Source organism: Gracilinanus agilis, chromosome 2 (genome assembly GCF_016433145.1).
Source record: "Gracilinanus agilis isolate LMUSP501 chromosome 2, AgileGrace, whole genome shotgun sequence".
In the NCBI taxonomy this organism is placed as follows: Eukaryota; Metazoa; Chordata; class Mammalia; order Didelphimorphia; family Didelphidae; genus Gracilinanus; species Gracilinanus agilis.
The window spans coordinates 650,235,588-650,307,676 of NC_058131.1; the positions used below are offsets into that span (position 1 = coordinate 650,235,588).

Sequence of the window (72,089 nt, forward strand, 5' to 3'; positions counted from 1 at the left end):
CTTTATGCTATTGCTAAAAATATTACTTTTTGATAGATTCAAGTTCTATCTGGCAAACAGGAAGCAACTGCTGGAGTGAAAGGATGTTTTGTTTGTGTCAGCAAACATTTATTAAGCACTTACTGTGTGCTGGGAACTGTGGATTTTATTCTTACTTAGGAATGAAATAAAACATTGTTTCCATTTCTAGATGGATTTTTCTCTTTATTTCTCTTTCTTTTGGCCCCTAGAAGGGAGGAATGAGGGCTCTGAGAGAACTAGTGAAAAATGAGAGTAGAAGACAGTGAAAGAGAGCGGTGACCGGAGTGGTTCCATAAGCTAGAGGGTCCATAGTGAATTGCTGAGAGAAACTAGCTGCAAAAACTCTTTATACCCAGTTGATCTAAAATCCCAGTAGTGCCCCAAAAGGACTGAACTTCAAGATAAGATTCTACATGAGTTCTATTTTAGTATACATGCTGCCAAAGCGAGAACTCTACATGAATTCAGCAGGACACTTAATCATTGTCTGGGACAGAGAATAGCATTAGATTAAGTTGTGATTAATTGAAGTTGAAAGATTAATGAGTAATTTACTAAAGAACCAATTATTTATGTAATTTTAAAAGATAGCTCTATGCTTTTCAGGGATCAGCAAACTAAAGCACAAAGATCAAATCTTTTTCTCCTCCCCTCCCTTTCTCTGGCTCTCCTTTCCTTTCTTCTCTTCTCTTCCCCTTATTCTTCTTTCTTATCTTCTCATTTTCTTCATCAAGCACCTCCCACCTCCACCAACACACCCACAACTCTTGGCTTCCACATCCATGTTATTACGTAGGGGGGACACCAGTCGTCCCTTTAAACTCTACCCTATTCATGGTATGCCATGAACAATTTAGATATCTAGGCTTCACAGAAAGAGTAGTTAAGATTTAACTACTAAACTTTGCTTTAACCATCATAAAATAGAGGGGAAAAAAATGCTCGAGGACTATAAACAGCAGGGCTCAGAACTAGCTGTTTTTCTATGATGTCCAAATGATGTTTGTCATTTTTTACAATGAAAACAGTAAAATTGAACCATACTGAGTTTGGTAATGTCGAGGTCAGAAAATGTGCTTTAAACTGTACTTCAGGGAGGCACCAGGGAAGGCTTCACTTGTGGAAAAATCACTTGGTTCCATTATGGAAGCAGGTTTTGATGATGAGCGTTGGTTCAATGCCGGTGTGCCAGACTTTTTTTCTGTCTTATAGATATCCAGAGGTGCCAACCAGGTGAAGGTGACCCCAACACTATAAAGCAGTAGTTGGAGCACTGAGGCCCGTTTGAGTCACCTCCCCTAAAGAGATTGAGAAAGGCCACCTAAGTGGGATTATGGAGGGCAGCCTAATGTGGCCAGGTACGTTGGTAGCATGGAGAGCCAAGCCTTGGATAATTATACTGGGAAAGGAATAGTAAAGGTGATGTACCTGAAACAGTCCAATAAAAAAAAGGACTCGGGGACAACCAGCTATTAACATTGTGGTATTCCCCCTCCTATAGTGCTTACCTAATGGAGGGGGGAACTGCATTGCCAAGTCTATCAAGGTCCCCGAAATATAATGTCAGCTTTCCTTGAAAGGCTATCGCACTTGTGGTGGATTTGGTAAATTTTGAAGATTGAATGTAGTAGACATTCAATGATATTTGTTGAGCTGAATTAAAGTAGGGGAGCCTTGTTTTCATCCTTTTCTCTTCTCCTAGAAGCCCACACTGCCTCTTTTGGCTGAGTGCTTTGGCTCACCACTTGAGTCTGCCATTTTAATAGCACTCCAGGCTCCAAAGATCTCCAGTCTCTGCCTTCCTGACATGAAGCTTACTAATCCTGTATCCCACTTGGTACCATTTTAAAAGTAGCTTTCATTACCTTAACCCAAAAGACAAACTAATCATTTTAGGCTTTTTGATGTCATTAAGAAAGATAGGGACGGGACCTATGATTCCATTGGTATAAAGAACTCCCAAGTGAGGAAACCCTTTCTACCAATGCAAGTGCCGTCTCTGCAAAGTATAGTCTTAGAGTGTTGCCTGAAACCCTGAGAAGTTAAGTGATTTGCTCAGTGTCACACAGCCATTATGTTTCAGAGAATTGATTTGTCCGATCTGACTGGCTGGGTTGGCATCCTGTTTCTCCCATGCTGTTTCATCTGTATCCTTCACAAAGCTGCAAAATCAATGGAAGAGTATTGGCCTTTTCCGGTAAAGGCATAATTAGAATGGCGGCTATTTTGGGTGAAGAAGTCCTTCTGGGCTTATCTAAATTAACCCACATAAAAATAGCATTTGTTCCAATAAGAAAAAAACAGAAAGAACAAGGACAAGAGAAAATGGGTGGAGGGGAGAATATAAATTGGTAATGACCAAAGAAGATGATACAGTTAGAGAGGAAAGAATGCTTGCCTACCTGAGATAATGCATATATGTAAAGCACTTTGAAATTCTTAAAGTGCTATAAAAATACTCATTATTAGTCTAACTATTGTTTGTCTATATAACAATTTAACTTTAGGCAAGTCCCTTGGTTCTTCCATTGCCCTCTCTGTAAAATAAGGGGGTTGAGAATGATGATTCTTGAAGTCTCTTTCATCTCTACTCTAAGAGATTTCACCAGAGTTGAAAAATATAGACCTGTTTTTGAAATATATTTTTACTCTGAGTTAGTTCAGCAGATATCAAAGCACCTTAGTTCAAATCCTGCCACTGACACTACTACCTATGTGACCTTAGGCAAGCCACTAAACTCCCTGGTCCTCAGTTTCCTCATCTGTTGAATGAAGAGATTGGATGAGATGGTATCTGAGGCTTTTTCTCCAGGTCAAAATTGAGTATACTAAGAATTTGTCACAGATGCAAAAACATTTTCATCTAGGTTTGACTACCGTAATAGAACTGGGGAGGTGGAAGGACCCCAACAGCAAGCCCTTTGTTGTGATAGATGAAGTCTTTGGAGTCCAAGGAGATTCACTGCATCCATGTCCCTAAAAAGAATTCATAGGATCATAGATTTAAAGCTACTAGAGACCTTTGAGACTAACAAGTCTGCCCCACTTGTCTCATTTGGCAGATGAGAAAATCGAGACCCAAAGAGATGGAGTAATTTTATAGAATTCACCCAAGGTACAGTGGGGATTTGAATGCAGATCTCTAGTTCCAAATTCAGAACTCTTTTCATATACCATGCTGCCCCCCATCACCTCATAAAACATGCTTCCCAATTATTAATCAGGCTTCCCGTGACAATTAGCACTGATTAAAAGCCATGGATGGCATGACCACCTTGTGTATTCCTTTCTCAAAAGTTTGTTGATGTTGTCGTTGAGTTGTTTCCGTTGTGTTATACTTTGTGACCGCCATCGGGGGCTTTCTTGGCCAAGATACTAGAGTGCTTTGCCATTTCCTTCTCCAGCTCACTTTGCAGATGAGAAAACAAAGGCAAACAGAGTGAAGTGATTTGCCCAGAGTCCCAGAACTAGTAAGTGTCTGAGGCCAGAGCTGAACTGGCTCCTGCCAGCTAATCCATCACTATTTCCTAAATGCAGTTGCACTGTGCATCCAAGTGAAGAAGTCGGGGAAAGGCATGTTGTGTGGCGGCAGGGTTTCAGGAGGATTTGGAGCCCAGGGTATTGCTATCCACACAGGTCTAGGGACAGGGTTTCCCAGGGCTTCCCTGAAGCTTTGCTTACTGGCAGAGTCATGCACATTCAAAACGATCTGAACTTTATAGTTAGAAACAGTTGTTCCAACTGGGGCTGAACAGGAATGTGATTCAGCTTTTCCCTAACCAGGACACGTACAATTAGAGAATCCCAAGGCCTGCATTCTCTCAGGGCTGAGTCTGGGGCTCTGGCCTGTCAGGAGCTCTCACTTATAATGACCAGAGATGGAAACAGCAAGAAAGCAGCTAATGACTCACAGGACACTGAGAAGCTACTCAGATTTCAATGAATCAGAAAATCCTTTATTTGGCTCTTAGGAAAGACCACACCTAGGCTCCTGAAACAGCTGAAACCCAGCCTCTGTCATTTTCTGACCCAGGAAATTTCTTTCACATGGAACTGCCATCCTACAGTTTTGCAGCTCAAGTACGAAGTAAATGTTTGCCACTTTTCAAGAGTATGAACTCAGTTTTCCCTAAAGAAATCTATTAGAATCCTGAAGCCCCAAGATTCAGAAAGGTTGCTTGCCCATGGTCACACAGCTAATTGGTGCCAAATAATAAGATGTGCCACTTCAACGTTTAAAAAGCAAACCTTTACTTTCTACCTTAGAATTGATACTAAGTACTGATTCCAAGGCAGAAGAAGGAAGGGCTGGGCATTTGGGGTTAAGCTAGGATGTGTCTGAGGCCATATTTGAACCCAGAACTTCCCATCTGCAGGCGTATCTCTCAATCCACTGAGCCATCTAACTGCCCTGTTTGAGGACACTGTTAAGCTGGTGCTAATAACTGCTGTCTACCCAGATGAAAACCTTGAGCATCACTCTTATTCCATGTCTGTCTTTAAATGACTTAATATTTGCACTGTGATGTAAGCATTATTTCATTCAATAAGTATTTATTAAGCACCAACCATGTGCCAAGCATTGTTCCATTTTGTTTCCATCTGGATCTGGAAAATTGCACCCCCCAAAATTGCAAAGAGAAGAAAGAAACTATGAGTCAAAATTAAGTTGTAAGGAAAATTTCAAGTTTAAAAAAAAAATCTGTAAACATGAGACATGATAGAAAAAGAACGCTACTCTTGGAGTTAGGAAAGACCTAAGCTTGACTCATAGATCTGACATGACTTGAGTTCTACGTCTTCATTTGCAATACAAAGAGACTAATACTTGCCCAGTCACAGCTGTAGTTATAATTAAAGGGAAATGGGTCCTGTTGTGCCTTTCACTGTTCATAGGGTGGTTGTAAGAAAGGAAGGTTGTTTTTGTTTTTTTTAACACCATATAAATATTTGTTATAGCTTTGTAGCTATGGGATAACTGGAAGGAGGCCAGGTTGATTTTTATTCCCAGATGGAATACCGTCTGGCCATTTGGTCAAGTCCTTCCCCTCTGGAAACCTCAGTTTCCTTATCTGTAAAAATTAGAAGGATTGGACTAGGTCTGACGTAGGTTCAAATTCTACAGCTCCCTTCCAACCCTGACATTTATTTGTGTCTGTGGGTTTTTTCTGTGATCTAGAGAGAGTCACAACTGATTTATCAAAACAAGGCTGGTACAGGGAGTGTGGTGAGGGTGGCAGATACCCCAAAGTAGGTGGGATTTGAGTGCTTTAGGGTTAAGTGGCGACTTAAATGAAGGATCAGAATCACAGAATCTCAGAGTTAGAAGGGACCTCCATGGCCATCCATCCCAACCTATTCCTGAAAAGGGATTCTTTCCCTGGCGAATGGTCATCTAGCCTTTGCTTGAAAGATCCCCATTGAGAAAACTCACAAGTTCCCCAAGGCAGCCTATTCCACAATTGGATAGCTCTATCAGGAAGCATTTCTTTATATCAACCCAAAGTTGCCTAGACTCCATTTTGGATCATTGCTACTAATTCCACCCTCACCAAGTCTGCTCCCTCTTCCAAGTGATCCTTATTGTCTGTCCCACAGGAATCTTCTCTTTTCCAGGCTAAACATCCCTGGTTCCTTCCACAGAGATTCTTATTGCATGAACTTGAATCTTTTCACCACTTTGGCTGCCTTCTTTTGAATGATCTCTACCTAATCAGTGTTCTCTCCAAACCATGGCACCCAGTGAACCGATTCATTGCTTTATTTTTCCAAACCCAAGTTCCCTCTCAGCAAAACAGGAAGTCTCCTGATTTAATAGCAGGGTTTTTGATTCAACAGTGAGCTATAAATATGGTATGACCAGGGCAGAGTAAAATGGGGCTATCACCTCCCGGTTTCTGGAAACTATGCCTCCTTAGACTCAGTCTGAGGTGGTATTAGCCCCTACATTTCACTGCTGAATTATATTAACCTTTTAGTGCAGTAAAAATCCCATGGCTTTCAGGGGCTAGAGAAGACAGAGGAAAGAAATACTTTCACAGAGTCATCAATATCCAAACACAACTCTTGCCTTCAAGTTCATTCTAGAGCCCACCTCCATCATGTTTATGTATCAAGAAAGTCTGTTGTGAGCAAAATGTGCGTCCGATGCATAGATGCCCCTGAAAATTCAACATCAACTATGCTGAACTCTATATACTTTGGAGAAGCCAAGACACTATCCACAGCAGACACAGGTCACTCCCATCCACCCATCATCCTTTGCCTAATGACCTTCAGAGCATATACTCCAACCTAAAAACAGATTCTAAGTTATGGTAATACTTGTCGATGGCATAGAGAGGGGACAGCTAGGTAACCCCAGTGGATAGAGAGCTAAGCCTAGTGATAAGAGGTCCTAGATTCAAATCTGGCCTCAGGTACTTCCTAGCTGTGTGACCCTGGGCAAGTCGCTTAACTCTAATTGCTATCCCTCACCACTTTTCTGCCTTGAAACCAATACACAATATTGATTCTAAGATAAAAGGTAATACGGATTTAAAAAAAAAACAAAAACACATAGACCGCTCTGAAATAGGACTTCTCTCCTCTGGAGGACTAAGATTCTTTGGAGCCTTTCTTAATATTTTATACATTAATATAATTAATATATTTCTTAATATAATTCTTAGCCCTAGTATAAAAACTGCCAATCCAACTGTACTTTCTTACTTAAAAGAAAAAAGATTCCAGCTGAATTCTCTTGTAGATACATTTCTCTCTCAATAGTTCAATACATAGTCCTCTAGGAGAACTTCAAAGTTTAAAGTTATCATTTGAGACAACTGTGGTGTAGTGGAAAGGCTATCAGATTGGGTAGGCATTTGAGACCTGGGTCATCCCAAATCCAAACTATTCTATTAAGTCTTTATATGACTTTGAAAAGATCAGTTCCTCTCTGTTTCCTCATCTGTAATATAAGGTGATCCATCTCTACCAGGGATTCTTAGCCATTGGTGGATCATAGACTCCTTTGGCAGTCTGATGGAGTCCAGAGACTCCTCAGAATAATATGGTATTTATTGTTCGTTTTCTTAAATCATTCTTGAAGGAAATGCTATATTTCAGTCAGAACTGAGTGAAAATTAAGATACATTTTTTTCTCCATCCAAATTCACTGACCTCTTGAAATCTATTGTGGATGTTAGCTTAAAAACCACTCTGCCAGATGGACCCTAAAACTCAATTAGAGGGCTGGATGTGACCTGGAAATTATTTGAAGTTAATTTTATGCTAAAGTCTTTTCTCAAGTAAGTGAAGGGAAGAAACTGAATCCAGAGTTCCAAAGAGCCAGAGGAAAGATTTTCTGTTTTTTCCAAACTCCGGTGGCTTCCTATTCTTATGGGAATCATTTGCTGCTTTCTCTCGATCTCAGATCTGAACCACTGTATAGAAGGTTCAGGTCGGAGATAGAAAGTAGCTAGGAGAGTAGTTCCAAGAGAGAGTCTGAAAGATCAGAGCCCTGACTATATCCTGAGCAAATATCCATGAAATTAATATATCTCTCCCTTCAAGTTGAGAAGTAGGTGAAATTTGTTTCCTACATCTTTCCATTCTGCTTTCAGCCAGCCTCCCTTCTAGCAGCCAAAGGTCCTTCATAGTCCATATTATTACAGTGTATCATTCATTCACTTAAGGGAATAAAGGTGGCTTAGTGGATGGAGCCCGAGTTCAAATTTGGCCTCAGAGATGTACTAGCTATGTGACCCTAAGGCAAATCACTTTACCTGCATCTGCCTCAGTGCCTTCATCTGTAAAGGAAATAATAACAGCACCTAGGTTTTTTTTAAGTTGTTTGAAGGATAAAAGGAGATCACATTTTAAAGTGCTCTGCAAACAACCTGTTAGTAGTTATTATATCACCCCATGACTTCCAAAGCACACTTTCCCCCACCACTCTCAACACCTCACCACAGCTGCAGGCACAGGTCTGCCTTTCCCAAATGGTGTCACTGATGGGGAAGATAGGCTTACCCTTAGGACATCCCCTGCCCCATTAGCCCCTCTCTTCTATTATAATTTGCTTGTCACAAGAACTCAGAGTTGTAAAGGACCTAAATAATTATGGAACAATCAGTGAGCATTTATTAATTGAACATATATGGGAAAGTGGTCAGCTTGCCTTTGCTTAAAAATCATTAGTGAGTGGGAATCCTGTTACTTCCCAAAGCAAGACATTCCACTCTCTGATATGCCTAATTGTTAGGAAGTTTTCCTTTAGAAAATCTAAATTTATCTATTGGCAACTGCCACCTGTTCCTCCTGGTTTGGCCCTCTGAGGCCAGACAGAACAAGTCTAATCCCTCCCTCAGGTGAAAGCCCTTTCGGATTCTTGAAGTCAGCTGTCAGGAGCCTTTTTTCTTCTCCTTTGACTTATTACCTTAAGACTCTGTCCTCCTATAGGGCTTGTCAAGTTAATTAGTATTAGAGTGTTAAAGGCTGATAGTGGCATCAAATTACTATTCTTGGAAAATATATCTGTATTTTAGGATGTTTTAAATTTTACTACTAGGAGAGTTGGGGAGACCTTTTTGAGCAGGATGTCCCTGCTGTTCTGGTGTTCCTCCTCTCATCGTGTAGGGCTAGAGGGCCAGGTGGTTGATATTCAAAATGGCACTGCCTCTTGGACTGGGATGAGTTGGTTATGCCCCTGATGGGCTCCAGAGGTGGAAGTACTGATTAGTCCATGCTGAACCGTCTGGCCCTCTCTCTGCTTTCTCTTAGATCACTCGACAACAGTATCAGAATGCACTCACAGCTTGCCACATGGACAGCTCCCCTCAGTCTCCAGATATGGAGGCCTTTGCCGATGGAGATTCCACCAAGGCACCAACGTCTCGTGGAACCCCGCAGACCCCTAAGGATGACCCTGCCATCACCCTCCTCAATGACAGGAATAGCCTTCAATGTAAGTCAGTGGGGCAGGTCAGGAGGGCAGCATCCATAGGGGACTGCCAAGTAAATGGGAGCCGGAGTCCCTCTGGCTGCTGGCCCTCGGCTCATGGGTCTCCAGCAGGGCTTCTAGAGTTCTCCAAATCAAGGCAGTGGTTTGGTGTCTTCTACAGGCAACCGATCAAACGGGTTGAGGAGCCCTAGTGAAGCAGTGTGCCTGAAGATGGAAGAGATCCCCTTCGTACAAGAGGAATTGAATGCCGAGGAGAACAGAAACTCTCAGTTTATGCTTCCAGCCACTCTCCTTCCAGTTAGACCAGGTCAGATGGGACTGAGGCGCATGGGATTTTAGAACTGGAAGGGTACTTAGAGATGGTCTAATGTACTATATTCTCCCCAGTTTTACAAGGGAGAAAACCAAGGCTCTGACAAAATGACCTCCTCAGGCCACAATAACAATAGCTAATATTTTATATAGTGTGGGTTTATTTATTTTATATAGTGTGGGTTTTCTGTTTGTTTTAAAACCTTTAACTTCCATCTGAGAATCAATACTGTGTATTGTTTCCAAGGCAAAAGGGTGGTAAAGGCTAGGCAATGGGGTTAAGTGACTTGTCCAGGGTCACAGAGTTGGAAGTGTCTGAGACCAGATTTGAACCCAGGACCTCCCATCTCTAGGCCTGGCTCTCAATCCACAATATCACCTAGAAAATACATGTATAAAACTGAAACCCTAAAATAAAGACACAAACTAAAATGAAAATAGTATGCTCTGATCTGCATTCCAATTCAAATAGTTTTTTCTCTGGAAAAGATCTAATTCTTTAATTCTTTGTCATAAATCCTTCAGAATTGTCCTGGATCATTGTATTGCTGAAAGTAGCTAAGTCTTTCACAGTTGAACATTGTACAATATTGCTGTTACCATGTACAAGATTTTCCTTGTTCTGCTTATTTTGCTCTGCATCAATTTATCATTTCTTATAGCACAATAGCACCACAATTTGTTTAACCATTCTCTAATTTATGGACATCCCTTCAATTTCTAATTCTTTGCCACTATAAAAAGAGCTACTATAAACATTTTTATACAAATAGGTCCTTTACCCCTCCCCACCCCTTTATTATCTCCTTGGGACATAGACCTAGTCGTGATATTGCTGGATCAATGTACAATTTTATAACCCTTTGGGCATAGTTCCAAATTGCCCTCCAGAATGGTTGGATCAGTTCGCAACTCTACCAACAAAGTATTAGTGTACCAATTGTGCCACATCCCCTCTAACATTTATTATTTTCCTTTATCGTCATATTGGCCAATTTGATGGGTGTAAGGTGGTACTTCAGAGTTGTTTTAATGGCCATTTCTCTAATCAAGAATGATTTGGAACATTTTTTTTCATATGATTATTGATGGCTTTGATTTCTTCATCTGAAAACCATTTATTCCTATCCTTTGACAATTTATCATTTGAGGAATGACTTATAGTCTTATAAATTTGACTTTAGTTCTACATAGATTTGAGAAATGAGACCTTTCTCAGAGAAATTTGCTGTGAATTATTTTTCCCAGTTTCTTCTTTCCTTTCTAATCTTGTTTACATTGGTTTTGTTTGTACAAAACCTTTATAAAGTGTTTAAGTTTGCTGTTTACTTTATAATATGCTGCCTCATTTTATCCTTCCAACAAGCCTAAGAAGTAGGTGCTGTTTTTATTCCCATTTCAAAGATGGAGAAACTGAGAGAGAAAAGCTATATATATGACTTGCCCAAGATCATACAGCTAGTTAGTGTCAGGGACGACAGGACTTGAATTCAGGTCTTCCTGACTCACAAGTCCAGCATTCTACCCAATCTGTGTTTTCTGGCTACCATGGCAGAGTGGTCATTGGAACCCTATGGGCCTTTCTACCACAAAAGGAGTATGGGAACAATCACCCTTTAATAGCAGAGTAGCCAGTGAGGCTGAGAAAAGGGAACATTGGGATTTGGTTTAATTCTTATGCCCAGGGGAACATTTCTATTCCTTTCATTCCCTATGTATGTTAGGCAGCCTTTATCCTGACCTGCCTAGCACGTGACCTTTAAGAATGGTGCTGTAGCAAAGGCTACTTTGTGGAACTCCAGAAAGGATTCCCCCTGGATGCCGATCCAGAACCACTTTCCCGGCACCAGCTCCTCTCACTGGAATGGATATAGGGGGCTTCTACCCTTCAGGCTTTCACCTGTTTTCTAAATCTCTGAAATCACAGAACTGTAACCTGAGACACTGGAACTCCTGGACCTGCCCAGGCTCGAGCTACTTTGGAATCAGTGATGTCAACCCTGCCACCATATCTGGCCTAGCAGCCATCCCTTCTTGTCATTTGACTCCCTTTTACAGATCCAGACCACACAATTGCAGCCTACTTACAATATATGTGTTTATATGAATATGCATCTGTACATAGATGTATTATATTGCTGTAGAAATCTACAAATGCATACGAACATGTCTATATTTGCCTATACATATGTTCAGAAATAATACATCAGGAAGCATAATATTTTTGTATTATTAAATAACATCAGGAGGTATATTTCCTAAAATAAATCCATATAATTTAAGTGAGAGACTCCTTAGCTTTGATCCCTAACTAGAATTCTCCAACCCTAACTTATTCCCTCTAGGGAAGGTGCTTTATCTAGCATCAAGCAGTAGTTCTCAAGCCTTTTGGTTTCAGGGTCCCTTTATATTCTTAAAAATTATTAAGGCCCTCCCTGCAGAGAGCCTTTGTTTATGTGGGTTATACCTATCCGTATTTACCATGTTAGAAATGAAAATACTGTAGTATACTGTAGAACAATTATGAAAATAGTTTCTACTTCATGGACTCCCTGAAAAGGTCTCAGGGACCCCCAGGGAAATGACCCTCATGCAGAAATTCCCCACCTGGACTCTTTGGATCGAGTTCATTGGTCCATCCTTCCAATCTGAGTTTCCCTCTTAACAAAACAGAGTCTCCTGATTTTAAGGAAGGGGCAGTGGAGGGGGTTTGATGTTCCATGCGTATTATTGCTACATAATCATTTAGCTAACCTTTCAGTAAACATTTATGAGGCTCCCACCAAGTACAGATAATTGCAATGCCCCAGGGAGGTAGAAAGTTTAAACAAGACTTTGCTTACATTGATTTTAAAATCTCCAAGTGAAAGAACCATCAAGATTTCCCCATCAGTGGATAGGATGCTAAACGATCACCCTAGTGCAACTATCAATAATATGGAAATAGGCCTTGATCAATGACACATGTAAAACCCAATGGAATTGCGTGTCGGCTAAGGGGAAGGTGGGGGGTTTGGGAGAGAAGGAAAGAACGTGAATCATGCAATCATGGAAAAATATTCTAAATAAAAAAAAGAATTACCAAAAAAAAGGTTTCCCCATCAGGGACATGATTGGGGATATTGACTCTAAATGATCACCCTAGTGCAAATATCAATAATATGGAAATAGGTCCTGATCAATGATACATGTAAAACCCAGTGGAACTGCGTGTTGGCTATGTATGGGGGGGGGTGGGAAGAGAGGAGGGAAAGAACATGAATTGTGTAACCATGAAAAATATGCTAAATTAATCAATAAAAAAATAAAAAAATAAAAATAAAAAGATCCCATCAGAGTAATTCAACCCCACCCAGGTCAACTGCCTAGATTTATAATCGGACAACCTTTTTTTATTCACTGCTGACTGTAATGACTCTGGTCGTTTAGCTTTACATATTTCATGTTTAGAGTGTTGTGTCAATCTCTGTGGGAGCAGTTGCCCCCCAAATCTGTTTCGTCGTCATGGGGACTCCTAACCCCACTGCCTTAGACCCTAGGATTCACCTTCCTCAAAATGAGCCTGATTTCAACCCCCTCCACATTTTGAAGATGATCCCAGTCCAAAACATGAGGTCCTTTATATTTTAAAGTTAATCCTGAGATATATTCTTCTAGGACTAAACACGCAGTTGTTAGGACCAGAAGAGAGCCAAGTAACTTTGTTTGATTTTCTAAGTGGAGAGGATTTGGTGGGAGCTTCCTCTCTCCTCTCTACCCCTGCATTCCACGCAGAATGTCCATGACTTCCAGCAAAGGTTTTCTCTAATATGCTTGCAAAACCCTAAATAACTCATCTCAACCAGTCTTATTAGTTTCTCTTATAACAAGGTTCAGCATAGTACAGTGGAAAGTGCACTTCACTTACAAAGAACCCGAGGTTGAATCTTACCTTGCTATTGTAATAGGCAAATTTATAGAACACTCTTTACTAACTGCACGACCTCAGACACTCCATCTCTCTGTGCCTGTTTCCTCATCTGGAAAGTAAGGGGAGAGATAGTTGTCCTGTGGCTTGAAGATGGTGCCCAAATCTATGATCCTAAAGTTATTTCCCATTTTCCTTCTCCTTCTCTGGCTCTTAGAAACAGACAGTGAATGCTGTAATCTCATCTTGGACTCTGAGGACCCCAACCTGGGGAGTATGACTAGCCCCTCCAGCAGTGACTTTGAGGAAACACTGGGCAAGAAGTTGCTGAGAACTCTAAGTGAGTAGATCTCCCCCATCCAGTTAGAAAGTTTCTTTCCAGGGGGCAGAGTAGATCCAGCTCCAAGAAGCAGTCACTGGATAAAATTCAATCGAAGGGGCTAGAACTGGGAGCATTATTGTTCCCGGTGGGCTTCGGGCCATTGCTGTTCTCTTCATAGCTTGGGGAAGTACCATATTCCATTCAGAAAGGGCCCAGGACTCACTAACCAACTTGGGCAACTCAAGCAACTCACTCTAAGTTGTAGAGAATGTGCAGTACTTCACAGACTCCCTAAAAAGGTCTCAGGGACTCCCAGGAAAATGGGAGTTCTCTTTACCAATAAAATCGCTTGTCCAGTCACTGCTTCTGTCTGCATTGCCGATTGGGCAGACTCCTGGCAACTGGGCCTGAGTCTCAGTTGCTCCCACCAGCTCAGGGGACTCTGGGGTTAGTATGGTGTGTTAGAGCAGTTACCCTACCAGGGCAATACAGAATGTGATGGCTGAGAACAGGTCAGGCACTATGCTAAAGACGAGAAAGTCAAAGAAAGGCGAATAATCTCTGCCGGTGAGGAGCTCAAAGTCTAATTGGGAGGAAAGTTGGTATTAGAAGGTACTCCATGAGCTTGCCCATGAAATTTCATTTCAGTCATCAGTAGCTGCCACTTCTCAAACCTTCTTTTCGTCCTCCTCTTCAGAAAGAAGCACCTTCTTAATCTGAAGAAGCAACCTCCCTACCCCCATCCAAAACTGCTTATAATGGCAAATGGAATGGTTACGTCCTTATTTCAGTGAACTGGGATTTAATTTCCTACCCAATTTAGGATTATTTCATTCCAGTCCAATTGCATTGACAAATACTGGGACCTGCCACCCTTTTGCACCTTTTCTGTTTATCTTTGACAGGAAGTGGAATGTATTGTAGTAAGTGTGGATCCTTTAAAAATAATACAAGGTTTTGAAATGCTTCACAAAATGAATCTTGGATTATGTAATGTCTTTTCAGGTGGTGGGAAAAGAAAGAGATCACCAGATGGGGAGAGGACCCCGGAGGAGAATTCCAATTTAACACCTCTAATCACATGACAGGAAATAATGCTTGAACATTAGGTGGGTGGACGGATTTCCACGTACTTTGTGGAAGACCGTCCTTCAATCATCTCCTCCACCCCCAGAGACCTGCCAAAGGCAATAAGGCGCCATGTTTTTTTCCATGTTTCCTAGCTGTCGATTTCAACAGATATTTCCTCTCACCTCCATTCTGGCTCCGAGCCTTGCTTATGTTGTAAAGGAAACCAGTGCCTTGAATGGAACATTATGGAAATGGTTCTGACACCATCCGGTAAAGAAGTGACCACAGCTTACCAGCATCCCCTTCAAGACCCATCTCTTCCAGCTCCCTGGTGGATCGGAGGGATCCCTCGGGGCTGGATTAGGCCATCTGTTTTCACTTCAGCAGCCCTTTCTCTAGGACAGAAAGCCATTGTTGACCCAACAGGAACATCTGCACATGACTCAGCTCTGGGTAAGCCAGAGGACAGAGAGGCAGGTGAGAGAACTGGCCCCAAAGAGGGACTAGAAGATGAGGTTTCAAAATATTATTTGATTATGTGTGTGAGTGTGTGTGTGTGTGCGTGTATATATATATATATATATATATAAATACACACATGATTTTATCTATCTATATATGTATACATATACACACACATACATAGTCTTCGGACACATAAAACCTCTTCCAGTGGTCCATTTCCTGCTCAAGAAGGATTCTGGTGGCAGAGGCATGCATGTATCCAGCTGGTTTGGGGAACAGTAGAGAAGGTTCCTTAAGTAAATGTTCCCTCCCAGGGATAGAGAGTGAGGGCTGTGTCACACCTTCTCTATACCTTGTGCAGTACCCAGCAGTTACCATTCAGTTTATAGGTCTATGCTGGAAGACGATGGATCAGCCAAATCCCAAGTGGAAGCCGAGAGATGCAATTTCAGCCATTAAGGAAAGTAGCAAGAACCCTGTGAATAATTATGGAAATGAGTTTTGCCATTTGAGAAACCAAAGAGTGCCAGGTCAGTCAAAGAGAATGAATCATAGTGCGTTTCTTTCTCGAGGAACTGCAGTGTGCATCCCCTAGAATGTTGGAGAATCATTTCTCACACTCTCCCTCCTTTCCCCACTCCTCTTTTTTTACTGCTAGACTGGCTGGCCAGCTTAGCAGCCTTTCTCATTTTCTGCTCTTTCTCAAGGGATGCTGAGGAAGGGGCAGTTTTCAGAAATAGCCATATGGTATGCAAGGATTATATCTTGATATGCCCTGGCATCCCAGGTCAGAAATACTTGTGCCTATAACGAGGTCTTTTGTCTCTGGTCCCCTTCTTCTGTTCTGGCCCATCTCCTACCTAATTGTTGTCCTAGGGGCCTGGTGCCCTCTAGGTGCCCAGAGTTCACCCCCTCCTTGAGTGCTTCACCAATACTAGCCCTCCCCAAGTGTTCCATTTTCCAGAATTGCCTTTTCCTACTCCTTTTCCCACACCAGCCATCCATTCAAAAGTTTTCATCCCTCAGAGATGATCTCAGCTGAGTGCTAAGAGGACATCAATCAGATTTACTTAGTTCATACAAAAGCGTAAAGTGCTTTTAACTATCCCTGGGTATTTGCCATCTTAAAAAGGATGCTAGTCAGCTAAATGATGGGTGATTGTTAGAACTCACAAACCATTGGGCAAAGCGAAAAGGGAAGAAGTTCAGTCGCTTTGAGGAAGAGATTGGAAAAGGGAGGTTGTCCAAACATCCCTTAAATCACACTACACAACCACCCACTTTGCCCAAGAATAAATCCAGCCCCTCCAGGACCTTGGAGACTGTCAGAGACTCCTGGCAAATACCAGATTACAAGCCTGTTCACTGCCAAACTCCTCCCTCTCTTTCCTCAAACTAGGACCGATTTCCCAGTGGAGTCGGTCTTATGAAAACCTTACTGTAAGAGAAATGACAGGGAGTTAGGAGCCTCGGTGTGTGAGCTATGGGTGGCACTGACCTTCCCTTCCGAGCATGGCCAGCAGCCAAGTGGTGCATGACCTGGAATAAACCCTCTTGCCTCATAAGAATATATGTAGTTGTGTCTTTTAATTACCCCAGTGCTTTCAGTGCCACTGGCCACGAGGAGAAGTCCTTGTTTAGGTCTGTCAGAAGGTTTGAGTCAGAGCAGCTATTTACCCATTCTTCTTACCTATCATGCATGGGCTACAAGGATCTAGATCTAGGCCACAAATTCTTCCCTTCACACACCATCCACCTGGCTCCTCACTCCTTCCCTCCCTTCACCGCTCAGGCCTTTGGGCCCACTCTTGGCAATGCTTCTACCCCATTGAAGAGATCAGAGGGAGAGCCTATCATCAATAGCCCCCCCCCAACTCATTCCTCACTCCCAACTTCCTAGCCAATAGTCCATTTTTCTTCAGGTAAAAGCATTCTGCGAAAAGATTTTAAACAAAGTATTTATGAAGGATCAAATAAATTGTAAATAGTTTTTAAATAAAATGGAAATGCCTTCAATGGATTGTGGCTGATTATTCTTCCGTATAATCTACGAGTCTTTGAGAGGAGACAACAACCGTGGGAAAAGTCCAGTGGCTAAAGACTGGGAATGTCAATTTCTAGACTTGTGTATACATTTAAAAGAAACAACAAAACATATCTGATGTTCACAAAATCCCACAAACGGATTCTGCCTGAATTTCTCAGAGTAGTACTTTCCTAACCTAACTATTCTAGAATAATTCAGCTTCGATCAAGTTTCTATATATTATTATTATTATTTTTAGTCCTTGCCTTCCATCTTAAAACCAATACTGAGTATTGGTTCCAAGGCAGAAGAATGGTAAAGGCTAGGCAATGGGGGTTAAGTGACTTGCCCAGTCACACAGCTAGGAAGTATCTGAGGCCAAATTTGAACCCAGGACCTCCCATCTCCAGGCCTGGCTCTCAATTCACCAAGCCACCCAACTGCCCCTCTATATATTATTTTTAAATGTCTTTGGAGCTTAAGCTGTTAATAGTCTGCACACACAGTACTCTTCTAAGCTCAGTTCTATTGAGGTAACCTGAGAACCCTAGAATGGAGTCACATCTTCTGTTGAAACTGGATGGGGCCTTTGTTTTGTTTGCCATTGTTGGGTGAGTTTGACACCTGGTAATTGTCTTGTTAATACTCCACTGGGTTAGTTACCTAGTGATAGAAGAAGAGGAGGAAAGGGCAAGAATAGGGAAAGGGTTGAGGAATGGGAAGGGGGCAGGGAAGGAAAAGGGGAGAGGAAGGAAAGAAGAAGGGAGGATAGGGAAAGGGAAGTAGTTCCAGCCAATTCAATTCTCAGGAGCAGGAGCCCCAATTGAGTGCAAGATTCATAAAGGACACATCTAGAGGGAATCAAGTGATCTGTAAGGTAAGGTTACGTTTGTCTTCCTTTTTCCTTCCAGAGATGATCACCGGTTAAGTGAAATAATTTGAAAAATGCATCTTAACCCTTGATTTATTAGTAGGTGTCAGGGCTTCTCAGGATACCAAAAACAGCCTACAAAGAAAACGATTATGAGGAAACAGAGGGAAATCTAGACTACTATTAAAGTTGGGAGATGATATGCAGTAGAGATAAAAACCACCACTGGAGCTCATAGGGGTTGATGATCTTCCCATGGAGAGTGAAGCAGCAACAGTGGCATCATTTACTTTATAAAACAATAAAGCAAGATGCACAGTAACTAGGAAACCCAAGGAATTTTGCAGCTAACCTTAAAAGGAAGATATGATCCTTTGTAGAAGTAGATGAACCTGACTGTGATTCTGAGGAAAACATCCTCTCTCAAGAACTGGAACTGTGTGGTTATATAAACAGAGAGCCTCTCACACTGGCCAACAAAGGGAGACCTCCACTATCTAGACATTTTCTGCTCTACCAGGATATACAGATGAGATTAACTACAGAAGAAATAGCCCTACTGGGATGTCCATTAATTGGAGAACGGATGAACAAGTTGTGGTATATGATGATAATGAAATACTATTGTGCTCTGAGAAATGATGAGCAGGATAATTTCAGAAAAAGCAAAAAGGGCCTACATGAACTGATACAAAGTGAAGTGAGCACAATCAGGAGAACATTGTACAGCATTATGGTAAGATGATCAACTGTGAATGACAATACAATGATCTAAGACAATTCCAAAGCACTCATGATGAAAATACTATCCGTCTCCAGGGAAAGAACTGGTGGAGTCTGAATGCAGATTGAAGCATGCTCTTTTTCACTTTATTTTCTTTGTGGGTTTTTTGTTTGTTTTATATGACTCTTCTTCCACAACATGACCAATATGGAAATATGTTTTGCATGATTGTACATGTACAACCTAGATCAAATTGATTGTCTTTTCAGGGAGAAGGAAGGAGACAGAATTTGGAACTCAAAATTTTAGAAAAAGAATGTTAAAGATTATTACATGTAATTGGAAAAAATTTAAAAAAAAATTAAAAAAGAAAATAATCCCACTGTAACAAACATGATCTTTTGTAACTCCTGAGCCCAAGGTTAACTGATGTTCCCACATTAAGGTTAATACATTGTCCCCAACATCCTGTCCCTATTACTCAACATTTCAAATAAAGTAACAGAACTTTGCCACTTTGAAGGCTGATTTAAACTTTTCATTTTCCTGTATACTGTTACCCCAGAACTGTGTAATAGCCTATATAATGTGAGCATTCTTTCTTGGCTCAGTCATTGCCATCCAGCTGGCAATAGTCTACCACAGAGTTACACTATTAGAACCCATTTTCTTAACTTCTAGCCTTGCCTTCTGATTTATTGAACTCCACTCGAGATCAAGGAAAGATGTTCCCCAGGAGGGTACCTCTAGGTTGAGAAATTATCCAACAATTTCAAGGTGACCCTATTACTCGAAATGGGACTGAGAACCTAATTCACTGAGCTCAATGATCACTGCTTGGTTTCTGTTAATTCATGGAAAATGACTGGTAAATCAGAAAGAACCAGGAACAAGCAACCAAGAAGTCCTAGAGAGAAAAACATTTGGGGATCCGGGTGGTTTGAGCTCTTCTTCCAGTAGATGGCCATGACCTTGGAACAGGAAGAATATAGGAAGGGAACCGCTGGCTACGCAGAGACAAGAAACAGGATTTGACTTCTTGGACCATGCTTCAATAAAAATCTTAGATAAAAATCAGAAATAGAATAGACAGAATCAGGATCTCTCAGGTAGAAGGGATCTCAAAGGCCTAGGCTTTTTCCAAACCAAATCCAAATAAGAATTATCTCTAAAATCTATTCAAAGAGTAGCCATCCAGCCTTCACACCTTCAAAGGCAGACTGTCCCACTTTGAAATAACTCTAATGGATAGAAAATGGTTTCCCACAAGCCTATGCCTGCCTCTATGTCTCCTCATTTCTCAATAGTACTAACCTATAGGGCAAACAGAAGAAGCTTAATCCTTCTGCCATGTGGCAAATTTTTAAAGTCTTGAAAACAGTTTCCATGGGCCTTATCAAGCCCTATCAAGTAGGACTTTTCTGGCTGTCATTTTTTCAGTCAGTCCATCAACAAGCATTTATTTGCTGTTTGTGCTGGGCACTAGGGATATGAGTATAAGGAATGAAACAGTCTCTACTCCCAAGGAGCTTATATTATGATAGATGAGAGAAATATGCATGCATGCATAATACATACATGCATCACACATGACATATGTACATGCATTTATATCAGTATAAATATAGTGAATAAAATAAATATATACAAGATAGTTCAAATACAAGTAGTTTGGGGAGCACTAGCAGTTGGAAGGATGAGGAAAGGCTCCATGCAGATTTTGCCTGAGCTGTGTCTAAAAGGAAAGAAGGACTCTATAATAAAGTATGAAGACAGAAGGACAATTTGGCTAAATTGCAGAATATAGAAAAGGGATAATGTCCCATGAGGCTGCAAAGACAGGTTGAGGAAGGCTTTAAAACTAAACAGAGGGGGGTTTTTCATCCCAGATGCAATAGGAAGTCAATATTATTGAGTGGAGGGTTCACGTGGTTAGATCTGTGCTTAAGGAAGGTTATTTTGGCAATAGTGTTTAGAATGGATTAGACTGGGTAAGAGAGTTGAGGCAGTGAGACTGTTAAGGCTGTCGTAATAATCTAGTTGAAAGGTGATGAGAGTCTGAACTAAAGTATTAGTTGTGTGAGTATAGATAGAGTTGGATCCAAGAATGTTGAGAAGGTACAAATGGCAAGATTTGGAAACTGGATTTGTTGAACTTGGAAAGAATGAAGAGTTAAGGTGATATAACAAGGTTGCGAAGTTAGGAGACTAGATGATGATGCTTTTGCCAGAAATTGGGACATTTAGAAGGAAGACAGAATTTGGGAGGAAGGGAGATAAATTCTGTTTGGGACATGTTGAATTTGACATATCTCCAGGACAAAACTTTTAGAGACTGAGTGCCCAAACTATAACCTTCATGCCACAAATGAGCCCCCCACCTTATTCCAGTCAGGGTGGGGAGGAAACGCTCCCACTGGGCTGCTAGGCAGAGGGGCAGGTGATGAGAGAAATGCCCTCAGGCATGTGTGGAAAGGGGAAGGGAGCAGCCCCCTCCCTTCTGGTACACGGACCATAAGTTCACCAACATGGCTCTAAGACATCCAGTTTGAAGTGTCCAGTAGGCAAATGATGACACAATACTGTTTAAAATTAACATAAATCTATACTCCCTTTTTCCTTTTTGGAAGGAGAATTTTGAGAATCCATTTTGGTCTTACCCCATGCTTTGGGATGGAAGAAGGGCCTGAGGCTTATCTGTATAAGGACGCTTCATGGCTCCCTAGCATCCCGGGAGATATTTGCCTCTTGTCTCACATGATTCCTGGAAATGACCCAAAGTAGGGTCAGGTCTATCCAACCAGGGAGACCTGGAAGGGGTAACATCACCAGGGTTCTAAGTTGGAGCTCAAGGAAGTTTCTGTTCTCTTTCCTAGGAAGCAACTGGAGTGAATGGGATACTAGGCGAGTGGCAAGTTCAGATTAGCTAGGCAATCAGTCATGTGATGATGTGCCTTTTCTCTCTAAACCACTTTCACTATTAATTATAAATTATTAATTTAATTATTAATCTCCAGAGAATTTTAATCCTAGTAATACTGACATTCAGTAGAGACTGAGGCTGAATATGTAGATCCAAGTCATCTTCAGAGAAACAATAGTTAAACCCATGAAAGCTGATGAGTTACCAAGTGAGAGCATTGTGAAGATGGGATTAAACTCTCTGCTGCCCATGTTTAGGTTTAATCACCAAAAGCGTACATACCCCACTTAATCCTCAAGTGAGGGAGGTCTGAGACCCACGGGTACAAAAGTGGGTGATGAATCAGAATCAACTGACTGCCCCCTGGGCAATCCTAAGCAAAGTCTTTGTTGTAATTGGTACACGTAAAATGGGAGGAAGGCACAGGAAGTGACAAAAGAAATGGTCTTTATAAATTGCAAGAACTTCCTGGCACTGTTCTCTCTTTCGCCTTGAACTGGACCCTGGAGGAGTCCTGGCTGAGAACCTTGGACTGCTTTATATTTCTCCTTAGAACTATCACATGGGTGAGTGAAAAAGGCTGACTCCCTTCCTTAGCTTCCCTGGATGTACTAGCCTCTGGAAGGGCCCCTTGTCTGGGAGGAGGCCTCGTGGCTAAAACTCATGTTAATTGACCATTAGGCTCTCTAGCTGGGGCCTCTGGAATAAACTCTGGAATTTACTCTGCCGGAATAAAGTCAGGGCTTGAGCACACAATCTAACTCATTAAGCTAGATCTTACTCTGCTCACGCTCTGTCTCTCTTCCTCATATCCCTACTTTCACTCTTCCTATATTTTTAAATAAATTGCTAAAAAAATCATTTGGAATTAGGTAATCAATTCTTGGCGACCATCTTCTCATATGCAATCCAACCATAATTTTACACTTTACAGCATATAGAGGAAAGAGAGTCCAAGATGGGGAACTCCACATTTGGGGGGGCATGATATAGATGAGTCAGCAAAGGAGAGTGAGAAGGAATTGACAGGTAGAACCATGAGAGAGCAGTGTCATGAAAACCCAGAGTATCCACTTTTCTGCTAATCCTTAGGCACCATTTTCTTGATACTCTTCACCATCTTGGTTGCCTTCCCTTGGATTTCCTCCAGCTTATCAGTGTCCAACCAAAATGTAATACCCCAAACTAACCACAGTAGTCCAGATGTAGTTTGGAATACAAAAAAAACTACTGTTCTTCCCTAGTCCTGAACAATATATTTGTGAATGCAGCCTAAGGCTGCATTAGATTTTTTTGGTCACCTTATCTAAAAATGTCACTCTAAATTCATATCAACCTGTAAAGGGAACCCTTTCCTCCCAGGATCGTGAACTTTCTGCTCGTCCGAGCCAGCCCATTAGCTTGGCTGGAATGCTCCAAACAGAGGTCATGGGTTAAGAGTCCTAGGATTGTGACCCAGAACTAAGGGCTATGAGTCCAGGTCAGAGAGATTTTGATCGGTTCCTGAAATGTGATAAACCAACACACAAGGAAAGGAAGTGACATGAAGAACTATAAAAAATGAGACTGTAGAGGAGATGAGGTTCTTCTCTGGAGGTCGTTGGCTGGCCATCTTTCTGTGACTCGGCATTGGTGGCTCAGACAGAAGACACTCTTATGGGCTAGTAAGATTAGGGTGGTAAGCTGGGAAATATTTTTCTATTTCCTTCCCTCCTTATTTCTTTCTTAGACTATATTTATATTAAAATTAAATTATTAAAAGCTACTATCATCCTCATGACTTAAGGGTTAATTTTTTTTTATAAATGGGGACCACAACAACCTTTTTTTAACTAATTATATTTCCAAACCAATTTTTCAATATTACATTTAGCATATTACATTAGGCATAATATTAATTTTCAATATTACAGACACTAAAGCCTCCAGATCTTTTTCAGCCAAAATGCTGGCTGGACCTGCCTCCTCCATTTCATGCGTATGAAAATCTTTTTGATGAAAAAAAAGTAAAAGCTTTTCTATCTATTGAATTTACTCTTTTAGAGATATAGACCAGTGATCCTGCCTGCTGAGATCTTACTGGATTCTGATTCTCAGTTTGAACACTGGCCCTGCTATTTACTAGGTATATGGCCTTGGCTTTCTCAGAGGCTCAGTACACTCATCTGAAAAATGGGGGCATTTGATTCTCCAAGAACCCCATCCTCTCCAATTCCATAGTTAGAAGGTTTATGAATTAAAAGATTTGACTTGTGAGGTTTATGGAGTCCAATGTCATTATGGTACCGGCCTATTGCTAGGTAGCTATAAATGGGTTTGAGTCAATGGTAAGTGATGTCATAGGGCAGCTAGATAGTATAGTGGATAGCATTCCAGATCTGGAGCTGGGACAACTTAGGTTCAAATTTGGCCTCAGACATGTCCTAGCTATGTAGTCCTTCTATCTTAGAGTTGTTCCTAGGGCAGAAAGTGCTATTTTAAAAAAAAGAAGGAAAAAAAAAAGAAATGGTGCCATGGTCTCTGGGAGAAATGCATTGACTTTCAATAAAAAAAAGTTTCCTTCTCTTGTGCCCTGCAGGGATACCCTGGTATGTATGGCATTTCTTCTTTTGGTTTCAGTGCCTTGACTTACACAATGAAATCATATTTCTATTAGCTGAAATTCCCAGGGCTACTTTAACTTTACTTTAACTTTTACTTTAGGTTTAACGTACCATATTCTTTAACTCACTGGGTCTTGACATTGTTTAAGGATGAAACTCTTTTTGCCTTGGAAAACCACCAAGGCATGGAAGCTTAAGGCACAGGGATGAGCAAGCAGATAAAGCAGAGGAAAAGAAACAGGAAGAAACCCTTTGTAGAGATGAAAGTTTTGTTTTGGTGTTTTTTAATGGTATTGCCAATGGCTACAATCACAGAATTCTTCTGCTGACTTGATCTTTGGGGTAGGTTTTGCTCCACGACTAAATGATTTGGCATCATCTATCCTTCACAATACCCACACAGAAGCAAATGAACTACGAACACACTGATTGAGGGAGGGTGGGCCAACATGCCTAAATAACATAATGATCATTAACATGGTATGGGGGAGGGGTTCCTACTTTTGGGGGGGGGGCCTTTAAATCAAAACATTAATTTTTCATGGGCCTCCAAAAGGACGCCAATCCTGGGTAAACTCAAATGATGTCAATTCCAAACACTGGCATCCCCACCACTTGTAGTCATTTCAGTCCTTTGATTGTCACTAATACACTATATAGATAATGGGTCTAGGCAAGCAGGGGATACACACACACGATAGACAGCAACTTTGGTGGTGCTGGTTGGATTGGGGCTTCTTCACTGGATTTTAGTGACAGCTTCATGGATGGAAGTGGCCACATAATCCAGATTCTTTGTGGTCAGGCCACACATGTTGATCCGGCCACTTGGCAGTAAGTAGATGTGCTTTTCATTGACTAGATATTCCACTTGCTTAGCTGTTGAAAAGAGAGAAATCATGGTTAAAAACAGCAGGGATTGGGGACAGCAAGGTATCTCAGCGGATTGAGAGTCAGAGGGCCTGGGTTCAAATCTGACCTATGATACTTCCTAGCTTGGTGACCCTGGGCAAATCACTTAGGCCCAACTGCCTAGCCCTTACTGATCTTCTGCTTATGTAGTATTGATTCTATTATTGATTCTACGGGTTTTAAAAAACAACAACAAGGATTTGGCTCATAACTAAAGGGGAGTATTTAGGAGGTTGTCACTTTTCCTTTCTCTGCTCCCCAAAGGAGAAACCAAATGACAAAGGAAATATTCTATTCAACTTACATAGGAAAAATTGAAGGTGTTAGGCTCTGAAGAAGTCTTTTGTTATTAACACCCAGGAAACTACATTTTGCTAAAAGGAACCATTGATAATGAAGTAATACCAGAAAATTTTAGCAAGTCTCTCTGATAAAGGTCTCATTTCTCAAATAACTAGAATCAAATTTTAAAAAATAAGAGCTACTTTCCAACTGATAAATGGTTAAGGGATATTAAAGACAAGTTTTCAGAAAAAGAAACCAAAGCTATCTCTAGCCATATGAAAAGAATGTCCTAAATCATTACTGATTATAGAAATGCAAATTAAATCAACTCTGAAGTACTAACTCATACCTATAAAACAGGACAAACACTAGAGGGGATATTGTGGGAAAATAGATACTAATGAATTGGTGGTAAACTTGTGAATTGATCTAAACATTCTGGAGAACAACTCTGAACTCTACCCAAAGAGCAGTAAAACTGTGCATACCCTTTGACTCAACAATACCACTACCGGTCTGTATCCCATAGAGATCAAAGAAAATGGAAAATGACCTAGTTGTACAAAAATATTTAGAGAAGTTCTTTTTGTGGTGGCAGATAATTGGAACCTGAGATAATATCCATCGATGGAGAAATGGCTGAACAAGTTGCAGTATGTGATTGTGAGGGGATACTATTGTGCTATAAAAAATAAGGTGGATGGTTTCAGAAAAGCCTAGGAAGATTTACATGAACTCAGCAGAACCTGGAAACCATTATACACAATGATAGCGATACTATAATGATTGACTATGAAAAACTTAGCTACTTTGATCAATACAATGATCCAAGACAGCTAAGGACTCATGGTGAAATTTGCTCTTCACTTCCAGAGGGAGAACTGAGGAACCCGAAGTGCAAACTAAAGGGTAATTTTCTCACTTTATTTTTCTTTCTCTTTTTGGTGACCTGGATAATATGGAAATATGTTTCACATGATTACACATGTATAATGGGTATCATGTTGTTCGCTATCTTAGAGGGTAGGAGAGGAGCTGGAAGAAGAGAATTTGGAACTCACATTTTTTTTCAAAATGTTTAAAAATAAGTAAATTATGGTTTTGTTTTACAGGAAGGTATGAAATAAAAAAAAATGCCTGTCCATCAGCAACTTACATCCTACTGCATTTCTGCCTGCACAGCAAAAAGACCGCTTTCAAACTGATTCTAGCCATAATTTTTAGTTGCCTATTGAGTATAAGTTTCTAGCAAGCTGGTGCCATTGAGAAATCTTCCATCCCTATACTCAGCATATTCACCAAGAAAAGAAAAAAGACTGATGATAAGTCACACAATAAAAAAGTTTAGAGACCACCAATTTAGAGGGGAGACTATAATGGCACTGAGATGAATATAGGTAGGGAAGAAAAGGCCAAGTAGAGTTATTCACTTAAAGATAGAGCTATTCATAAGTCAGATCATGGATTCAGAGCAAGAGTTAGATTCAAATAGATTAGAGTTAGATTCAATTAGATTCAAAGTAATCTAATCCAATCTTCTCATTTTTAAATCTAACACAAGTTAATTGGCAGGTCACAGACTGGTCACAAAAGTAGTAAATGGTGAAGAACCCGCATCCTCTGCCTACATGACACTAGCTTATTCTGAAAATAGTCCAAGGTTTACTCAATTTTAGGGTTAGTTAGCCAGTAGCGAATTGCATCAACAAATTTATAACTACTTACTAAGTCCTCTCTCCCATGACAAGCTTCCCAAGCCTACTTAGTTTTCCTAAAACTCTGTTATAGTCAGACAAGAGCTTCTCTGTCCCAAAGAAGCCCTTTTTATTAGATAATTTATTATAATCAACCTGATCTTCCTATTCAGATAAATAGTTGGTTAATGTCCTTTACAAGTTGAATTAAAAAAGAATATACAATAATGGAAAATAAAGATATGATAGTTATTGTGATAATTAGATTAAATCTGCCCTGCCCATCTTTAGATTTAATCACCAAAGGTGAAAACATCTCCACTTAACTCACAAGTTGGGAGGTCTGTGACCCATGTGTGCTAGAGTGAGTGACAAATCAATTTACTGACTGCCTCCTGGATAGTTCTAAGAAAAGCATCTGTTGTGAATGGGCACATAAACTAAAAGGAAGACACAGGAAGTGACACATAAAAAGCCCCTTTAAAAGAGAGCTCAGTGAGTTCAACTGGTCTCCTTCTTGTTCATTGCTTGGACGTGGAGGAGCTCTGGAGCTGGGACCCTGAGACTTTTCTTAAATCTTTCTCTTAGAATTACACACAGTGAGTGTAAAGACTAAATCTTCCTGGAATTCCAGGACCTTCCGGCCCTCAGCCTTCAACGCCGAACCTCGCTTGACTGAGTGCTAATTAGATCTGTCTGGGTTAAATTAGAGGATTGGAGCAAATTACCTAGTGTGTTAGATTACTTATCCTATCTTTTCCTCTCTCCCATTTCCTTATTTCCTCTTCCTTTTCTCATTTGTAAATATTAACTTACATAAGTCATTTTGACTCAAGGTTATTCCTTAATTGGGGATTGATAATTATTCAATTCCCTGGCGACCAAACCTATTAATATTCACCCAATCAAAACCCCCTTTTACTCCTTATATTATGTAATATTATATGATGTTATAAGATATTATATATGTAACAAGAGATATGATGATATAATAATATATGATGATATAAAAAGTATAATAATGGATAGTGATAATATGATATGGTTATATGATATTGTTATAACATATATATGACATGATAATGATGATATAATGATATATAATGATGATATAAAAATACTATATAATAATGATAATATGTAATAATAAATAATTCTTAATTCTGTAATCTTAAGTAAGAGATTAAAAGTAATAGAAGATATTTTGTTGCTATCAGTTCTGGTTTTATGCTTATTAATACAGTGGTAGGCCACCTCATTAAACTATTATTTATATTTAGAAGGGCACCTGGGTCCTAAAATGCCTCCAGAAGTAAGTAGTGACAAGAATACCCAACAATACAGATGTCATTTTTTTAGGTAGAAATATTTACTTCAATGTTTTTGTTAAAATATGTGCTAATCTTAATTTTATTTCTTGTTGCATTTGAATAATTTGGAGTTAAGTACAAGTAAGAATCAAAGATATTTCCATTAATACTTCTTGGTACAACAGAAATAATGCTAGTTCTGGAGTCAGGGGACCTGATTTCAAATCCTGGTTCTGCCATTTAATACCATTGTAATTTTGGTTTAAAAAAAAAGGTAAGTTACTTAAATGCAAAATGAGAAAGTTGAACTTCAAGGCATCTTCCAGCTCTAAATATAAGGCTCTATGATTCCTAGAAAATAAAAAAGGAGCCATTCTCCAACTGATAAATAGTCCAAAGATATGAGCAGGCAATTTTTGGATAAAGAAATCCAAGCTATATATTGTATGAAAAGTGCTCTACATTATTATTGATTAGAGAAATGCAGATCAAAACATCACACACCTATCAGGTGAGCTAAAATGCTAAAAGGGGCAAGAGGACAAATGTTGGAGGGGACGAGGAAAAACAAGGACACTTCATATACTGCTGGAGGGTCTAGGAACTGACCCAATCCTTGTGGAGAACAATCTGGAATTAGGAAGAGTGGGAACCGTGGGGCGGGAATCCACGAGAACAGCCCCCTCATTGTGGGTGGCCGGCTCTCCCCCCGAACGTTCTTACTCGGCACTCCACGGAGCTTTCTTCCGCTGAGCTCCTGTACAGCTCGGTTAGGGACCGATTTAAAGACGGTCTGCCGGAGGAGAAGGCCAGGCAGCTCCGAGGGAAGGAGTGTGTGTGAGGGGAAGCCGCGGCACTGCCCAGAGCAGGGAGAGGCACGAGGCAGGGGCCAATGGGTGCCAGAGACCAGCCCTTACAGATGGGCGGCGATGGGGAGGGGCGCGCGGGGGAGGGGCTTGCCTCGGACTTACCGGACAGGCCGGTGAAACTGAACATGCCGATCTGGTCGGTGATGTGGTTCCAGGTGCCGGGGGTGCCCAGGGCCTCGAGGCGGGATCGGAGCTCGGCTCTCATCAAGAGAATCCGGTCGGCCATGGTCTTCACGTTGTCTCTCCTGCAAGAGAGGGCGAGGAAACGTTATGGAGCGGAGGGCAAACGCTGTAGGAAACACTTCTGCCAACCACAAGCGGGCTAACAGCCATGAGAAGAGCTACGAGGTGGGCACCGGGCAGCTGGACGCCGGGGATCAAGATGCTGCTTTAACTCGCGCAGCTCTAACAATGAGTTAAGACTGAACCTGGTTAAACACGAACTGCTGACCACGACGCCTCCTCCAAAGTCTGAGTGTGGGGGGCGGGAGAGCCGGGCCTAGAGACAGGAGGTCTTGGGTTCAAATGTGAACTCAGTGTCAGACTTGCTGATTGGGTGACCCTGGGCAAGTCACTTGAACGCCCACTGCCTACCCCTTACCACTCTTCTGCCTTGGAACCAATGGTCATTATTGATTCTAAGACAGAAGAGAAGGCTTTAAAAAAATATATTAGAGCAGTCTTCAGGCCTGTATTTCAGAGTGGGCACTGATCAAGCTCAGAATTCTGATCATTTCATTACCTGGAAAGAATCCTATGGATTATCACACTCATGGGGGAAAGCTAGCTATTCTGTTCCACCAAGAGTTCCTTCAGATTTCCTTCCAGTCGAAGCATAGAACAAAAGAGTAAATCAATGTTGCTGCCTGGGGTAGTAGAACATTTTATTTATTTTTCAATAGGCCAGGTCCACCCACCAAAATTCTTCTCACTAGGTCCCAAAGCCAAGCGCCTATATTAACTTTGTAGAAATATTTGGTTTGGCAGCTGAGTGGAGCCATGGATACAGCACCAAGCCCTGAGTCAGGAAGACCAGTCTCAGATACTTACTAGTTGTGGCAAGTCACTTGCCCCTGTTGACCTCAGTTTCCTCATCTGTAAAATGAGCTGAGAAGGAAATGGCACACCACTCTTATACTTTTGCCAAGAAAACCCCAAATGTGGTCCCAAAGAGAGAGATGTGACTGAACGACAACAACAAAAAATTTTAAGCCCTTACCTTCCATCTTAGAATCTACACTGTGTATCAATTCCAAAGCAGAAGAATAGTAAGGGCTTGGCAACGGGGGAGGTATTAAGTGACTTGCCCAGGGTCACACAGCTAGGAAGTGTCTGAGGTCAGATTGGAACCCAAGACCTCCCATTTTCAGGCCTGGTTCTCTATCCACTGAGCCACCTCCCTGCCCCCTACACTCAGACTTTTGAGACACTGTATCTAATCATTTTATCTATAAGCCACCCAGCTACCCTACCCCTACAACAAATATTTGACATAAATACTATTTTCGCTTTTTTAAAAATTTGGTTACAAGCTTGGACAAAAGATATGCCACTTTGGATGTTTAGCCAAAGAAGATCAGAGTAGAGAGATTTTGGGGGGGGGGGGGAGGTTAGGAAATGAAGTACTAGGACCCTCTTATGTATCCTATAGTTTCTGGAATACTAGATTTTAGGATGAAAGGGAATTTATGATTTTTATTAGCCCATGCCCCTGCTTCTGTTTCCTAAGAGACTGTCAGGTCCATAGAAATGCTAAGAGACTCGGCTTCTCTGGACCAAGAAGCACGCAATCCCCTTTGTTCCCAGCCTTACTGTGGATCAGGCATGTAGTACACTGCACATGCCACCAATGGGCAACACACATCTGATAAACGTAGCCTTAATATTAAGAAGTGTCAGTGGGGTGACTCGTTTCTAATGTGGGACAAGGGACGCATGAAAGGCCCAGGCCTAACCCTCGGAGCTCTGCCGGGGTGTCTTACCACTCATTAAAGAGCTCGGGGCTGGAAAGGGTGGTGGCCACGATCCGAGCTCCCTGAGCAGGGGGGTTGGACCACACAACACGCACTATCTTCTCCATCTGGGAAAGGACACGCAGGACGTTATCACCATCTTTCCCAACCACGATCAGGTTCCCCACCCGCTCATCTGAAGAGAGAGAGAGATGTCAATTCTAAGTGCAGTGAGCCTCCCCCTCCCCAGCCAAAGATGTGTGTGCTGCTGCGCCCAGGATAGGAGAAGGGCGTGTGTAGGGGATCACTCACTGTAGAGCCCGAAGTTCTTAGAGAAGGACTGAGCACAGAAGAGCTCAAAGCCCTCATTCACAAAATAGCGGACAGCCCAAGCATCCTTGTCTAGGTCCCCAGATGCAAAACCTTGATAGGCTGAGTCGAAAAAGGGGAACAGAAACCGACGCTGCAAGGAGGGAAGAAGAGTTAGAAGAGGGGAACCTGGCCCAGCCCTTAAAAAGCCCATCCTCCCACTCCCACTCCCACACCCACTCCCACAGCCTGGCTCATCAGACTGAGCACCCACAAGACATCTGTAGGTCCTCTACTTCCCTAAATTCCTTCTATGGATACAGCAGCTGCCCCCTCTCTCTGGTCACTTGGGAGCCCAGCAGCAAGCCAGAACCCAGGAACTGGGCAGTTCCATGGACAATGTGGGAAGAGAGCCCTAGAGCGTGTGAAGTTATTCTAAGCTAGGACTCCTCCTGCCAGATACATCAGCACCTGGGAACACTAAAGGGGAAATCCTGTTGGAATTTTGTCAGAGGACTCTCGGCTGGACAGTTCTTAGTCAATCTGTTTTTATGTTATATTCCCCCAGAGCTCTCAGAAGGAAACTATCACCAGCTCAGCTCTGGTCTACGAGGTGCATCTTTCAGGGTGGATTTTTAATGGCAGCTTTCTAGGAACGTGAACACGGAGATGATTTTCTAGCTCCGCGGCTACCTTTATGCCTCCGATCACGGGGTTTTGGAATCGTACCAGCACATGCATTAAAAAGGTAGGTGGATGTAGGAGCAGTAAGTATCACGGACAGCCGTCTGGACGTGGCAGTTACCTTCATGACAGAAGCGATCTTCTCCCATTGCTCCGGGGTTGGGTCTGTGCCAGTTGGGTTATGTGCACAGGCATGAAGAACGAAGATGGAGAACTCTGGAGCTTTCTGAGGAAAAGAAATAAGCATCAGTTCTCACTGGCAGCAGCAGGAAATATCAGGAAGTAGAGCCAGTACTGGTTTGGCAAGCTAATGAAGGTAATGAAAAAGCTGGATTTATTCCATAGAGGTAATTAAGTCCCAGAAAACACCACCTGCTTGAGGAAAATGGCTCAGGCCCTTCTCAACCCGAAGACAAAATCTCTTTGTCCTCCTAGAAAGCCTCTATGACAGTGTGTAGCTTTCTATTACGTAGCAGATAGACAGACAGACAGCTAAATGCATGAGTGAATGAATGACTAAATCACTAAATGAGTCCCCCACCTCCATGTCTTGTAGCATGCCCTGAAGGTCAAGTCCTCTCTTAGATGCGTCCCAGTAATGGTAAGTTCGGATGTCTGTAAAGCCAGCAGCACTAAACACACCATTATGATTTTCTGAAAATAAAAAGTTAAAAAGTTTCAGAAACACGGATTGCCATCATTTGAAATCCTACAATAAAGAGAGACCACTTCTTAGAGATCTTTGAGGTGGCTTCCCTATGATGAGACCTCCTGGGACAAGGTCATTTAATAGGAAGATATAAAGGGGGCAGCTGAGTGGCTCAGTGGATTGAAAGCCAGGCCTAGAGACAGGAGGCCCTTGGTTCAAATCTGGCACTTCCCTTCCCTGGTGTGTGGCCCTGGGCAAGTCACTTAACCCCCATCGCCTAGCCCTTACTGCTTTTCTGCTTTGGAACCAATACACAGCATTGACTCCAAGACGGAAGGTAAGGGTTTAAAAAAAAATAAAAGGTTATAAATTCTACTAGCTTTGTTGTATTTTATTATAATGGTGTGTCCTCTTACCAAGCTTTTGCCTGTCTAGTATTCTGTTCTCATGTTTTTGCCTTTTATTCTTAGCAAAATCTGAAATTTAGCATGAGAGTTACTCATATAACCCACAATATGGTAACAGGACACACCATTGCAATAAAACACAATTGTAGTGACAATGTAGCTAGTAGAAATGTAATCTATGATCAAGAAAGAAGTCACAAGGATCATTTCTTTACTGTTTTCTCCTTTTATCCTTCCCCAACAATTAAAAAACTCACCCCAGGTTGGAGAAGACACATAGACCGGGGTAGCTGCACCTTTCGCTCCATTGTACCATCTGCGCAAGAACTCAGCTCCAATTCGAAGGGCCCCCGTTCCTCCCAAACCCTGCACGCTTCCTATCTGAAACAGAGAAGAATGGTTGGGATAGAGGGGAGTTCAGTTCTACTCATAAATACCTCAAGAGGCTAAAAAAATCACCATAGAATATTTTTCTGCTGTTTAATCTGAACCAAGACTTCTCCACTACTTAGCAAGCACATGAGATGAAATTGTTTCAACTTGCCAGATCAAATCATCTTTTGGTAGTGTGGCTCATCTTTATAAATCAGTCAGTTATTTTTTGGAGTTAAAGTACTGACATCATATGTTACACCCAATTAATCCTTCTCTCTATTCGGCTTCATCTCCTCTTAGGAGGTTTATCAGATAGGCAGCAATTCAGTAAAATAGAGGATGGATTTGTTTTTGAATGGAGCATCTTCACATATGCATACAACACATTTTCCTCTTGATGCCTGAATCCTTTAATTTTAGAAGCCAGAATATCAATAACTGTTTATCAGGAAAAGGAAAAAGTTCTTCTGCCAACGACTATCTTTAGAAGTAAAATAAAACCAGGTTAAGAATGAAATCTACCTAATGTTTTAAGCCAACAAACCTGAATCAGATTATTCAAAAAGTAAATGTTTGACTATACACAAATCACTAAAAAAGACAATAGAAGATCCAAAGCCACTTCCCAATTGGCAAGTCATCAAAAAATATGAACACACAATTCTCAAAAGAATTTCAAACTATTAACGACTATGTGAAAGAATGCCCCAAACCATTAATAATAATCGAAATGCAAACCAAAATAGCTAGGAGGTTCCATCTAATATCCAAAACCTTGGCAAAGATGACAAAAAAAAAGAGAGAATCTAAAAGAGATTATAGAAAAACTGACACATTAGTGCACCGAACTGGTGAAGCTGTGAATTGGACCAACCATTTTGGAAACCAATTTGGAATTCTGTGAAGAAAAGAAACTAAAATGTCTATTTCCTTTGACCTGGCAATTACACTGTTAGGCATGACTCCAGAGAGGTTAATGACAAAAAGAAAGATTCCACATACCCTAATATATTTAATTTATATCAGCACTTTTATGTAGTACTAAAGAATTGCAAACAAAAGAGATGCCTATTGGCTAAATAAGTTGTGGTGCATGGAATAAAATAGAATACTATTGTGCTGTAGGAAATAATTACTTTGGTGATTACAGTAAGTGTGAGAAAACTATCTCCCTTTCTGCACAGAAGTAGAGAGCTTGTGAGTATGAAATACTCCAAGTCAGACTTTCTTTTTGATGTGTAAGATAGTTTTTAAAGGAGTGTTACCCTGGGCAAGTCACTTAACCTCCATTGCCTATCCCTTACCACTCTTCTGCCTTAGAACCAATACAGAGTTAAGATGGAAGGTAAGGGTTTTAAAAAAAGAAGATAGTTTTGCTGAGCTTTTTTTCTCTTTCTATTTTTAATTCTCTATAATAAGGGATAGGTCTAGGAGAGGAGAGAATGTAAGTGATATAAAAAAGGAAAGAGATCATTAAAATTTTTCTTTTAATGGAAACCAGAGGGAAAAAACCTGAAAGACAAACATTTTAAGGAAAAGTTATATGCCCTCCAAAACATGCCTATAAATTCCTATATTGGTTGTATATATAGAGAGGTTAAATGGCTATTTTTAAGGTTTTATTATTAATAGGCAAATAAGATGTGAGGATGTGAAGACTTGACCAAAAAAAAGCAACAAGTTAACATTCAGAGTATAAAGTTTTCCTTATTCTCACCAAAAAACTATTAGGTTTTTTAAAATAAAATTTTACACTAATAATTTTTAAACTGATGAATAAAATGTTTATAGGAATTTACTTATTATGTCTGGCCATCTGGCCTTTACTCTCCCCACATTATGTCTAATTTATAAAATTTAATTTAATTTAAAAAAATTTCCCCATAGTTACATGATTCAACAAATTGTTTCCATCCCCTCCTCCTCTTCCCTTACCCATCTCAGAATTGACAAGCAATTTCACTAGGTTATACATATATTATATATATATATATATACATATATAATCCACATTATTCATTTTTGTAAATGAGTAATCTTTTAAAACCCGAGCCCCCAGTCATATACCCATATAAACAAGTGATGAATCATGTTTTCTTCCAGATTTCTGCTCCACAGTTCTTTCTCTGGATGTGGACTCCCAACATTATTTCTAAAGAATAATGTAATATACTTTATCTACAACTATATATAATGTTTGGTTATTACAAACTCCTTTAAATATCCATTTTGTTTCCTTTTATTGTTTCAAAATTTCTGGAAATTCAACATTTTAAAAAAAGATACCCCTCACAGGAGCCCCTGGGATACTTCCAACCCCCCACAAGATGTTTACCCAAAAGACATGCCTTTGACCTCTTGCAAGGTGACAGCAGTACGGTAGCTTTGATCTCTTAGCAACGATTACAAGATGTAGGTCCCATAGACTTTTGGCAAAGAATGGTATCCACCTCCAGAAAAAGAACTTGGGGAATCAGAATGCAAATGAAAGCATACAATCTTTCACTTGTTTGGGTTTTGATGTGGGATTTGGGTTTTATATGATTATTCACTTACAAAAATAAACAATATGGAAATGTTATGCCTGCTAATACACATATAACCCAATCAAATTGCTTGCCATCTCTAGGAGGGGAGAAGGAAGGGAGACAATTTGGATCATATAACTTCAGAAAATCTATGTGGAAACTTGTTATTATATATAACTGGCAAAATAAATAAATAATTAAAAAAAAAAAAAAAAAGCAGGTAGGTCCCATAAAACAATTAACATTCCTTAATTGTCAAGGAGGGGTGGTTACTAGTCCCACAGGAGTCCTAGTCCACTTTCTTTAAAACAGTCATGTTGTCCCTATCTTATGATGCTATCTACCCTGTAATCAGATGCACTGTTTTCCTCACCTACCCAACTCTACTTCTCAAAACTATATGAAGGCTAGTTCGTCCTACCTCCAGGCCTTTTGGTTATTGAGGCGGGCCATTGCTAGCCTACCTAATCAATTGATGATGTTCAGAAAATTGTCTCTCTATTTATCTTAATTTCCAAAATGTAACACCCTTTATTCTTCTCCCACCCCATCCCCATTTAATAAAATTTAAAAAACCCAAAGCCCCTCTGCACATAGCTTCATAATCCAGCAAAAACAAAACTCCACAATGGCTATGTTTGGAAATATAAGTCTCTTTCTGCATTGTAAGTTCATCACTTCTCTGTCATGGGGTGAGGAGTGTTTCACCTTTATTCCTTTGGACTTAAAATTTGTCTCTGGGTTGACCAGAAGTCGTTTCCCCTTTATGATGTAATCAGTGTATAAATTTTTCTCTTAGTTCTCATTTTGTTCTTAGAAGTCCTCCCAATTTCATCTAAAACTGTTCATTTCATAATACTTAGTGATTTCCCAATGGAAACATACTCCCTTAGTTTTCCATGGGGCTCCCACAGAAAGAATTGCCATAAATATTTTTGTACATATAGATGCTTTTCTTCTTTCTTTGATTTATTTGGGGTAGAGCTCTAGAATGCTATAGTTGGATCAAAGGGTGTGCACGGTCTGGTAATTTTCTAGCATTGAAGAAAAAAAATTGATGTGGTTTTAGGCTCAAATCTGTCAGAAACACTTTAATTTAATTTAGCATTAATCCCATAACCAAGCTACTTCCAGCTTGGAGAAATAGTCACACTGGCATAATCAATCCACATCCTCCAAGACAATTCTCTGCACCAAGATCATTTCAGGAACAAGGAAGAATGTTTCTATTCATTTATAGAAATCTAATACAAGGAAGAAATCACAGTGTATGGATTAACATTCCAGAATTGTTGAGTAACCAAACTGTAATCCCATTCCCATTATCTCAAGAGTTAAAAAAAAAAAAAAAAAAAAAAAAGAAGGGACCTTGCCCTTTCCAAGGACAATCTTTTCTCAGTGAAAAAGGGGGGCTCCAATCATTTTAGGTGGCCAAGTAGAAAGTCAAAAGGCCAGAACAAGGTAAGAATAAAGTCTGATTTGGACTTTATTTGTTGTTTATTTATTGGTAGCACAGTGGATGGAGTGCTGGGTCTAGAAGCAAGAAGACACCGGTTCAAATCCCACTTTGGACATGCCCTAGCTCTATGACCTCAGGCACTGTTAGCCTCATTTTCCACAACTATAAAATGGGAATAATAGCACCTAACTTGCTGGGTTGGTGTGAGGATCAAATAAGGTAATTTCCATAAAGTACTTAGCATAGGGCCTAGCATATAGTAAACATTATATAAATGCTTATCCCCATCCATTCCAGCTGCTGCATTATCTCTTAATCCATTTCCCTAAGAAAAGCTTTTTTGTCCTTGACTTCTCAACAACTGTTCTAAGAAGCTTTTCCCAAAAATCTTGAAAGTAAGTAATAATTGTTTAATACTGTCAATTTTACTAAAAAGGAGGTTTTAAAATATGCTTCCACACAGGGCATCTTTCCAAATTGCTTTCCAGAAAGGCTGGACCAAATCATAGCTCCACCAACAGTGAACACACCCTCTCCAACATTTGTCATTTTCCTCTTTTTGTCACCAGAATGACAGGTGTGGGATTGCTTTTATTTGTATTTTCCTAATTATTAGATATTTAGAGGGTTATTTTATATGATTGTTGATGGCTTGGATTTCTTCCTTTGAAAACTGCCACTTCATATCCTTTGACCATCCATCCATTGGAGAAAGGCTCTTGGGCTTCTAAATTTTTCTTGAATATAAGACTTTTACTGGTGAAATTTGTTGCAAAGATTTCCTGCCACCTGTCACACAAGTAACCCATCTCTTCCTCCTAATTTTAGAAGCAATAGATTTATTTGGGCAAAACTTTAGCTTTTGATACACTGTGGTACAACCAAACATAATGGACTTCTCTACTAGCAGCAATGCAAGGATCCAGAGCAAGGCTGAGGGACTTATGAGAAAGAAAACCAGCCACATTCAGAGGAAGAACCGTGGAAGGAGAAACACAGAAGAAAAACAACTACTTGAACACATGGGCTTATAGGGATATTATTGGGGATGTAGACACTAAACGATAACTCTAGTCCAACTATCAATAATATGGAATTAGGTCTTGATCAATGATACATGTAAAACCCAGTGGAATTGTGCGTCGACTAAGGGAGGTTAGGGGGGCTCGGGGGAGAAGGAAAGAGCATGAAACATGTAACTATGGGAAAATATTCAAAATAAAAATTAAAAAAAAAAAGACTCAAAAAAATCCTTTAGCTTTATGTAATCAAAATTGTCCATTTTAGCTAGTGTGATCCTATCTCTTACTTAAGTAATGAATCTTCCCCATATATATGTATATTCAGTCCTTCCATACAATCTCCCAGGTGTATAGCGTATTCATGGAGGACCAGCAGCTGTGGTGTGAGGGTTTGCTGAGCCCTTTTTCGGGTGGTTCATTCATTGCCCATTTCTCATCTGTGGCCCTAAGAAGATGTAGCATGTGCAGCAGCCACACCCCAAACAAACTGCCTCAGCAGCCGGGCTAACCCAGGCTGATTCAAGCCCACCAGTGAATTAGGGGACCGCCTACCCCAAGCAGGGGAAGCCGCCCCCCAAGGGAATGAGCCAATGAGAGCAATTTGTTCCAAGGTCAGCCACCACCAGTCATCCTGGCTGGAGGAGACAGTGAAGCTGATGACTTTGTGCAAGTCTGCCTCACTTAAATCTAATTCAAGAACCAGCCAAGACATCACCCTTTGGGGCTACTGGGCCTCTGGGAAATGAAGGACAAACAACAATTTCTGGAATAAACGAGTTCCTTTTTCTTTTTAAAAGTATACTTTCTGGGGACAGCTAGGTAGCTCAGTGGTCTGAGAGCCAGGCCTAGAGACGGGAGGTCCTAGGTTCAAATCTGGCCTCAGACACTTCTCAGCTGTGTGACCCTGAACAAGTCAATTGACCCCCATTGCCCACCCTTACCACTCTTCTGCCTTGGAGCCAATACACAGAAGTTAAGGATTTAAAAAATAAAAATAAAAAATAAAAGTATACTTTCATGGCTTCTGGTCATTTCACTGGTATGAACCCTCCCTCCAAGTGGGAGACTGCAACTTCTCTGTGGCTTAGCAGGCCTTCAAGAGGTGTGATAGCTGAAAAAATGCATTACCCTGTGACTAACCTGGTAATGAGTCTCTTTGAACTAACTACACACATAATAGACATGTATTGAAAAAATACAGATATGATCCTAAATCAGGAAGCTTATTCCCCTTTCACTAGTTCTCACTGACCGCATGGGACCTGAATGTTTAAACAGCTATACCAGTTCTATGTCTATAGATATTTAGCAGAATTCACTATTGGAAATGGCCACAGTCTTAACTGATATGTTTTTTCAGATCATAATATACCTGATTTCTCCTTTATAAAAAAGATATTGCTTTCAAATTAAGGCTATGAAAATAATCTTAGTGTCTCTCAATAAGTATCTGCTGATTTGACTGATTCCTTGGGCCGTATTAGAAGTGATTTCTGTAAACCTACCAAGCAGCTCAGTCATTTCAGGGAAAAAGAACCAAGAGGCCTAATTCCTGATCTGGTTCTTTAGGTTTCTAATGCTCCTGAGGCAATGATGTTTTATAACAACCCCCTTATCTCAGCCACAAGGCACCACCGGCTTTTACTTGTATTCTTTTGCATGCACAAGACAAACATAAATCACACCAAAAATAAGTCAATACTAGTAGTAAGAAATATACTTCCTCAAAGAAATATACTGTGATTCCCAAGAAGCTTCCCTCCTCAGAGCTTACCTGATCCTAAGGTAATTATAACTCTACTTTGAAATCCTACTTATTAGTCATGTGGACAACAGTCTACCGAGAAAGAAACTGGAGACTGGCAAGGAGAATGTCAGTAATCCAGATGCAGGATTCCCAAGTCTGTTTCTTTCTGTTTGATGAAGAGGCCATCAGGTACTACTTGTGATCTGGAAAGGCTAGATGCTACAATGCATGCACTCCATGCTCAGAGCTGGCAACTCTTTCCAACCCCTCCCGTTCCTATCCAAAGAAAAATAAAGGCAGCTTGAAAATGCCAACAGGTATAACTAGATTATTGCAAAAGCCTCTTAGCTGTCTTCCCATCCCCACCCCAAGTCATTTAAGAACCCTGTTTAATTAAATTTAAAACTTTCAATTAATAACATTATAATAAATTTAATTCTACAAATATTTATTAAGTGCTTACTATGCACAAGGCCCAAGACAAGACACTAGGGTTATAAAAACAAAGTTTGTTCCAGGCTTGGCCCTACTCTACCTGCCCAAACTTATTTCCAATAACTACCTCCGTAACATGCTCTATACATGCATTAATGTTAGTCAAAAGGCAACATTCATTGTCCCACAATCATGCTGTTTAGTTCTGCTCTCTTGGCTTCATTTGGATGGTTCCTCTCACTTGAAATGCTCTCCTTTTTCCTATCCAAATCTTTTGTTTGTTCATTGTGTGTGTGTGTGTGTGTGTGTTGGGGTGGGTGGGATTTTATTAGTATGAGAATTCCTAGTATGGAAATTCTCTCCAGGAAATCAGATTTATCATGAGGAGTGAATACCTCTGGTAACACAGTAAGTATCAAAGGCAGGACTTGAACTCAGACCTGCCGGATTCCAAGTCTAGCCCTCTATCCTCTGTTTCATCTCTCTGAATCTCACCCATTTCTCAAAGGCCTTCAAGTTCCCCTTCCATCAAGACTTTTTAAATCAGCTATGGTCCATTTCCTCCACCTTGGAATTCCTGACAACAGAGTGTCACATCAAATAGGACCCTTGCTAGGTACTATCTCCAACTGTCAATCTTTGCCCCTAATCTCTGTGACAGGGGTGAGGTTATTCTTTTCCCTTATCTTCTTTAGTGCTCTGAATAGCAACCACAAAATAGGGACTCATCAGATACTTGTTTAATTAGGAACTTCCCAAGGCACTGGAATGAAAGGTGAGGTGACCAGACAGAACTAAGGGAGTGGCACCATCGGTGAGTTCATATTAAAATAATACAGTTAGCCAAGAAGCTATGCCAAGGGTTATGCTTTTTAGAGGTACAGTAATTTGGTTTGGTCTAGATCTCTGCAAGTCACATTGCTCTAAATAAAGGCTTATCGCTGGCATTCAAAGGATCATTTGTGGGGGCAGCTGGGTGGCTCAGTGGATTGAGAGCCAGGCCTAGAGACAGGAGGTCCTGGGTTCAAATCTGGCCTCAGACACTTCCCAGCTGTATGACCCTGGACAAGTCACTTGACCCCCCCATTGCCTAGCCCTAACTGTTCTGGCCTTTGGTTCTAAGACAGAAGGTAAGAGTTTTAAAAAAAATAAAAATAAAAAGGATCATTTGTGTGTGAACTTCCTCCACAGGTTTTTAAGGGGAAAATGATTCCTTACCCAGAACTTACCCGATTCTCCTTGATGGCTGGGCTGTCATCTCCAAGAGCAATTCGGGAAGCATTGTTTCGAAATTCTGGCAATCCCAGGATAGGCAAGTACTCATGGTTTATACTCTCATTAGCAGCAATCTGTCGCTGCACCTTTCTCACTACTGGCAAAACCCAGGGCTGGCTTTCATCTGTGCGATATGCTGCAAGACAGGAAGGAGAATCTTAATAGAATCCCCCTTTATATGGAAGTGTGTGGCATGATGGAGAGGATTATCACCTTCCTTTCCAAAACAAGATAGAAAATCATTGTGTGACCTTGAGCAAGTCACTCAACCCCAACTGCCTAGCCCTTTCCACTCTTCTGCCTTGGAAGTGCCTTGGAATGTTTAGCATCAATTCTAAGAAAGAAGTCAAGGTTTAGACAGTCAGAGAAAAAACCATTAATAAAGTCCTATATTTAATGTGATCATCATAAAGAAACCTTATGGATTATGCTGAGGCCATGGTTTCATTGGGCCTGGATTTGCTTTCTTGATATTTCACTCCTATCATTATTAATCAGGCCTTTTCTCCCTTTGTATTTTATCTAGTCCATTTCCATTCCATCATTACCTTCTCCTTTCATTTCATGGTAGAAACCAATGTTCTCAAACTGAGCCAAATGTGTCCCAGAAATTTGCTCATATAGGGAAAAATTCAAGTACCATATAAATCTGCTTCTACAAATTGATGCAAGAAGGTAGAAAGGAGTAGAAGAAGCAGTACCTGATTTCTGTTATGCATTACCGGAGTTAATTATCAAAGATGACTTGGGAACATACCTATATTTCAGAAACAAGTAGCTATCTACTAATGTCTTCAAGTAAGGGTCAATGTACAAAAACTCTTAGAATCACTGAACAGCAGGACTGGAAGGGACCCATCCCAAAAGCCATATAGTCCAATTTGTGCACAAACAGAAATCCCTCGGATATCCCACAGGCATCTCAAAGCTAAAATGTCTAAAAGAGAATTGTTTCCCTCCCCGTGGCCCCTCTATCCCTATCTCTCCTCCAAACTTCCTCACTTAGGCCTTTCATAACCCCTCATAAGGACTATCCTAATAGATTTGTATTAGAGAGTATTTGTATTTGTATTCTGTAGCCTTCCTATTTCTGTTCTTTTCCTCTCTGACCCATCTGTAGAACATTAAAATAATCTTGGGCCAGACCATGTCACTTTCCTACATGAGGCTCTTCAAAGGTTCACTATTACTTCTAAGATAAAATAGATTTTCCAGTATGGCATATAATATTCATTATAATATGCTAAACAATATACCACAAATATTCCAAAACTCTTTCAATCTACCTTTCTAGATTTAATTCACATTACTGCCTTTCATTCATTCTTTGTTCCAACTAAACTAGCCTACTTGTCGTTCCCAAAACAGGTGTGCCATCTTCCATCTCCATTCATTTGTACAAGCTGTCTCTCGTGCCAAAAAATCTATTCTCTCTTTGAATCCCCAACTTCCCCTAAGGCTCAACTCAAGTTTCCCCTCTTTGAGTCTTCTGCAAACCTAATTCCACCTGAGCACTGGCCAAAGTCTGGATACTCCAAGAATTTATACTATTCATTCCCATCTACCCCCATCAAATGTACTTCCAGGTTGAGGCAAGTTAGTGTCTTAAGAGAATTTTTCTGGTTTGGCTTTATTACTGCCATTTGTCTAAAACAGTAGATTCACATTACCAGCTAGAGCCTGCAGCATTTAGATAAGACCTCAACCTTTAGCTCATATAATTAAATGGTTAGAACACAAATTCCAGTTTTATCCCAAATATTTTTTAAGTTTTATAATTTTACCTGATACAGATCTTCCCTCCTTCCAGCTATCTGTTCTTTTGCCTTCTCTTTCTGTCTTCTGTAAAATTCCATTGTATCCATTCTGCTGATGTAACTAAGACCTATATAAATATACTGCAAACTGTTGTTCCTGGTCCATTGGACCTTCTACACCACAGGCCTATGCTCTGAGCACAACAATAAATCAGTTTTTGCAATGTTTCTTTGCATTGATAAGCATAACTGTAAGGAATGCTATCAACAAATCCTTGGACAATTTTTATGTCCTCGGGTAGCAAGCATGTCTACCTGATGGCAAACCTTTTAGAGACCGAGTGCCCAACCTACAAACTGGGTGGAGAAGGGGAAGGGAGCGACTCTGCCCCATGTCCCTCTGGCTTTCTAGTAACACATTCTGGTGAGCTCTGTGCTGGGGTGATGGTGCATGTGCCCACAATGAGGGCTCTGAATACCCCCTCTGGAATGCATGCCATAGTTTCACTAACACTGCCTTAGAATATCCATGACCAAAGAAAATGGGAGGAAAGAAGGCATGAATCACTAACCACGTAACTCCCATTTTTTATCCAAGCTGCCTTTGGACCCTGGACTAACCAATGGTATACCAACCCCTCTAATTCTCAAAAACCACACATAACTGATGTTTATCAAACACCTACAAAATTAAGCAAATACAAATAAGCAAAAAGAGGAAGAATGATTTTATGGAAAATGTCCATTTCACCTGATAGAACCAAGGCCCAATGGCCTAACAGGGACTAATATGAGGCAAAGTCAGGCAAAGGAATAAGCAGAGTCATTTAATTCAATCCTCTATCACCTACTGTATATAAGATGGAGAGAAAAATGGAACTCTTTTCTGCACTCAAGGGCTTACATTCTACTGAAGGAATATGACAGCTACACATATAAGTATCTAAGTACCCTAAGGAATATTTGAAAGAGAGAAAGCGTTACCTGCTGTCTGGGTAGAAGATGTTTCTGAGGTGGGCACAGAAGGTAGTTTTAGGGGGAAATGGCTCCTGTCAAGTGGTGGGCTTGCAAGGGGCATCACAGATTTGAGAGGTAGTCAAATTGTGAGTTGCCTACAACGACATTCCAAATTTTATCCCAGAGATATAGGTCAACAGTTGGCCAATAGTTAGCACCTGCTAGAGTCAATAAAAAGCAAAGCCCTTTGGCAAAAACCCTCCAGTAAAGCATTATTCAATTATCCAAGACTTCATGGCCACAAACACTTATGGTCCCTTTGCATTTCCTGCTATTCCAGTGTCTAGGGGTCTTTGGCTGTTTATTTGCTAATTTAAATTACAACATTTATTTCATCATCTTTCTGTAGGGCAAATTTCTATTCATTACTTTACTTTCCAGGTTAGTTACAACATTTGTGATTACAGAATCGATGAAAGTATCTTAAGAGATGGACTAGAGCCAGGATCTCCTCTGGACTGTCCCTAACAAATAGGCCATGGATGATGCTTATGTGCCTTTGTGACAATAGTTCAGTACCTAAAAAGAATTATGCAATGTGATGGAAAGATCAGAGATCTAGGGCTAGGAGAGATCTCAGAGGTTATCTAATCTCTAAACCTTCATTTTCCAGATGAGATTAAGTGACTTTTCCCAAGACCACAAAGGTGTTCCTGCTCTGTAGAGGCAGGATTACCAATCCAGGTCCTTTTGACTACAAATCCAGCACACTTTCCAGTGAGCCAAACTACCTCTAAGTTTTAGAAGATCTGAATTCTAGTCTGAGCCATGCTACCTATTTATTATCTATGTGACTTTGGATAGGCCATCTAAATTCTCTGAGGCTATTTCCTCACTTGTAAAATGAAGGGATTGCATGAGACAACCTTTAAGGTTCTATGATATCGCTTATTGTACTATTAAGACTACTGTAATAATTCTAAGAAAAAGGTTTTTCTTATATAATTTGAAAATGTTTCCCCATAACTTCTGTTCTTAATTCTGACTTCCACAGTAGCACAGACCCAAGCACACACCATCTTCCTCTGCATGACAACCTTTCTATTATCTAAAAACCAGTTATTCTGCTGTCCCCTTTGCTCTTCCTCTTCTTCCAGACCTCTTATCATTCCAATCGTTCACCTTTGGTTTAGCAATGTCACTCCTGAGTCGTGGCACCCAGAACTGAGCACAATATTCCAGATATTCCCTAAGCAACGTGGAAGACAATGGGACTAGTGTTTCCCATGATCTAGAGACAATTTTTTTTTCATTAATGGAGCCCAAGATTGTGTCAATTTTTCTAGTAGCTGTATTAGTTTGTTTCACATTAAGTTGGTAATCAAATAAACCTCAAATCTTTTTCAAATGAAGAGCTGGGTAGTCATGCATGTCCCGCTCTATGCCTAAACAACTCGCTAAAAAAACTAAATCAAGTTTTTTATACGTATCTCTAATCAATTTCAATGCACTCGACTCAAGGCAGGTTTTTGGTCTGTTGGACTTGCTCTGAATCATTATGCTATCACCTATCCGATTAGTTCTCCTCAGTAAATTACCCACACACTTATAAGCATGCATTAATCCAAATTATTGATTAATACGTTGAAAAGAATAGGGCCTAGGGGCAGCAAGGTGGCTCAGCAGATAGGTAGTCAGGCCTGGAGTTAGGAGAACCTGAGTTCCTATCTGGCTTGACATTTTCTTGCTGTGTGACCTCAGGCAAGTCACTTAACCCTAAGGGCCCAGCCTTCATGCTTAACACTGATTCTAAGACAGAAGGTAAAGATTTAGAAAAAGAAAAAATAAGGCCTGTAACATGGGAGGCACATTTTTCTCCTTGTATATGACCCCTTCCATTAGTACCCATAGACATGTATGTTCCTTAAGTGCATACACTATTCCCAGCAACAGTCTCTGTGCTATGAGAGAGCATGGCCCAGGACCGAGTGGGGAAACGGTTCTGTTTGGTCTTTTCTTTCCACATTATTCCATTAAGAGCCCTTGCTTTGGAATGTTTTCTCCAGCTAACAAAAGTAAACACACTGATAAGGGGGGGCAAAAGGAACAGGACCAAAAAGCACAGTCATAAAGCTGCTTTTAAGTTGACAGAAAGGCACTAATCAACACTCAGGGAAGATAAGTAGTAGCAGTAATTCACATTTTTATGGTTTATGGTTATGGTTTTTAAAACCATTATGATTTATAAAGTACTTTATTTACAACAACACAAGTCCAATGTTCTTTTCATTACACCAAACCAGATCCTATGAAACCACCCAAAGGCATGTCCACTCAGGTCATGCTTCATCATCTTATCTAAAAGGTTACCAGGGGAAATTTAATTGATTGAAATCAAAACATACACACTCAGCCTAACAATCAACTGTCATATGACTCCACTTACCATGTCTGTGCCTTCCTAAACCAAAATTCCCTTTCTTGGTGGCCCTGGCCCAGTATCTGTTATCTCCTCCAATCAGAATATAAACTCTTTGAGGACTGACCCCTCTTTGGTATGCTTAGTTTTTGCACATCTAAAGACACACTTTTTTATTCATCATAGTCCTATTATAAAAAGGGTTTGGGGGTGGGGAAGGGGACTGTTAGGTAGCTGAATGGATAGAGAACCAACCCTGGAGATGCGAGGTCTTGGGTTCATATCTGGCCTCGGGCATTTCCTGGCTGTGACACCCTGGGCAAATCAATTGACCCCCATTGCCTACCCTTACCACTCTTCTGCCTAGGAACCAATACACAGTATCAATTCTCAGATGGAAGATAAGAGTTTTGTTTGTTTGTTTGTTTAAGGAAAGGTTAATTTATGAAATATTACTTAAAATAGCATTTTTGGTTTTTTTTTTTTAAATGCCAAAACTTATAAATCTAACAGTGTGGTTCCCTTTAGAGTATTCACATTAGGAAGCTAGATAGCACAGTGGATAAAGAACCAGGTCTGGAATTAGGAGGACTTAGGTTCAAATGTGGTCTTAGATATTTCTTAGCTGTGTGACCCCAATTGCCCAGCTCCTGTTGCTCTTCTGTCTTAGAACTGATACTAATACAGAAGGTAAAGGTTTACAAATTAAATAAATGGAAGCTACATATTCATTGCAAGGAAGCTACCACTCATTCTATTTTTATAGTAGCTCTCCTTAAGGGCTTAGAGGACATTCTTGTGTGGTGATAACAGGTCTTCAATCTTTGTGGGGTGGATTTCATCATTTCTGGTAGCAAGTCAAAGTCATTCAGAGCCAAGAATGGTGAATAAGGTGGATGATTAAGTTAAATAATATAATTGACTCTAAAAAAGGAGTAAAATCAAAAAGTCAGGAGACCAATTTTCTTTATGTCCTTTATATAAAGAAATCTAGAAATATCTATGGTTATATAACTTCCTTCTAGTATGCTCAGAGAATCCTTGAAAAAATCTTTTGCATTTTTTGAGAGTAAATACAAATTTACACATGGAAGCCTAATTAATACTAATACTTGTTCTCTACCTTTTCCTATTTCCTCTTCTTCCCATACAGTTCCCAGCCCACATGTATTTGGATCAGACAAGAGCTAAAGGGTTTCAATATGAAGAAGTTATCTATGATCAGTTTTTACAGCCCTGTGGAAGATTTGCCTCCAGGATCTTTGCCTTTTTAGAAGTAAGCAAGACTTCAATAAACTAAGATACCCTTTTAACAGGAACCCAGGGGCAGAGCTTGGGTAGCTCAGTGAATTGAAAGCTAGGCCTAGAGACCTGCAAATCTGACCTCAGACTCCTCCTATCTGTGTGACCCTGGGCAAGTCACTTAACTCCCATTGCCTAGCCCTTATTACTCTTCTGCCTTGGAACCAATACACAGTGTATTGATTCTAAGGTGGAAGGTTGGGGTTTCAAAAACAAACAAACAAACAAACAACCACAACAAAAACAGGAGAATCCAAAGGAGGCAATAAATAAGGTCCAGGGAATCATTCATGGACATCCTCCAAGGACATGCACACCAGCCACACCCTATTCCTTTCCTGGCTATATCCACTTCCCTTTGGAAATGAGAACTAAGAACTACACTGTATTAGAAAATAAGGACAAGCACAGAAAATTATATGATTCTCGAGAGTCTTATATATAGTGACTTGCCTACATTAGGGTTTTAGGAATACTATACAACAGAAAGAAATAGTAATTTAAGGAATTAAGATACTATGAGACACAAGAAAAAAATCTAGCTCCCCTCAACTGTCCAAAAGATCAAAGGAGATTATGTCTACAAAGCTCCTTTTATCCATGAAGAATTAACATCACAAAGTATTACATTGTGACATTTTGTTTTGTTTAAATTATAACAAAAGGTAGCCTGGGTCAGGAAGAACTCTTCCAACCTTACACCCCAATTCTTAGATTCCACCAATATTGACTTTCTTGCTCTTCTTCCAATGAGATATTTTATCTCCCCAGTTCAGGCATTTCCTATGTCAATCCAATTCCTGGAATGCTCTCCCTCCTCATCTCTGCCTCCTGGCTTCCTGGCATCCTTCTAATTCCAGTTGAAATTCCACTTTCTGCAAGAAGTCTTTCCTGATCCCCTTAATTGCTACTGCCTTCCTTCTGTGATTATCTTCATTTTACCCTGTAGATAGCTTATTTGTATGTAGTTGTTTAAATGTTGTCTTCTCATCAGTGAGCTCTTTGAGAGCAGGGACTGGTCTCCTTTGTGTCCCCAGTGCTTAAAGGCACAGTGCCTGCACATAGTCGGCCCTTAGAAAATGTTTATTAATGGAATGTTGTAGTTGTTCAGGCATTCCAACCTTCTTGTCTTACTCTTCATGACCCCATTTTAGATTTCCTTGGCAAAAACACTTGGAGTGGTTTGCCATTTCCTTCTCCAGCTCATTTTACAGATGAGGAAACTGAGGCCAACAGGGTCAAGTGATCTGCCTAGTGTTACACAGCTAGTAAGTATCTGAGGGTGGATTTAAGCTCAAGAAGTTGAATCCTGATTCCAGGTCAAATGCTCTATCCACTGTGCCATTTAGCTGTCAATCCATTAAGATTTACATTGCATTTTTTTTCTACAACCCAAAGAGTATTATTATTATTCCCATTCTCTAGATAAGAAGAACCAGGCATAGAGAGTCATAGCTACATGCTCAGGCAGTAGTTAAGTGTAACTAGAATTCAAATGCTGGCCTTCTGATTAAAGGCTAGTGTCCACTATATTGCTGTAATCATATCGACATATTAGCAGTAAAATGTAACCATCACAAGTAGAGCAGGCTGGACATCTCCCCTATTTTCTTCCACAGTCCTAAAAATTACACCCTGGGGACACAGTAGCAACATACAAATTAAAAACACAATAATCCACAGCTACAATGTATAATTGGTTAGATCACCACGACAGCAGTGCTGCCCTAAGTGAAGACTTGGTAGTAAATAGAGAGACAGATTTTTAATACCCAGAGTCCAGATGTCTCTGAGAGACTTCACATGACATGCTAAAAATACTATCATAATGCTGCTGAATGTGAATTTGGGGACACTTCATTTTATATCTCTGTGCTCAGTTTCCTCATCTCTTAAATGAGAAACTAGACTGTCTTCTAAACCTTTGGAAATGTATGATTCTTTGATTCTGAATCTTAAGGATGAAGTGTCTGGAGGGTTATTCTTGCAGTCAGTAAAGATCTGGTTTCAAGTTCTTCTGATGTGGTTGTGTGGCCATAGGTAAACTGATAGTAAGAGTTTACATAATAGGAATCCCCACCTCACCCCTAATAAAATAGGTTTTGGAAAATTGGAAAGAGAGCTACAAAGACATCAGTCCCAATAACCTTTTTTTTTTTTTAATCACAAAAACAGGGGCAGCCAAAGAAGACAGTAAAGAGAGTATTAGGCCTGGAGTTGGGAGGACCTGGGTTCAAATATGATCTCAGATACTTCTGAGCAAGTCACTTAATCTAGATTGCCTAGCTCTTGCCACTCTTCTCTCTTAAAATTGATACTAAGGGGGGCAGCTGGGTAGCGCAGTGGATTGAGAGCCAGACCTAGAGACTGGAGGTCCTAGGTTCAAATCTGGCCTCAGACACTTCCCAGCTGTGTGACCCTGGGCAAGTCATTTGACCCCCATTGCCTACCCTTACCACTCCTCTGCCTTGAAGCCAATACACAGTATTGACTCCAAGATGGAAGGTAAGGGTTTAAAAAAAAATTGATACTAAGAAGGCAAGGGTTAAAAAAACACACACACTGTTTCCACAATTATTTTCTAGCCCTAAGTCAAGGGCTTCAGACTAGAAAAGGCAGACTATATCTATTCTATATCAAGAAATGCTGAAATAACTCATTTGGACTTGTGTCTTTAGAACCAAAGAAATGAATATATTACAATATAAGGAAAAACAAATAATTTCCCATTAAGGTTTTTTGTTTTGTGTAGAATTCTCCTTAGATTAACACCATTTCTCCAGAATAGAAAAAGACCACAGCAGAATTTATTTATTACAGGATTGAGCAAAGAACTGTCTGCAGGTGACCATCCCACTACTACTTGGGATAATTCAAATGAACACTTCCTTCAGTCTATTGTCTGATAACACATTTTGTCTCTAGCCTTCTCTTATCCCTAAAATGGGTTCTTATGTACAGGTGGCAGTGTTTCTGAATCATACACAGAAAAGAACACCAACAGTCATGAAAAACCCGGTTCCAAACCCACTCTGGACTCACCCTTTGCTTAATAACAAAAAGAAAATATGTGCATTTTCCATATATTTTTCAATAGAAAAAATAATGCATTTTTCTTTCCTCACATCTTTAACCCTCTTAACCTATTCGTCTTCTCACAAGCTATTTCTCCTTCTATTTGTCAACCTGTTGGACAGACAAGGCAAGAGATAACGTATGAAAGAAGAAACATCCATAAGGGGGTGCTGAATGAAGTAGCACATAAGACCCGGCCTCCGAGGCCATCTCGACCAACCCTTTCAATCTAGCACACGAGGACGCAGAGTCCCACGGTCACGAAGCTCACAGTGATTCTCAGACCTCAGCAGGATGTCTTTGGCCTGTATCTCTGCTAGCGAATTTGCTCAAGGTCACAAGAATACAAGAGAGGCGTGTCTTGGCGGAAGGGGCTGTCACCGTTCTCACCAAACCCTCCCTAAGCCTCACAGCCCCAACCCTTCCAAAACACTTTTTTCTTTCAGGCTGGAGGAGAAAGTGAGGGTATTATTATGCTAATGAACGAGGAGGAATCCCTGAGTCTGCCAGCAGAGGATTTGGCCCAAGGTCACACAACCAGTACTGCTGGATCTAAGGACTAAATTTACTGCTATCTCTTCAGTCCAAACGCCTTTCTCGTGGGGCCCCGGAAATAGACTCGGGGTACCTGACCATGCAGCCAAGACGACAGCCAGCAGGCCCTGAAACTGATCCCTGCAGTCAAAGCTGAACCTTGACCCTCGCCAAGATCAAGGTCTCTTCAAGATCGGTCCAGTGTCAACGCTATTCTGCATCTCGGCTGCAATCCCACAATAACGTGGTCTCCTAGGCCCCCGCATCCGGAGAGACCCGCCCGTTGCAGGGTTGGTCCCAACTTGGAGCCCGCTACTGCCTACCTCAGTTTCCCCACATGTTGTAGTCCCAGAAGTCCGAGGCTGCTGACAGCTGCAGGGCAGTCCGGGTGCAAGGGCGCTGCTGCTGCCTCCCCACCCCCACCCCGCAGCATCCTCACCTCCCACTCCTAGGTTGACCTTGCGGGGGTCCGGGTCCTTGCGGAAGTCTGCGGTGAGCTTGAAGACAAGAACAGGCTGGGCCTGGGGCACATCGGCGAAGATGGACACAGGCATGGTGAGGCCGAGGGCAGCGGCGAGAGCGCGGACTCCTCCCGGTCCAGTACCAGCTCCGGCTCCTAAGGCGTCGATCCTGAAGTCCCTGACAGGAGACACAAGCCTCTCGCGCATGGTACGCATAGACGGGCGCTGGGGGAGGAGACAATCGCGATCAGCCATCCCGCCGGGGCAGGGCCAAGCGAAATCCAATCGCAGAGGAGAAGGCGGGAACTCGCCGCTTCACTCAGCCTGCCGCGGGCGTCTCGTTGGGCAGAGCCAATCTTCGGGGCCGGTCTGATAGTGGGGAAGCCAGGAAGGGAGGGGGGAAGCCCGAGCCGGCTAAGGTGTGGGCGGGAGCTAGAGTTCAAGTGACAGGAAGATTCTCCTATGGCTAGAGACGTCATTCCGGGCGGCTGGGACGCCATAATAGGGGGAGGCGGGAGTAGAGTGAACGTAAGAGAACCGAGCTTCTGTTATGCGCGGGTTGTAGCCAGAACTCCCAGAGCGCGCGAAGGGGGCACCTTAATGCGTCCATAGTTCTGCCCTCTTACTTAACCTTAGAGAGGAGACCCTGGGGGCGTCTGGCACTCCCACCCCCAGCTGGGGATCCGCTGTTTCCAGCTATCTTCTGGAACCTACCATAAACTAACCCGCCACATAAAAAGGGTCAAGGGCATCGGAGCTCAGCCTGGCGAGCTCAGCGACCTTGGGCACGTCCCCCGACTGGGCACTCCTTTTGATAATCGCGGGCTATGTGTGTCTAGCTCCTGATGCCAGAGGGACTGGAGGTTTCTGCGCCTGGGAATGAGAAGTCAAAGGGGTTGTTTAGACCTGTGAGAAATCCAAAACCTTAATTTTTCTAGCTGAGGAGTCGTACAGTTCATGTCTTGCTCTACACGAGTTGTAGTGACTGCCAGAGCCTAGATTTTTAAAAAAATAATAATATTCCCCCATTACACGTAAAAACACATTTTAAATATATATTTTAAATATTTTATGATCATATTCTCTCCCTCCCTGAGAGGCAAGCAGTTTGATATACATGTGCAGTCATGTAAAACATTTCCATATTAGTCATGTTGTGAAAGAAAACACAAACCACAACAACAAAAACACGAAATAAAAAAAGTACAAAATAGTGTTAAATGCAGTTAACCTAAGGGACTATTTGCACCCCATAGTGCAACCAAATTATGGTTGGTGCAAATCTTGTGATAGCTGAAAATTTACCACTCCTAGAGACTTTGATTTGATAGGAGTTTAATCAGGATGGCTCCTCCCAGTCACTCCTCTTAATCCACTTTAATCGCATCCAGAGCTTTTGATCTCATCAAATATTAGTTACTCCTCCCAGTTTCTGGCCCCCTCAGATTACTCTTGAATTAGTTAAACTTGCTCCTTCTGCCTTAAAGAAGGAAGACTAGACAGCTGGAAGGGAGCAGCAGTTCCTCAACCCTGATTAAAGACTCCTGTGGCTAATTTGGTAATCCTTTTTATTTTCAGGTTGACAATAGTATGTTTGGATCAGCATTCAGACTCCATTATTTCTATAGATGGATAACATTTTTTATCATGAGCCCTTTTAAATTGTCTATGTTCATTGCATTGCTGATAATAATAGCTATCATTCACAATTGATCACTGTAAAATATTGCTGTTACTGTGTACATGTTTTTGTTCAGTTCACTTCATTTTGAATCAGTTCATATAAATCTTTTCAAGTTTTTCTGAAATCATCCTGTTCATCATTTCTTATAGCACAAGAGTATTCCATCATCATCACATACCACAGTTTATTCAGCCAATCCCTAATGGATAGATATCCCCTCATTCCAATTCTTTGCCACCACAAAATGAGCTGCTATGAATATTTTTAGAGGTGAGAAGTCAATCCCACAGACACTGCCCCTGGGCAAGGCTAGACAATTTGGAAACTGTGATTGGTCCCTTTGAAAAGGGGCAAGAACAGGAAACCACCATAAAAGCCACAAAATCCTGGGGCTGAGGCAGTCTCATGAAGTTGAGTCTGATGGAGAGTGTCTCCTGAAGATAGTCTTCAAGGGAACTTCACTGGAGATTAAGGCTTGGATCGTGGCATCAACTTAGATTCTGACTCATGGACTGCTTTGTTGGGTGAGTGAAAAGGGCTGACTACTTTCCTAGTTTCCTAAGAGACTAGCTTCCATCTTGGAGAAGGCCTCATAGTTGCTCACTACCTTCCCTCCTGGATAAGGACTAGTATAGATATTTTCTCCTAGTATTCACACGTTTCTGAGTTGTCATTCAGTTTGGATTTGCATGTTACTGAGTTATTGCCCAGTTAGCATGTGGGTTGCAGACTTCCTTTTGGAGGTGCAAACTCCTGTAGTAAGAGTTTCCCATACTTTAGGGTCAGTTATGGATGTATTCACTTTTTGTTGATTAATTCAAAAGTAGACAAAGGAGAGTTAATCCTGTCCTCACAATCCAGTGAGGTACTAAGTAGGGGCACTTAAGTTATTGTTAACCAAAGCTTTAACTCCAACTAGGCAAAGAGAACAAAGAATTCCCTTTTCACAAGTGTAAATGCAGAATAGACAAAGAGAACCAAGAATTTCCTTTCACAATCCCCCCTGTGATTCTTTGGGAGACTAGTCTCCCCAATGAATCATTTTACATAACTATCTTGTATCTCTAAAGATTTTCTAGCTAAAGGTGCATACAATATTCAATAGTTAGAGATAAGAGGGAAATAAAAGAGATAGAAAGAGAGAGAGAGCAAACCAATGTTTGCTAGGTGCATTGACAATACGCCAATTAGGGGGGCAATCCCCTATGACATACATTCAAAATACTTGTGTTCAATCCCCCAAAGTTCAATCAGTTATACTCCAAAGTTTGTTCTAGATCTTCTGATGCTGTGGAGGTTTTCTTCAGCCATCTTCATTATGCCTTCTTCAAACAATTTGTCTTCTAGATTCAAAGAGTTATTGAGCTCCTTTTCCTGAAATGTTTTTTTCTTAAAAGATTTTTTAGTTTTATGACAATTATACAATCCCTGTGGTAATTATACAAAACCAAAAGAGAGATTAATAAAATGGAAAGTAAGAAAACCATTGAACTAATAAATAAAGTTGGAGCTGGTTTTATTTTTTTAAAAAACACAATAAAATTGATAGACCATTAGTTAATTTTATTTTTAAAAAGAAAGAAGAAAACCAAATTATCATAAAAGAAAAGGGCAATTAAAGGGGAAAAAGGAAAAGAGGAAATCAAAGTAATTATTGGAAGCTATTTTGCCCAATTATATGTCAATGAATCTGACAATCTAAGCCAAATGGATAAATATTTACAAAAATATAATTTGCACAGATTAACAGAAGACGTAATGGAATGCTTAAATAATCTAATCTTAGAAAAAGTAATTGAATGAGCCCTCAATTAATTAATTCCCTAAGAAAAAATCCCCAGAGCCAGATGGTTTCATGGTGAATTCTATCAAATATTTAAAGAACTAATTACACTACTAAATAAACTCTTTGGAAAAATAGGCAAAGAAGTCACACCAAAAGCCTTTGATGACACAAATATGGTGCTAATACCTGATCAAAAAGAGCAAAAACAGAGAAAGGAAACTATGGGCTAAGTTTCCTAATAAACAATGATAAAAAAAATTTTAAATAATACACGAGGAAGAAAATTACTGTAATATATCACAAGGATCATTCACTATGACTAGGTGGGATTTACATAAGGAATTCAGGACTGGTTCAATATTGGGAAAAATATTAGTATAATTAACCATATCAATAATAAGACCAACAGAAATCATATTATCTCAATAGATGCAAAAAACTTTTGGTAAAACACAACTCCTATTCCTATTAAAAACTCTAGAGAACATAGAAATAAATGGAGCTTCCCCCAAAATGATAAGTAGTATCTATCAAAAACTATCAGCAAACATTATGCATAAGGGGGATAAGCTAGAAGCCTTCCTTGATAAGAGGAGTAAAACAAGGATGCTTATCATTATCACCATTATATTCAATATTGTACTAGAAATGCTAGATACAGCAATAAGAGAAGAAAAATTAAAAGAATTAGAATAGGTAATGAGGAAACAAAATTATCATCCTTTGCAAATAATATGATGGTATACTTAGAGAATCCTAGAAAATCATCTTAAAAAAAACTGGTTGAAAAAATGAACAATATAACAAGTTGTAGGACATAAAATAAACCTATACAAATCATCAGCATTTCTATACATTACTAACAAAGTCCAGCAGCAAGAGATAAAAAGAGAAATTCCATTTAAAGTAGCCATGGACAATATAAAATACTTGGAGTCAACCTGTCGAGAGAAACCCAGGAACTATATGAACACAATCACAAAACGTTTTACACAAAGTCAGATCTAAACAATTGGAAAAATATTAATTGCTCATGAATAGGCTGAGCCAAAATAATAAAAATTATAATTATACCTAAATTAATTTACTTATTCAATGCCATACCAACAAAGTGACCAAAAAATTATTTTGTAGAGCTAGAAAAATGAGTTACAAATTTCATCTGGAAGAACAAAAGGTCAAGAATATCAAGTAAAACAAAAAAATTAAAAATTAAAAAATTAAAATCAAATCAAAAAGGCTCTGATTTTCCCCAGATTGTTTTATGTTGGTACACTCCTTTTGGAGATTATTTGGAATATGTAAAATGTAAATAGGCCTGGAGATTTGTTGTCTAGAGTCTAGGTTGAGAGCATAATCCTAAAGGAGCCTTTTTATCATAGGCCTGTGCTGTCTTGGGGTTGAATGGCTTTCAAACAAGCTCCAATCCCATGGTTTTTCAAAGGAGAAATATATTGGAAATTAGCCTCCTCAGAACTTTTCCGGGCCTGATAGTGCACTTTCCCCAACCTTTACTCATAGGAGTTACATTCCAGACCCACAATTGGTAAAAATCCGAAAAATAGCAGTGTTATATTTATTTTATTATTTATTTATATTTCAAGGCTTTATAAACCCTTCTCAGTCTCCTATAAACCTTTTCAACACTCTTATTACCTACAGTCACTGAGTCAATCAGTGCCCAGAATACAGAACACAGTGCTGTGGTTGGTCTCCTTTCATTCCATCAGCCACTAAGTGTAACTCTGTGATACAGAATTAGATATATGTTTTTTAAAAAAAACTATGATACAGTGAAGCCAAGATAAACGAACAGTGGGATAACTGTACTCCTCTTCTCGGGAAGAATTCCAAGAAACTTCTAATGAAATGTAACTAGAAGAAACCTTTGAGTCCAGTTTGTCCAACCCTTTCATTTTATAAATGGGGAAACTGAGGCCCAGAGAGATTCAAACCCAGATCCTTGTACTCCAAATCCAACACTTTTTCTATATCTCCTCCCAACACAAAAGATTTTAAATTCTGAGGAAATTCTTGGCTTTGACCACTCTCTGACCTCTCTTAATAACTACTACATAAATGCACTTTGGGTGCTTTAATTTACACAGCATTTTACATATATTAGTTCATCTGATTTTCACAACAACCCTGGGAAGTTGGTGCTATTCTTATCCCTATTTTAGAAATGAGACTGCTGAAGCAGATAAAATTTTAGTGACTTAACCAGGGTCATGTAGCTAGTACTTGTCTGAGGCAGGATTTAAACTTAGATTTTCGTGATTTTGAGTCTAAAGCTTTGATCCAATATACTACATATAGCTACCTTTTTTCTCTTAAATATACAAATATCCTTTCCACGTCATGACTTTCCCCATGCCAATTTTGATACATCACAGGTCAGCATAAGAAATTAAATAGGATTTTTTGAGAGTTTTTATGGAAGCCACAAACTGCACTTGAAGGCCAGCAGACAGCACAGAAAAGGTTTAGAAACTATATAACCACAGGAGGTCCTAGGTTCAAACCTGGCCTCAGCCACTTCCCAGCTGTGTGACCCTGGGCAAGTCACTTGACCCCCATTGCCCACCCTTACCAATCTTCCACCTATGAGACAATACACCGAAGTAAAAGGGTTAAAAAAAAAAAGAAAGAAACTATATAACCTATGACCAAATGCTTAACCCAGATCTTACAACAAGGTACTGTAAACACTTCATAAAAGAAAAAGAAAAAATTCAGACTTCTTTTCTGGTATAAAAAGAAGGCCAAAAATTTTATAGGGATTTTTCAGATATTAGGGGTATTGTACCCTTAACCCCTGTGATGTGGAAGAGATATCTATAATAATGGTGTATATTTATGTAATGCTTTTTAAAGTGCTTTGGTACATTACAACAACTCTCTGGTACCATAGGTTCCTCACCAATGACATTTCCATATTTCAGACAATATAATAAAAGAGATGAGATCTAAGACTGTCTCTCATACTTTCAACCACACTACTATGAACTTGAAATCAGGAGACCTGGGTTCAGATCATGCCCCAGCCTGGCTATATATGACCATGGACAAGTCCCTTACGTTCTCTGATCATCAGGAAGCCAAAGATTTGTTTATGTTAAATTACAGTACACTATAATTTCAGGCTAGTGTTTCTCCTAGGAATAGACATTGACTCCTCTGACATTTAAAGCTCCAGGTAGACCTAGTTCTAATCTACCTTTTGAGGTATAGTCTACAGACTCCTCTTTGTCAATTTGAAACCTGGAGACCCCAATTCTGCCCCTGTCCCCTGAGAATTCACCCCAAGGGAAGTCCCAGACTCAACCCTTTCAGACTGAACAAGGGACTTTAAGTTACTTAAGGATCCCAGTCCTGGTGGGACTATAGACCTAACCATATTTTAAATACCCTTTTTAGTCTTAAAAGTTTCTCCCATTGTATCAGAGATCCTTTCCTGTGCCTGAACCATCCTTTTAGCATCCATGATAGGTAGAGCACTCCCTGATGCCCCAGCCTCTGGCTGCAGCCTCTTTCCCAAACCTGCTTGCAACCTGTCAGGGTAGGTTTGATGTCCTAAGCTCCCCAAAAGGTACAAAACATCCTTGAGTTCTGTTGTTCTTTGGAGAATCATCTAGCGAGGTGCATTCTCCCAGAGATACCATCCCAGAGCCCCACAGGTTGACTCTGTATAGTTTGTGGCACTTTGCTCTGTGAGAGCAGCCGATTAGATTGGACCTATCTTACCACATTGGTAAGAGTATAATCCTATAAAACCAAAATCCCAAATCATATACCCAAATAAACAAGTGAGAAATCATATGTTTTCATCTGCATTTCTATTCCAACAGTTCTTTCTCTAGATGCAGATAGCATTCTTTTTCATAGGGACTTAAACTTTCAAGTATAAATCTATACATGAGTTCCAACTCTCCCATAAAGAGTTGCAATTCTTCCCAAGAATTATACTAGTGGGGAAAAAAAGTTGAACCACTGATGCTCCTAGTATCTCTTATTAAATGTAAGTTCCTTGAAGACAGGAAATATTTTAATGTATGACTTTGTATGAATGATATATTGAAAGTGCTTATTATATTCTTTTTGATTTATTCATCAACCTGCAAATCAAAAAACTGGTCTCAGTGTGTAACTATATTTTGTTGTTTTTCAATTGTTTTGATCATGTTTGATTCCTCATGACCCTTCTTGGAGGTCCAATATCTTGGATTCATGATACAGGAGTGGTTTGCCATTTCCTTCTCTAACTCCTTTTATTTTACTTTTTTATTTGACAAATTTTTTAACTAATTAATTTGGAATATTTTTCCATAGTTACATGATTCATGTTCTTTTCCTCCCCTTCTGCCACCCCCCTCCTGTAGCCAGCGAGCAATTCCACTGGGTTTTACATGTGTCTTTGATCAAAACCTATTTCCATATTATTAATATTTGCATTAGGGTGATTGTCTAACTCCTTTTATAGATGAGGAAACTGAGGCAAACAGAGCTAAGTGAATTGCCCAAGGTCACACCACTAAAGTCTTAAGCAATATTTGAATTCCTGACTCCAGGCTTGACACATTACGCACTGTACCACCTCACTAGTGCCCATATAACTATATATTAGTATACAAATGTACTATATGTATTAGTATACAAATGTATATAATCCATGTTAGTAAATGCATATTTATGTTAACATATATATACATTAGTTACAATTTCTTACAGAAAGCTTTGCCTCTTGATTTTTAACCGCAGGGGGTTGCCAAAAATATTTCAATAACACTTCTGTGTTTGCCCCCATGGGGAACTACAAGTTCTGGCCAAAGATTTGAAGTTCAAATAACACCGTGAACTTTATAGACTTACCAAAGGAAAAGGGCAGGTGCTGAATTACAACAGTTCACGAGCTCAACCTTTCAGAGGTTGAGGAGGGTAGGAGGGTCCCGTTTATGGTATTGGTCAACCAATGTCATGGTCATTCTTCATGTCACTCACCCCTTTAGCACTGGCTGTCACCCAAAGATCAGATAGACATGCCGAGTGAAGTAACTTCATGACAAAGCTATTAAAGTCTAAGGAAGGATTTGTGTAGGGTCTGACTTGAATCTGGACATTAGAAAATAATTTCCAAGGAAAATAATAAGCAGAATTCGAGGAAAAGAAAAAAAGCTAAAATTATATATAACTCAGGGCCAAAGCTAACATAAATTTGACCATGTGTGGACATTAAAATTAATATGCAAAATACTAAATATTATATTTATGAATATTTTATTAATAACAAACTAACAGAGACCTACCTAAAAGGTTACTAACCAGCCCGCTCCCAGGAACAAAAGAGAAAGAGGGAGGAGTTACAGCCAAATATAAAACAATAACATGACCACACAGGAGAGATTAAAGGGAATTTTGGGAAAACTAAGGACTTATGGGGGATGAAGTCCAAGTTTCAAAATCTCCATTTATACACATGGTATAGTAGAAAATGTCTAGATTTAGAATCAGAAGACCCCATTTGAATCTTGTCACTAGTATTTAGTACCAGGTGGAAAAAAAATGTTCAAACTTTTCTTGGTATTTTTTTGGCCCAAGTCAGCCCCAAAAATAGTTTGATATAATTGAACACAAGCATTTCTAGCTTGGAGAAAGGGAGGATGATGCTAGTATAGTTCTCTACAACCTCCATCTGAATCTGTCCCAGGGTTATTTCAGGTAGCATTTATGGGAAATTTGAACAAAGAAAGATCACAATGTCAAAGATATAGTTTGGATTAATATTCAAGAATAATTGAATGGCCACATTGTTATAATATTGGTCCTGGTGGTCTTGAGGCCACCAGGATAGTCTTCTCTTCTGAGGAGCTACAGAATCCATAGCTGCATGGAAGCCACCGTTAAAAGATTAGACTTGATGGTCTTCAGGCCATCATGGTCATCTCCCCTTAAGGAGAGCTGTAAGCTTACAGAACATATTCTGGAAAAATACTGACAGTAATATTTTTTTAAGGTTAGTACAGCTGGGCCTCCCAAATGATATTTTGTCTACAACAGTTTATTTTTCTCTCTGATATGCAACCTCCCCCAAGGAATATTTTGTCTACCACCAGCTTTATCACTAGTTCATTTTTCTTCCTGATAAGAAACACCTAAAATAATACTTTGCCCTGACCAATATGCAAACTAATCATCTCTCTGGGGTCCACCCAGAATCAGAGTATTAGAGCTCCTCTCTCAAAGGGGCAGTTTGGAGCAAACATGGAAGCATGCTCTCCCCTGGGAGAACTTCCTTCCTGCTGAGGCAGTGTCTCACTGCTGCCCAATACAGTTGACACCCTTAAATGAGTTATGCTTTATGTTAGTGTGTGTGTGTATATATATATATATGTATATATATATATATATCTGAGTTACATGTTGGCTCCCCTTTTCTTTTCTCTTTTCCCACCTTCCCCATTATTTCCAATAAAACTTTGCACCAAAGCAATTCCCACTATTTTACATGTTATTCTCAGCATCTGAACTCATTAAGGGGTGGTTTTTCCCAATATCTCTGGTTGACCATTCCTTAGACATACCAGGAGTACCTATTGATAACTACACCCACACTGAGGGAGTATGGCAGTGTGACCCCAGATGAAGAAAGCAAGAATCAGTAGGAGAACCCAATGTCCTCCTGGGGGGGGGGTTCCATTATGTCAGAAGACTATTAGAAAACAGATTTGTCCATCCCACTCCCTCCTGGATCATTCTTCTCTCTTCTGGAGGAAACCAAAGGAATTCCTCCCTATCACTAATATTTTGATCCTTTCTGTAAGGAGAAGAACTGGTCCTGGATCCTGTCATCTCAAGTGAGTAGAGAGACTGAAGATATCAACAAAACAAGAATTCTTTTTTTAATTTTTAATTTTTTATTCTAATAAAGTTCCACATGAGTTTCCTGAAGTTATATAATCCATATTGTCTCCCTCCCTTCTTCCAACCCCCCTCCCAGAGATGGCAAGCAATTCAATATGGGTTATACATGTATTATCATGTTTCCATATTATTCTTGTTTATAAGTGAATAATCTTATAAAGCCCAAATGCTAAAACATATGCTCAAATAAACAAATGATAAGTCAAATGCTTTCATCTGCATTTCCAACTCCAACAGTTCTTTCTCTGGAGGTGGAGAGCATTCTTTGCCATAAGTCCCTCAGAATTGTTCTGGATCAATGCATTGCTGGTAGTAGCAAAGTCTATCACATTTTTTATAGTAACAGCAATATTGTAATGATGATCAGTTGTGAAAATTAGTAACTCTGATCAACAAAATAACTTACCACAATTCCAAAGGACTCAAAATGAAAAGCACTATCCATCTTCAAGGAGAGAACTAATGGACTCAAAGTGAAAAAATGAAGCATATATTTCTTTCTTTTTATTTTTCTTGTTTCTCCCCCCCCACACACCTACCCAGAAGATGGCTAATGGAGAAATTTGCTTTGCATAACCATATTTGTAATGGGTTATCTATTTCTTGTCTTCACAATGAGTGGGAAATGGAGGGAGGGAAAGAATTTGGAACTGAAAATAAAATTGAATTTAAAATATTATTTCTTAATTATTTTCAGCTTTACCAAAAATGAACTTTTTAATATATTTCCACACACCTATGTTACCTTGGGATAAATCACTTCAACTCCACAGATCTAAGTTTTCTAAACTAAGAAAAAAAAAGTGGAGTGATGATCTCTGGGGTGGCTTTCAGCACCAAATCTTATTAAACTTTCTCACCACCACCTCTGCACTCCCTTCCTATATGTGCTATTTTGAACTCAGTTCCCTTCTGTCCTCAGGTTTTAAACTTTCCCTCCTATTTTAGAGGCAGCCAGATAGTACCATAGTAGAGTGCATAGAATGCTGACCCTCAAACACTTACCATGGGCCTGTCACTTAACCTCTTTGCTTCAGTTTCCTCAACTGTAAATGAGGATAATAACAGTACCTACCTAATAGGATTATTGTAAGAATCAAATAAGGTAATATTTGTAAAGTGCTTGGTACAGAGCAGGTACACTACATAAATGCTCAATCCCTTTTCTCTATTAAGACTTCAATCATCATAGAAAACACAAACTTTCCAAGTCATTGTTCATTTTAACTGATCCTGATGAGTGAATAGAATAAGTAAAAGACAAATAGTTCTGTGCAAAGAACCAGGATCTGGACAAAGTTCTTTCACTGAAAAGTCAATGCAGACCATGAATGACTGACTATCAGAGAACAATGTAGTTTTAGATGTGTAGGGTTGCTCAGTGAGAATACTGAGTTTGTGAGGGGTGAATTACTTTTTTTCTGAAGTCATAATATTATTAATTACCTTTTGTTATACACTAAAATTTCAAGCACTTTCCTCACATTAAGATATAGGCACTTCTACGTGAATTGATGTAAAGTAAGCAGAGCCAGGAGAACATTATACACAGTAACTGCAATATTGTGGAGTGATCAACGATGATACTCTCAGCAATACAATGCAATGGGATCAAGAGTGCGGGTGGATGTGCTATAAGAAATGACAAGCAAGATGATTTCAAAAAAAACTAGAAAGACCTACATGAACTGATGCAGAGTGAAATAAGCAGAACTGGAAGAGCGCTGTATACAGTAACAGCAATACTGCTTGATGAACATCTGTGAAAACGTGGCTACTCTCAACAATTGAATGATATGGGACAATCCTGAAAGATTTATGACAGGAAATGCTATCCATCTCCAAAGAAAGAATTGTTGGAGTTGGATAAATGCAGATCAAAGTATACTATCTTTTACATTAGTGTATTTATGGTTTTACTTTGGAGTTTTGCTTACGTATGACTTTACTCTTCAACAATGACCAATATGGAAGTGTGTTCTGCATGATAATAAAGTTAAAATTTTAAAAAAATGTCTCAGAGATGAAGCCAAGAATCCTGTATCCAGTCTTGCTTCTTTGGCTAAGCCTGTGCCTTTGGGCAAACACCTTAACTTTTCTCTTTTTTTTATCTATAATATTTGAATAACAAATGCATGTCCCATCTACTTCAAAGGGTTATTAGGAAAATTAAATGAGATAATACTCAATAAAACACTTTGAAATTAAAAAAAAAGTTATAGACACCTCTAGCAGATAAGGATACTTTGAGATTGTTGTTTATCTGGGCCATCTTGTCATATACCTTATCCCTCTCCACATGAAACAATATCTTCTGGTCTACACCTTAAAAAATAATGATTCACCTCCCTAGAATAGTCAGTCTACTCAGTTATAGAACATTCACCTAAGGCTGAGCTGTATTAATCAATGAATCAATATAAACCTATTTTGTCTACTATACCTAGTCATTCTCAGACCAGAACATGTTTCATATCCCACCCAGCAATATGCCTAGATCATTTTTCCTGCCTCTCACTCACCCAATGAAGCACAATAATCAAACTAATATTGTCATTGTTTACAGAAAAGAGGTTTCATTTAGCTATCCTGTGGATCAATTCACCATCTCTGAGGCTACCCAGAACAAAACTTCCTTCTCTGGTCACTGCTCCCCATAATGTGTTTTCTCCCCATATTAGAAGGGAAGCTCCTAAAGTAGAGAATCTCTCTGTTTTGTATTTGTAATACTAGAACTTAGCACAGTGCCTGGCACAGTCAGTGTAAGAGCTGAATAAATGGTTTTAAATCCATCCCTCGATTCATTTCTATCTTGTTTTTGCCCTTAACTTTTTTTTAAAAAACCTGTCTTAGAATCAACACTAAGTATCAGTTCCAAGGAAGAAGAGTGGTAGGCAATTGGAATTAAATGATGTGTTCAGGGTCACACATCTAAGAAGTAGGAGGCTAGATTTGAGCCCCAAACCTCCCATCCTGAGGCCTGGATCTCTATCTTCTGAGCCACATAGCTGCCCCCCTCCATCCCCTCTTAACTTTTTCCACTGTAAAACAATTCAAAAAAGAGTACCAAGACATGGTTTTCATATTTTATCAACTTCATACAGAATGACTAATCTAAAAAAACTTTCTCCCAGGAAATCTGAAATCTAACATAATACTACCACTCAGAGCTGGAGAAAAAGAGAAAAAAAATTATAATATTAAATGTGCCCTTATAGGGTAATCAGACATTCTATGTAAACAAGATCTTAAAGGACTCTGTAGTTCAGTGGAAAGAGCCCTGGACTTTGAATCATAAAACGTGAGTTTGAGTATTAGCTTTGCCATTTTTTAGCTGTGTGACTTTAGTCACTTCATCTTTTTTTATGTGCTTATTTTTTCCAATTTTGAAATTTTAATTTAATTAATTTAGAACATTTTTCCATGGTTACAGGATTCATGTTCTCTCCCTTCTGTTCCCCCACCCCCTCCCATAGCTGACGCACAATTCCACTGGGTTTTTCATGTGTCATTGATCAAGACCTATTTCCATATTATTGATATTTGCACTGGGGTATTCGTTTAGAGTCAATATCCCCAGTCACATCCCCATCAACCCATGTGTTCAAGCAGTTGTTTTTCTTCTGTTTCTGCTCCCACAGTTCTTTCTCTGGATGTGGATAATGTTCTTTCTCATAAATCCCTCAGAATTGTCCTGGATCATTACATTGCTGCTAGTACAGAAGTCCACTACATTCGATTGTGCCACAGTGTATCCATCTCTGTGTATAATGTTCTGGTTCTGCTCCTTTCACTTTTCATCACTTTGCACTTTGCATCAGATGAAGGAACAGAAGTAAAATAATTTATTAATTTTTTGGAAAAAAAAGGGGGGGGAGTACATTTCCAAGCCTTACCAAGGCTGTTCTCCACTGGAATAGCCTTTGAGAATAAAGGGCCACCTTGCCTGCCTGGGAGAGGCTTTAAAATGAGATTTTATTATTCCTCCCTCCAAGGAAAGAGAGGTCACTGTGGTTCTGAGTTTAATTCCCCAGGAGACCTTGTTACCTAGAAATGTAGAATCTATAATCATTACTCCTTGACCTATAAGTGACTTTTGAACTCCTCAAGCTGTCAATAGGATTGAAACTACACTGATTGGTTATAGGATACTACTTACTACTATTTAGACAGTCCGGGGCAGCTAGGTGGCACAATGGATAGGGCTTAGAGCTGGGAGGACCTGAGTTAAAAATCTATCCTCAGACACTTACTAGCTGTGTGACTCTTGGCAAGTCACTAAATCCTGTTTACCTCTGTTCCTTCATCTGTAAAATGAATTGAAGAAGGAAATGGCAAACCACTCCAGTATCTTTGCCAAGAAGGCCCCAAATGGGGCCACAAAGAGTCAGATTCAACTAAAATAACTGAAATAATAATAAAATTTCGAAATAACTATGACAATAAGACGAATGTAGCCTAGATGAGAAGGAAGGCAGAAAGTTGGAGGGAAATGTTTATTGACAGTTTCTCAGATAAAGATCTCATATCTAAAGATATGAATGGAGTTAGGCTTTGCCAGTCCCTACAATGGGGACACTAATATATTGTTGTTTGGAACTGTGAACTGGTCCAATCATTTTGGAGAACAATCTGGAGTTATAAAATTGTATATACTCTTGGAACCAGCAATACCACTGTTTTCCAAGATGATCAGGGAAAAAGAAAAAGAACATAAATGTTCTAAAATATTTTAGCAGCTCTCTTTGTGGGGGAAAAGAACTGTAAATTGAGGGGATGTCCCATCAATTGGGGAATCTCTAAACAAGTTGTGACTTATAGCTGTGAAGGAATACTATTGCATCATAGGAAATGAGCAGGTAAATTTCTAAAAAACTACATGGAAAGCTCTGCCTGAAATTATGAAAAGCAAAATGAGTTGAAACAAGTGGTCATTATACACAGCTACAGAATTAATTTTTGAAAGATTATCTGTGAATGTCCACCTCTAGAGAAAGAATTGATAAATAGAAATAGGAAAGATATTTGTGTTATATGTATATATGTATGTCAAGTGATGCCTTCTCTAGTATGGGGAAGGGAGGGAGTTACCTGGGAATATAATTTTTTAAAAGGAACAAAACAAATTATTGTGATACAATTTTTAATTTGTATAAATATAGATACTATTAATTTTAAAATTGTATTTTAGTGCTCTTATACATATTCTTTATTGTTCAGTTGTATCCACCTTCTTGTTACCCCATTTGACTTTTTGATTTTTATGGAAGAGATACTGGAGTAGTTTGCAGTTTCCCTCTCCAGTTCATTTTACAGTTGAGGAAAATGAGGCAAACAGGATTAGGTGATTTGCCTTGTGTCTGAGGCCAGATTTGAACTCAGAAAGAGGTATATTCTTGACTCTAGACACACTATTGACTGAACCATCTAGTTGTCCCCATACAGAGTCTTTAGGACCCGGTAACACTGAGAAGTGTTTCAAAGGAAGTAAATCTGTTTTGGCCTCTGGGTGCCACTGTTGATCTATGTTCATTGCAAGAAAAATAGTGTACTTACTATGGAAACCCTGCCTGCTTTTTGGGTTAAGTGCTTTGTGGTGTGCCCTGGCAGAACTCTTAAATATAGAATCTCTCTCTATGTGCTCACACTTCCATTCCACATCTCTCTTTCTCCCATTGTCAGTCCTAAATCAGTTTTCTTCTTCCTTACCCCATTTCTCCCTGAGAGTTCTACAAAGGTACTCTGTACCTTTCCAGAAATACTATAGCATTTCCTCCTGAAGATATGGTATCTTTCTACTTTTTCTTAAGTCTCATCAATCTTTTTCCTAAACAGTCACTACCCTAATTCAGGCCCTTTCCACCACATCCCAGGAATGCTTACCTGGGCTTTTGCAATAGCCACATTTATCTCCTTGCTTCAATTCTCTCAATCAGCAAAGGAATCTTCCTGAGGCCCAAGGCTGACAGAGACAAGACCATATCATTCTCAGCTTAAAAGCCTTTAGTGACTTTCTATTGCCTCTGGGACCTATAAAATACAAATGCCTCATCCTGATGTTCAATGCTTCTATAATCTGGCTGCAATTTACCTTTCCAGCCTTATTTCACATCACTGCCATTTGTGCTTTCTACCTGCAAGCAAAACTGAACTGCCAAATGTTCTCTAAAATCAATATTTCATCTAACACCTCTGTCTATTTGCATAAACCAAAAGTTCTTTAACATGATGGGTCTATGAACTCACTTTTAATAGCACATTTTGATAACTGTACTTCAACATAATTGGTTTATTTTATAATCTTATGTATTTTACTTTAGATATTTAAAAACATTATTCTGAGAAGGGGTCCAGAGGCTTTGCTAGACTGCCAGAGAGGGCCATGACACAAAAAAGTTAAGAATTGCTGGTATAAATCACCCCCACACTCCAGAATATCCATGCCTTCCTCATCTTTGCCTCTTTCAAGACAACTCAAATTTCACATCCTTTGTGAAACCTTCCCTGATTCCCTTATCCTTGGTCCCCTAGTTGTTAGACATCTTTCCTACCTCTGATTATTTTGTGTGCACAGGTTGCATTGCCCTCCCCCAGGAGGGTGTCCTACATCTCTCCGGTTCTCAGTTCCTTCAACTATAAAATATATAGCCTCTTTCAGTTCTAAATCTATGATCTTAAGTTCCCTGCAGGCAGAGACTATTTCCTTATGGTCTTTTGTGTCCTTTCTAACTAGCATATATTAGAAGGTCTTTAATAAAGAAATATTTGAGATGTTTTTGTTTTTGTTGTTAAAGAGATTGTATTTACCCAATTCCATGTAATTGCAATTTTCTACATAACATTTTCTGAAATTATAAGAACCAAATTGTCTCCCTCTCTCCACTCTCTGGGAGATAAACAATTTGATCTGGGTTATACAAGCATTATCTTGCAAAATATATTTACATATTGGTCATTCTAATAAGAGAATACTCCTATAAAACCAAAATCTCAAAATAAAAACAAATAAAGTGAAAAAAGAATATATTTGATCTGCACTGTGACTCCTATAGTTCTTTATCTGGAGATGGATAGCATTCTTTGTTGTAAGTCCTTCAGAATTGTCCTGAATCATTGTATTGCTGAGAATAACTAAGTCTTTCACAGTTGATCATTGTACAATATTGCTCTTACTGTGTACAATGTTTTCCTGCTTCTGCTTATTTCATTTTGCATCAGTTCATGTAGGTCTTTACAGCTTTTTTCTGAAGTTATCCTATTCATCATTTCTTATAGCACAATAGTATTCCATCACCATCATGTACCACAATTTGTTCAGTCATTTACCAATTGAAAGACATTCCCTCAATTTCCAATTCTTTGTCACCACAAAAAATGCTACTATAAATATTTTTGTACAAGTAGGTCCTTCCCCACCTGCCCTTTAAAAAAATGTATCTTTGGGATATAGACCTAGTAGTGGTATTACAGAATCATAGGGTATGCACAATTTTATAGCCCTTTGGGCATATTTCCAAATTGCCCTCCAGAATGGTTAGATCAGTTCACAACTCCACCAACAATGCTTTAGTGTCTCAATTTTGCCACATTCCCTCCAGTATTTATCACTTTCCTTTATTGCCATATTGGCCAATCTGATAGGTGTGAAGTGGTACCTCAGAGTTGTTTTAATTTGCAATTCTCTAATCAATAGTGTTTTGGAACATTTTTTCATATGACTATTGATAGTTTTGATTTCTTCATCTGAAAACTATTCATATCCTTTGACCATTTGTCAATTAGGAATGACTTGTATTATTATAAATTTGACTTAGTTCTCTATATATTTGAGAAATGAGACCTTTATCAGAGAAATTTGCCATCAAACCCCCCCCCCCAATTTATTGCTTCCCTTCTAATCTTGGTTATATTGGCTTTGTTTTTACAAAATCTTTTTAATCTAATATCAAAATTATTCATTTTACATCTCATAATGTTCTCTATTTATTGTTTGGCCATAAATTCTTCCTTTCTTCATAGATCTGACAGGCAAACTATTCTATGTTCCCCTAATTTGCTTATGGTATTATCCTTTCTGTCTAAATCATATGCCCATTTTGACCTTATCTTGGAATAGAGTGAGAGATTGGCCTATATTGAGTTTCTGCCATACTGTTTTCTAGTTTTCCCAACAGTTTTTGTCAAATAGTGAGTTCATATCCCAAAAGCTGGGCTCTCTGGATTTGTCAAATACCAGATTGCTAATGTCATTTATCCCTGTATATTGGGTATCTACTCTATTTCATTGATTTGCTTTTCTATTTCTTAGCCAGTACCAGATTGTTTTGATGATTACTGCTTTATAGTACAGTTTGAGATCTTTTGTAGCTAAGCCACCTTCACTTTTTTTCATATTTTTCTTGATATTCTTGAACTTTTGTTCTTCCAGATGAATTTTGTTATTATTTTTTCTAGTTCTGTAAAATAATTTTGATAGTTTGTTATGGTACTGAATAAGTCAATTAGCTTAGGTAGAATTGTCATTTTTAATATATTAGCTCAGCCAACCCAGGATAAATTATTATTTTTCCAATTGTTTAGATATGACTTTATTTGTGTGAAAAGTATCTTGTAATTGTGTTCATATAAATTCCTATATTTGTCTTAGTAAGTGGATTCCTAGGTATTTTATATTGTGTAGTTATTTTAAATGAAATTTATCTTTCTATCTTTAGCTGCTAGACTTTGTTGGTAATATGTATATAAATGTTGATAATTGTGTATTTATTTTGTATCTTTCAACTTTCCTAAAGTTATTAATTATTTCATTTAGTTTTTAGTTGACTCTCTAGGATTTGCTAAGTATATCATCATATTTTCTGCAGAGTGATAGTCTAGTTTACTCATTGCCTACTTTATTCTTTCAATTTCTTTTTGTCCTCTTATTACTAACGCTATCATTTCTAGTGCAATATTGAATAATAATGATGATAATGGGAATCCTTGCTTCACCCCAATCTTATTGAGAAGGCTTCTAATTTATTTATTATTTAATTAAATGATACTTGCTGATGATTTTAGATAGATACCATTTAAGGAATGGTCCATTTTTT

At 39.6% G+C, this 72,089-nt stretch overlaps 2 protein-coding genes across 2 annotated transcripts in view; one reads left to right on the forward strand and one right to left on the reverse strand.

Annotated features, from left to right (window-relative positions):
- CNNM1 (cyclin and CBS domain divalent metal cation transport mediator 1) overlaps positions 1-14,697 on the forward strand; it is a 68,595-nt gene extending 53,898 nt beyond the window's left edge. Inside the window, exons 10-13 of the mRNA XM_044660214.1 lie at positions 8,785-8,968; positions 9,126-9,272; positions 13,402-13,524; positions 14,512-14,697. Coding sequence (XP_044516149.1) covers positions 8,785-8,968; positions 9,126-9,272; positions 13,402-13,524; positions 14,512-14,591 — 534 coding nt within the window. The 3' untranslated portion in view covers positions 14,592-14,697. The remainder of the gene's footprint in view (positions 1-8,784; positions 8,969-9,125; positions 9,273-13,401; positions 13,525-14,511) is intronic.
- Positions 14,698-24,456: 9,759 nt separating this feature from the next.
- On the reverse strand, positions 24,457-52,861 carry GOT1 (glutamic-oxaloacetic transaminase 1). Its single transcript, XM_044665758.1, has 9 exons — positions 52,585-52,861; positions 42,056-42,237; positions 33,518-33,641; positions 32,746-32,858; positions 32,326-32,430; positions 31,524-31,674; positions 31,242-31,407; positions 29,362-29,504; positions 24,457-25,068 (listed from the first exon to the last, which is right to left on the reverse strand). Exons 1-9 carry the CDS (start codon positions 52,859-52,861, stop codon positions 24,929-24,931), a joined length of 1,401 nt encoding a protein of 466 aa, XP_044521693.1. The 3' UTR covers positions 24,457-24,928.
- Positions 52,862-72,089: the final 19,228 nt, after the last annotated feature.

Excerpts from the sequence above, each read along its gene's own strand:
- GOT1 (XM_044665758.1), bottom strand. The coding sequence starts at position 52,861 with ATGGCTGATCGCGATTGTCTCCTCCCCCAGCGCCCGTCTATGCGTACC. Across the intron at positions 31,675-32,325 it reads AGATCGCTTCTGTCATGAAG|CGTCGGTTTCTGTTCCCCTT; the intron begins GTAACTGCCACG and ends CCCTCCTTGCAG. Across the intron at positions 25,069-29,361 it reads CAGTTTCACCGGCCTGTCCG|CTAAGCAAGTGGAATATCTA; the intron begins GTAAGTCCGAGG and ends TCTTTTCAACAG.